The sequence below is a fragment of the Micropterus dolomieu genome, linkage group LG03 (assembly GCF_021292245.1).
Source record: "Micropterus dolomieu isolate WLL.071019.BEF.003 ecotype Adirondacks linkage group LG03, ASM2129224v1, whole genome shotgun sequence".
Classification (NCBI taxonomy): domain Eukaryota; kingdom Metazoa; phylum Chordata; class Actinopteri; order Centrarchiformes; family Centrarchidae; genus Micropterus; species Micropterus dolomieu.
Genome location: NC_060152.1, coordinates 7,737,494 through 7,809,582, shown reverse-complemented (window position 1 = coordinate 7,809,582; position 72,089 = coordinate 7,737,494). Strand labels below are relative to the sequence as shown.

At 39.9% G+C, this 72,089-nt stretch overlaps 2 protein-coding genes across 4 annotated transcripts; both read right to left on the bottom strand.

Moving 5' to 3' along the window:
- Positions 1-12,248: 12,248 nt before the first annotated feature.
- Positions 12,249-14,502, bottom strand: bola1 (bolA family member 1). 3 transcript variants are annotated; one of them, XM_046045467.1, is made up of 2 exons: positions 14,356-14,502; positions 12,249-13,207 (listed from the first exon to the last, which is right to left on the bottom strand). In XM_046045467.1, exon 2 carries the CDS (start codon positions 13,184-13,186, stop codon positions 12,734-12,736), a length of 453 nt encoding a protein of 150 aa, XP_045901423.1. In that variant the 5' UTR covers positions 13,187-13,207; positions 14,356-14,502; the 3' UTR covers positions 12,249-12,733. The 3 variants fall into 3 exon arrangements, with proteins under 3 accessions (XP_045901423.1, XP_045901422.1, XP_045901424.1); XM_046045466.1 differs by having other exon boundaries at positions 14,303-14,457; XM_046045468.1 differs by lacking the exon at positions 14,356-14,502 and adding an exon at positions 13,540-13,619.
- A 5,624-nt stretch (positions 14,503-20,126) lies between these two features.
- sv2a (synaptic vesicle glycoprotein 2A) lies at positions 20,127-71,170 on the bottom strand. Its single transcript, XM_046045465.1, has 13 exons — positions 71,040-71,170; positions 47,702-48,494; positions 35,135-35,315; positions 33,736-33,887; positions 31,670-31,803; positions 30,664-30,753; positions 29,668-29,775; positions 28,497-28,585; positions 27,200-27,364; positions 26,571-26,704; positions 22,265-22,471; positions 20,880-21,039; positions 20,127-20,316 (listed from the first exon to the last, which is right to left on the bottom strand). Exons 2-13 carry the CDS (start codon positions 48,312-48,314, stop codon positions 20,133-20,135), a joined length of 2,217 nt encoding a protein of 738 aa, XP_045901421.1. The 5' UTR covers positions 48,315-48,494; positions 71,040-71,170; the 3' UTR covers positions 20,127-20,132.
- Positions 71,171-72,089: the final 919 nt, after the last annotated feature.

The following is a 72,089-nucleotide window of genomic DNA, read 5'->3' as shown; positions in this document are numbered from 1 at the left end:
CACAAGGTCAGTATATATTTAACGGTTCTTTCTAATGAATTAATAAACAAAGCAAGTTATGCACTAGCTAAAAGTATTATTTTGTTTACAACCCAACAAATTTTAAATAATTAATAAATGCTTAATTGATTAAACTGACATCAATAAAGCAAATAGTCTTAACTGTAAAACCTTTGTAAAGGATGACTTGTTATAAAGTGGTACCAAACTACCAAACGATTGTTACACAACACATATCACACACACAATATAAATTGTTGGTTGGCGAAAGATTAAACGCACACACAAATGAAAACTTGTGCACAGATATTTCTGACACTGCATTCTGACACATTCTCTAGCACACAAAATGGAAATACCTGAATGGACATGCATACTCACACACACGCATGCATGGACTGCATAAAGCTGGATAAATAAAGCTGCCTTTATCTGAAGAGCACTTACCAGCACTGACTACCTGGAGCATCTGTGCTCCATTAGATGTACCTGCTGCTCACAAATGCATTTCTGCCTCAACATGTGGTCAGTTTGATAATTTTTTTCTGATGTCTTCGTTTGAAACCACCTGCCGACAAGATACGCCAGTCCGGCATTGAGAGCACTTTAAACTGCGAGGACACAAACAGCCTCAGCATGGACATCGGAAACTTTCCTCAGGGTGTCAGCAAGTTCACTGAACCATTCTCAATTGTATTTGACAAATTTGTCACTGAGCCTGAGGTTAGGATGTCTATCAAGACTGATGTTTGCATGTTCAGACAAATGCTATTTTTTAGACACAACTTTCAAAGAGTCAATACAATATCATTCAATATTATTAATGCATAAACACATACAAACCTACTGAAGTACATCAGGGCTCAGTTAAATACTTAAATTATATTAGGTGTGTGTTTGATCTGTCAGATATTAAATTGGCCTTTTAGGAACTGATGCTTGTTGGTCATGGAGTTTCATATACTGTAGCTACACGGCACTAATTCCACATATTATACCCAAGTCTTCACTCCACTGTACTAAAAGTACACACACGCCTCACTGGTTGTCCAGAACTCCTCCCTGGGGGGTCACAGTGGCAAGGAGGGAAGCATTTCGCGCTTGACCTTCCCCTCACAGCTTTGTGAGCCCCTTCACTCCCGCCTTGATTCTCTTGACCTACTTGGTCATTGCAGAGTAAGCCACGTATTATACTAGCCCAGTAGCATGCTCTCTGTCTACACAGAGATACACATCTGTCGGTTGGTTTCTCCCTTTGCAGGGCTCTTCAGCATTGGCCTCTGACTAATGTAAAAGTGTAGAGATAACAGTTTAATCCCTTTGTGCCAAATGTTGTTTTTGATCGCTCACTGAATTCTGGGAAATAGGTTGCCCAGACTGTCCAATCCTTTTGTTTTTGTTTTTTTTATGCAAATCTCTTGGGATCTCTCATGTGTTTTCACATGTGTGGAGGGCTACAACGTTCACATCAGTTTATGTGGGGATGACTTTCTTTGAAAGCACACGCAGTCCTGGGAAAAAAAGACAATCACAGAGATGTAGTTCTATAGTATCTCACAAAAGTGAGTACACCCTCACATTTTTGTAAATATTTGATTATATCTTTTCAAGGAACAGCATTGAAGAAATGACACTTGTGAGTGTACAGCTTGTATAACACTGTAAATTTGCTGTCCCCTCAAAATAACACATCAGACAGCCATTAATGTCTAAACCCTGAGTGAAAATGTCCAAATTGGGCCCAATTAGCCATTTTCCCTCCCCGGTGTCATGTAACTCGTTAGTGTTACAAGGTCTCAGGTGTGAATGGGGAGCAGGTGTGTTAAATTTGGTGTTATCACTCTCACATTCCCTCATGTTGGCCACTGGAAGTTCAACATGGCACCTCATGGCAAAGAACTCTGTGAGGATGTGAAAAAAGAATGGTTGCTCTACATAAAGATGGCCCAGGCTATAAGAAGAATGCCAAAACCCTGAAACTGAGCTGCAGCACGGTGGCCAAGACCATAGAGCGGTTCAACAGGACAGGTTCCACTCAGAAGAGGCCTCGCCATGGTCAACCAAAGAAGTTGCTCAGTGTCATATACAGAGGTTGTCTCTGGGAAATAGACGTATGAGTACTGCCAGCATTGCTGCAGAGGTTGAAGGGGTGGGGGGTCAGCCTGCAGTGCTCAGACCATACGCCGCACACTGCATCAAATCGGTCTGCATGGCTGTCGTCCCAGAAGAAGCCTCTTCTAAAGATGATGCACAAGAAAGCCTGCAAACAGTTTGCTGAACACAAGCTGGCTAAGGACATGGATTACTGGAACCATGTCCTGTGGTCTGATGAGACCAAGATAAACTTATTTGGTTCAGATAGTGTCAAGCATGTGTTGTGGCAACCAGGTGAGGAGTACAAAGACAAGTGTGTCTTGTCTACAGTCAAGCATGGTGGTGGGAGTGTCATCATCTGGGGCTGCATGAGTGCTGCCGGCGCTGCGGAGCTACAGTTCATTGAGAGAACCATGAATGACAACATGTACTGTTCGGTTCAGTTCATTTATTATTATCCCAAATGGGATACTTGACTTGCAGTCAGGGCACAAGATAAAACATACAAGGATCAGAATAAACACCACAAATACACAAAAGATGCACAAACAAAAATAAAAGAAAAAAATATATAATCAGTACATATAATACACTATAAATAGGCCTACATTAAAAACATAAAACAATCTCTAAATAAGATGCTACCTGAGACGATTTAGCAGGGAACAAAGGAATTTTTGCTCCTATTGCACGTTAATCGTGGAACTCTAAATCTACGACCTGAGGGAAGAGTTACAACTCTTAGAATAAAGAGGATGGTTTTTGGAGTCTAATATAGACTGGGACTTACGGAGAACGTGCTGGTCAAAGATAGCAGTCAAGGCAGACTGTGAGACACTTATAACCTTACCAGCTAGCTTCACATTATTGTTTAGGTGATTTTTGTCCGTAATGTTCAGGTTTCCGTACCAGCAATCATAGAAAACGTAAGAACAGATTCAATAAAAGACTTTGCCACACATAATTGTCTTGTCAAGATCAAAAACATTTAACTTCCTGAGACATTGCTGACCCTTATTTCAAATGGCATCAGAATTAGTATCAAATTTCAGATCACTCTAAATGATTGTTCCTATATTTATACTGTTATACAAATTCAATACCAGTTACTTTAATGAAGGTCTGAGACGGTGGTTTGGATGATTTCCTTCTGAAATCAATGATCATATAATTCTACTGTGACACACTGAGGCAGAGCATGATCCCCTACCTTTGGAGATGGGCCGCAGGGCAGTATTCCAACATGATAACGACCCCAAACACACCTTCAAGATGACCACTGCCTTGCTAAAGAAGCTGAGGGTAAAGGTGATGGACTGGCCAAGCATGTCTCCAGACCTGAACCCTATTGAGCATCTGTGGGGCATCCTCAGAAGGAAGGTGGAAGAGTGCAAGGTCTCTAACATCCACCAGATCCATGATGTCGTTATGGAGGAGTGGAAGAGGACCCCAGTGGTAACCTTGGCAGTGGTTTAGACATTAATGGCTGTGTGATGTGTTATTTTGAGGGAACAGCAAATTTACACTGTTATACAAGCTGTACACTCACTACTTTCTATTGAAGCAAGGTGTCATTTATTCAGTGGTGTCACATGAAAAGATCAAATATTTACAAAACGTGAGGGGTGTACTCACTTTTGTGAGATACTGTACAGTACATAACAATTCAACACTGCACTTATTATTAATACTATAATATTATACAACACTTCCCTATTATTAATATTAATATTAGAACTGTTTGTCTGTGGTGGTAACTGGAAGGATAATCACTTGGTAATTTTTTGTTACTGTTGTTTGTTGTTATTCATCATGTGCTGTGCCTCTGATGGTGATATGCCATTATGTGTATACTGTGCACAGTCTTTCTTTGTGCCAAGCTCTGGGGATTCCCCTCCCTTTCCTCATTCTTTCTCACCCTCCCTCACCCCTCTACACCCTGAGAGGAGGTGGATGGAGCGTCAGCAGCATCCAGAGCTGCTGTTTCTCCCCCCGGCGAGCACCACTTAAGGCCTCCTGTCTCACACTGCACCCCCGCTAGTAGTTTGGGAACCATTTTCTACTCAGATGAGCGCAAACAAAGACATGCATGTGCGGGATTGAGGGAAGAGGGAGGCCGGAGGGAGGCAAGAGGGAGGCAGGAGGAGGAGGAGGCCATTGGTGTGTTTGGTAAACAGAGAGAAAGCCACAGGGTGCGGCTACTCAGGAGGAGAGGAAGAGGGGAAGAGGAAGTGGAGGAGAGGGAACGCGAGAAAAGGGACAGAAGGGAATCGTACACTGAGGTATGACTGAGTCGGAAGCCGGTAAAGAGTTGAGTAAAGGAAATTGCAGGGGCTTCCATGTCACAATCCGCAGTTGAGTTGATCACAAAGGAAGGGGGTGGCACACCTGGCACTAAACAAACACATATGTATACACAAGACACACAGCTGGAGCTGTGCAAAGTGCTCTATTTGGCATGCATGCATCCTCCTGCACATGCAACTGAAACCATCAGATGGTAGAAAATGCAATCAGAACAAAAAACAGAACTCATTCATTCCCAAACTCAGCAGTCATAAAAGCATCGCTCCTGCCACTATACACTCCAGATAAAGTGTGCACATCCCTTAAAGACACTCTGTAAGCTCTTCAGTGTGACCCTGAGCCTTGCTCTATTCTTATATCAAAGCCCACACACTCCCAGTTGACCTAGCTCTTCCCCCTGACCCTGTTGTTTTATTTCAGCCCTAATAACTCTCCTAATTAAAGCCCCTTCCTATTATTTTTCCCTCCACTCCCCTGTAAAAGGCCTGGGTTTCAAAGTGCTAATAAAATAAACTGGAGGGGGCCCATTTCTTTATTTGTATGTGTGTGAAGAGTGTGAGGGAGAAGGAGGCAGGGAAAGGAGGGGGAGTTGGAAGGACAGAGGTTTTAGGTTCAGAGGGGGGTAAAAGAAACATAGGTCAGTGGAAACAAAGGAGCGCGAGACCCCGGGGTCAAGCTGCCTGGTGTCCACAGTCACTGGGCTGGCGTTGTTGCAGGGCGAATGGCCCCGCTTGTATAATCGCCGGGGTATGTTTTGTCCACAAGTGTAGGATAGAATATATCATGGCGCTGCTGACAGATGAACAATAGATCACGTTTTGTGGAAGTCCGAATGGAGCCTTTGCAGCTCCTTTCAGTTGGCTGGTACATCTGGAAGAGCCAAGATTAATCCTGTGTTTACAGGCCTCGTGTATGGCTGACCCTTCTGATCCCGAACTGCAGCTTCAACAATATCGCTCATGGGTTAATATGGGACTCAAATACACCCTAAAGAGGTGGCATCAGTGAATCATCCTCTTAGAATCAAATGGGATACAATCAATACAAAAGTGTTGCATGTTGTTGGGACATTACCAACAACTGACTGTTTTCAGTTGGACAGAAAGTCAACCAAGACTGCAGAGTCTGCAGCCACTTCAGCAGCTCTATGCTAACATGCTCACAATAACAATGCTAACATGCTGATGTTTAGTGAATATAATGTTGACCATGTTTACCATCTTAGTTTTACATGTTAGCAGGAACACTTGCTAATTAGCATTAAACATAAAGTACGGCTGAGGCTTGTGGGAATGTCGGTAGTTTCGCTGGTATTTGGTCATAAACCAAAGTATTTTTCAAATTATGACCTGATGGTGGCAGTAGAGGAACAGTTAATGGATGACCAAAGTTATTACAATACATCCTGAGGGGAACATGACTATCTGTAACAAATTCCATGAAAACTCATTCAATAGTTTGAGATGGTGGAGCTAGAAGACAAGTCAGTAGATCACAAACATTTATATACGTCATCTAAAACTAGGGTACAGCAGGTGCAAAGTGACACCACTGCCCACATGAGAAAACCTGGTGCTAATCTTTTTTTTTTTTTTTTATGATATTTGAAGCTCAGCTATAAATGTGCTCAATCTCTGTTAACTCACTCTTCAGTTTTATGATGATAAACATGTCAGGGTGTAGTTTTATAAGTGCGGCTAGGTCTTTCTGCAACGACTATAAAAACAGCTACGTGAATGTCATATGCTTCATGTGTCTGCTGTGTGTTCCTACAGTAAATGCTGGCTGTCATTCAAATTCCACAGAATATTCTAAACACTGGCGTTGGAATAACTTACAACCTCTTGATTAAAAACGTCAGCAGAGTAATACCCAAGGGGAAAACCAATGACATAATATGGTGATATGATAATAGTTTCAGGCTGTGCATTAAATATAAACATGATAATATAGGGTGTTGAGTAATCCTCCTCAAGACACAGTGCTAAAGAAGGAGCAAAAAGAAAGTCATGTGTCAGGGTTCAGCCATAAGCAACAGGAAGCCCTGGGAAAGCTGAGGGAAGATTTGGGGGAATCATTACACTAAGAGAGGGAACATGGAGCACGGCTGTTTAAAATACTGACTGAAAGTTGATAAGAGGTCAAAAGACGTTTATGAGGAGAAAGGGGCTTAAGGCAAAGGGTAACTGTGCAAACTGGGTCATAGCTTGCACTGAAAATTATTTGATTGACAGCGAGTATAGAAGGGGGTGCAAAAGGAATGAGGCACAGGTTCAAAGCTAGCGGGTAGGAGTGGGAAGATCAGAAAGGTTGAGCTAAAAGGTTGAGAGGGAGTTGAGAGAACGTATACAGGGAGCCCAGAAAGAAAGCCTTGAAAGAGCCTTATCTGTGACCCATCTGTCTTGACATGCACGCTCCCCTGGTTAGTGCCCCGGAGGGGAGGGAAGGGGAGCTGAATGTATGTCAGTAACTGAATGTGGAGGGCTGAGGGCTTAGGGCTAAGGCCTTGGCCTGTGCACTCTGGCCCGAAAACCAGCCTAACCAGCCCCGTGCCTAAACACCCCCAGGAAAAACTCCCATGACTTACTGCTGTGATCATGTGACTGGCTGGGCTGCGCAGGAGGAACAAAAAAACGCATTAACAAAAAGGCTGTCCCACAGTGAAGATACAGATGTTACTTTCTTTGACAATTTACTTTTCATCTTTGCTGTCAGCTGATTTGTCCAATCCTTTTTCAGAGGCAGTTTGGTCATTTGGGAAAGACACAGTATCACCAGATCTGCTATGGGGCTGTCTGATGAGCACATGCGCATTCACTGACCTTTTTGAGTTGTTAACAGTGATACACATACAATAAATCACATCAACAACATTTCTTCTTACCAATGGAGTAAACTACATGAACGGTTGTTTTCCCATATTTGTCCTTAATTTTTCCTAATTAGATGCTAGGAAGGTAAGAAGGAATTACAACCAGCTACCTAGTTACTGATACATTCAGGAACCTCTTGAAAGTTATTTTGATATCACCTATTTCAGCAGTTCACAGGATGCTCCACTTCCATTCCACTAGTAAATGAAAATAATCTGTGACAGTTTAGTTAAAATTACTATTTCCCTTGATATTTATTTCTCCAGAGTGGAATTAACCTTTTGACCCTAAGTAGTTTACAAAGTGATCAGTCTAAGGGAAAATAAATATACTTCAAAATAAATTGTAACCATGTTTATATACATTTGAAAATTATGTTGATCAAGTAGTTGTGTTATCTGTCATGTTTCAAATGCAGTTGTTACTGCAAATTATATCAATATATTATATATATTGGACAGAATCGTAACACACAATTTTAGCTTTGGTCACGGTGGAAAAGCCACTTTTAATGCCTCAACAATCTCAGAAAACAAGGTGGAGAGGTCTGCCTGCGATTCTGTATGTTGTTTTCTGTTCACATGAATCATGAGATGTTGAGCCTGTTTTTCTGCTACAAAAAAAGTTAGAAAAAACTTTAAATTGCATTACTAACAACACATCAGTTGTGATTTGGAATCGGTTTGTGAGGTCCCTGTCAGTTCCCACCCTTACTGTCCACAACAAATGTCTGTCTGTCCAAGTTGTTTTGCATCAAATCCAGCCTCCTATGATGTTTGACTTTACTTGCATGTACAGCACACCTGGGAGATTTGCCATAATGAATACCTGATGTGGCGAAGCAGTTAATTCCGCCTATAAAATGACTCCCTTCCTCCTTCCTGTGGGCCCTGGCTGTTGTTTATCAAACGAGGTAACGTCCTGTCATGTGACCCCTCCTCCCTCCCAGCAAACCCACCTGTGTGGACTTTTCTCTTAATCCCCCTCTAGCACCCCTTTTCTTTGCTGTGCACTTTGAATACTTAGACTACTGAGTGTAACTAATTCTCCCACACAAGGATATTGTCTTCTCCCTATCTCTGCTTTTGTCCTTTCCTTTCAAGCAGGCTATTCACGCATTTCATTAGTTGGCAATGTGGTGTGAGAGAGAGTTGGCAAGTGGGGAGAGGGGGGTTTCCAATTAAAAGGCCTTAATAGCCTATTACCATCACCTTAAGTTCAACTCTGTTTTTTTACAACATGAAACCAGCTAAGGATTAATCACCAGAACAGCGTGGGAGCTTTGAAAAGTCATTCTGTGATTAATAAACTGTAATTAGGACTGATGATTTTGAGCTGCCTTCTATAATGTTTTTGCTTCAGCACTGAGCAACATGTCATAGTATTCCACTATTACTGGGTCAATATTATGCTACTTTTGAAAGTTTCTATTGTGCACTGTCTCTTTTAGCATTAAAGAAAATAAACATAATGATTGTTGTTCCTAGTGAGGGTTTAAATTAAATGTGTTTAACAGGCTGCTCTCCCTACACACATGCTGCACAGATCCTGCAGCTGACCATTGGGGCCAGAGGACGAAGCCAGTCCCCTGGGATGACCAAACCACCCTTTCTCAGACACCCATTTGTCGTACCCAACCCACCTCCTCCTCTTCCCTCCCGATGGATGACCCTGCAACCAGCAGGGGTCATCTGCGCAGAAGGAGCCCCCCGCACCCGAGTCCAGTCCGGAGCCGCGGAGTAAATCAGCGGCTGTTCATCGCGGGAACCCTGCCTTGCCCAGGGTCTCAGCCCAGCCTGGCACCATCTGTCCCAGGGCTCTGACGTAGAAGCAGCACTGCCAAGGTGGATTCCCACTGACCTGCTGCACCCTCCAGGTCATATGGGCCAGACCTGGGACTGGAGACAGATCCATCATACTGGAGTCTGGACATGGTAGAAGAGGCTTGGTGTACATCTACTGTAAATTAACTCTGACTGAGCTGATACAGTGGACAAAAGTAAAGGTGGACAAATTGAAGGAATTCCGTTCTATAAAATTAAATTCATTACATCGACACCACAAATACACCATCAACAAGTTGGATCATCATTTCTCTGACACAGTTTAAGTCAATATTAAGCCAAGCTGATATTGATTACAAAGCTATTTTATCAAATTACCTTATTGTGTCCATGCCCATGTGGGAATGCCATTGATTGGGCTTGTGCTTAAAAACTATTTTAAGGTACTTTACTTGCTATTCCATTTCTTACTATTACTTCTACTCCACTACATGGAGAGAAATATTTTACATAAAAAATACAAGATTATAAAATACAATACATCGTTGAAATCAGTGTCTAGTTTTACATTTCAGATATCAATGAGTTGTTAGCAATTACAGTAATTTCCCCTTCTAAACTTCTCAGATAGTTTATTTTAAATTATTGTTTTTTTAAAAAGCAAAGATTTGAGAAAAGTTGTAGAGCAAAAAACTTTGTTTTTTAGTCTCATTGATCATCTCACAGCCGTTCAGGTTCACCTTCCAACACTGGTTAGTACACTAACCTACTGTGAAAGGGCTGATGTGGCAGCCTGACTGTAACCATTTCAACTTCACGTTCTACCAATTGTCACTCTGAGTGATTATCTCAAAAAAAGTTTATATCAAGGGGTTCAAAACAAAGTTAAGTGTAGTCTCCTCCCAATTAAAGCTTAATTGCACAGCTGTAGGCTACTCTCAAATTCCTGCTTTTATTGCCAAAGGTAGTTGAGTGGATTACTCAACTATGTCTATTTAAGTGAAAGCAAAATGACTGATTCTAGAAACAAAGCTAGTCAATTAGAGCACTTGCAATTTCACCTCTGGCCAAAACAAGTCACATTCTATTAAGGTCATCTGACCAAACCTGTGATCACCCAGGTAATGAACAACTCACAAATGTAAAACAGTCCAACCTTTGAGTGGAAGACAAGTCTCTGCACTCCACCTCATAACCCTTGACGACTCAGTGTCTTTTCCCTCTCCATCATAACAGCACCTGGTATTGTGACACTTAAATCTTATCGCCAGAGACAGTCTGCAGGTCCCCGGGCAGTCCACCCTAGCTTATTGCCTTCTCCCACAGCACCGACCTTGCTTTTTGCCCCTAGAGGCCTGGCTCTAATGGGCAAGCAGGGGTCATAAAGTAGTTGTGTTTTCCTTTTTCCAAACCAGTGACACCAGTTGTTCACCCTCCTCACCGGGGCCTTTTGTGAGGCCTGACAGGCTGTCAATTCCAGGCGGAGGGTGATTGTAGAAGACGACAGGCATTACCTTGAGGTGACACCACATTCCACTGAAGGACTGTCTTTATGAGCTAACAATAACTTTGAATAGCTTTGCAGCAAAGCATTAAAAGTCTGCTTTGGCTTTGTTGGTGTAGTCTCATTCTTGTGTTGCATCACATTTGGAGATATCTCTTAAAAACTATCTGAAGCTAAGCTCTGGCAGATGAATGATTATTGAGGTAAAGGATCGTCATTTATTAACACCAACAATTTTTATCACTCTCACATGCTTGAGGAGTGATTTTTGGTCGTCATCGGGGCTGAGGGTAGGACAAGAAGACCTTCGAAGTGACACATACAACCCCAAGACAAAAATAGACGCCCACCCACTTACACATACATGCACACACTCAGTCAAGAGTGTGTCATTCTCTGAACAAGCGCAAACTACAGAACATTCTGTGCTATTGTTCTCTGGTTTGTTCAGCCAATCATTGAAAAGCTGAAATAACTATAATTAATATAACTATGCAATTGATCATTTATAGACTCATATGAACTGTATTGAAGACTTTTGTGACTCTTGGTTACAGAGACTACTTTTGTGTTTTATGTTTTTTGTATCCTATGTGAACTAAAACATTAAATATTGGATTATATTTAGATTTTATTAAATATAACAGCTGGTTCTTTTTCCCACTGATTAGCCCTGAGATTACTCATGTGTTATTTTATCAATAAGTTTTCAGTAAGAATACATGTACAATTATAAGGAGGAATGAAAACTGACTGGAATATGTACATCTGACTTAAAGGAATATAATGAAGACATCTTGTAGACATTCATCAGCTCACTAGCCAAAATCAGTTTGTCACATAATTTGTGCACATACTGCCCTCATGTGTTGAGCCAGTGGTACTGATGTGATCCTCCCCAGCACAGGCAGTTCACATCAATTAGGCTTTAGTCACCGTCATACATCACTAAAATATATTTGATGTAAATAAGCATTAGTGAAAATTGTAACTATTCTATACAAGGATTATGATGTTAAGTTGTTAATTGGGTCTTACAGAAGCATGTCGATAAAAATTACAGTTAACACAACGGTTGACGGGCCTGTAGAAGGGATCCAAGGTTTACACATTTGGTAAGGGTAACTTGCAGACATGAAGAAAGGAATGTACCACATGACTGACTTGATCTCACTCATGTTTTTAAACAATTAAATGCATTGAAGGCACACTATGAGAGCTCTTTGCATTCATCGCACCATTTGCTGGTGATTCCTTTGCTTTGAGTACCATCACAAAAATGGCTGTTATTTGGAATCTTGAAGAAGGGGTTAAAGGTTTTTTTCCAGACTTTCTTAAAAGACATTCTCACATGGCCATATGTGAAGTTGTCAGTCACTGCAAACGATAATCCTGTCCATATTCGAATGATCAGCTATCAAAACTGACGATTTGCTGCATATCACATTCCCTGTCTCTCTTCACCTGTTTATATCAAATAAAGGTAAAAACCCCCAAAATTATTGTAATTATTAAAATATTTTTAAATATTATTTAAAAAACTTTTATTAGGGTATTTACCCCTGCTACACATTTTAAGTTGCCAACTATACGTGTAAAGACTTTTTAATACATTTCCTGTTTGTTTCTGATTTCTGGTTAAATAATACTACCTAAATTGTTAATAATGAATCACCTATGTATTTGTAATTTTTTAAGAATACTGTTTATTTTCATTCATTTGCAGAAACGCAGCTATAACCATCTCCTCTTGACCTTGGTCAATGCTGCAACATTAAATACAATACAATTAATATTTACACCACTAATCTAAAAATCGCTGAGACAGAGAGATATGAGCAGGAGCATTGATATGGAAAGTCACATTAGCCGATGGAATTACAGTGTTTCCTCTGTTTTGTATTGATTCAACACTGATGTTGAACCATTGCAACCACCTGTAGTGAAGCAGGATATTATAACATTTGATGGCACAACATTTACCTCTAAAACACACTTCTGATTTAATGTTTACAATTCATGTTTTATGATGATATAATAACCACAGAAACCCAAAAAAAATAAATAGGTTATGTAAAATTAGGAACCATGAATCTCTCCTATAGCATTCACCTGTATTCTTCACAGTTCAATCTAACAGCAAGCATACAATGGCTTCACTGTCCAAGACTTCACTCTCGCCCGGCCTCCAGTTTCTCCTCCACTGTGTGATCTCCCCTCGAGCCTCCCATGCAGGGCGGACTCTTAGCAAGGGTGGGGTTACTCCCCCACTGCTCAGGAGTCTTTGCCTGTATAGCCAGTGCATGAATGCAGCTACTCAACTCCTCCTTCAAAGCCTCATTAACCAGACGGTGGCGCTTTATTAATGGCAAACCCTCAAACTGGGAGCTGACAACCAGAACACGGAAATGGGATTCAGAGCCGGGGGGAACAGCGTGCATGTGGCTTTCATTGTGGACCTCTAAGTGGTCCGGCTTGAGGTTAGCGGTCAGTTTGGTTCTGATAGCCCTTTCAACAGGCCTGCTTGCGTCTGGGTCCATGTGTGGTCTGAAGTGGGCCAGAGGCCGGCTTAAGGGAAGACTGGTAGAGATGGGCCGAGCACAGCGGAGGACAGTGGGCAGCATCAGAGGTTGCGGCAGGACCACCTATGAAAGCCAGATGGGTATAAATACAGGTGACGTGTAATTCAGAGATCTGAGAGATATTCAGGTCCTGTTAATCATTTGGATTGAATAACATGCTTTGGGGTGTCTTAAACACACCCTCCACATGTTGGAGTTACTCAGCCCTTACATAACAGTAGTCATTACCAACTGGCTATATTTCTAATGTTTAGCTACACCATGTATTTCAGATGAGAGAAGAGATAGCTTAAAATATCTGCTGTTTTCGGTTGGCAGTTCACAGTTCAGTTCTTCATTTCACAGTTAGTGCATTGATGTTGGTACCAATATGCCAGATCGATAACAGTGCCTACCTATACTGTCTTTTTAAGTGGACCAGGTAAAGCGACAGTGAACACAGTAGTGCAGATGTAATTCGTTAGCTACCACGTTGGTTTTGTTTTGAATGGCTAACATGCGGCGCAACTGCTGAAAAATCCAGAAGACAAGTTCTGTTTTTTTTTTTTTTGGCGACTTTATACAACGTAGCATACTGCTGATGGGGAAAGTTACCAGGGAGGGACGGAAAGAAGCGGGGCACACTGACGTGTTTGCAGCAGAGGTACGTTAGGTCTGTGTGTGAAGAGAACTGAAGGAGGCTTTTTCTATAAGAGAGTGACACTTAAATAAGTTCCTACAAATAGTACAAACATCTTAAGAAGATAATTCTTAGTAGTCAGGGTTACTTTATTACATTAGCCTGCTGACGAGTGTTAAAAAAAACTGACAGCCTCAGTTGTTCACTCAAACAATACTAGAAATCCCGTTTTAGGTTACTGTTAGAATTGAATGTAAGTTGGTGACACGACTTCCAATTTTGCATTTACAGTAATGTCCTTACAGTGCCAGTTTTATCGTTACTTAACTGAACATTCAAGCTAAACTTCAGCTAATGCACTGCTTGTTTGCTAGCATTAACACTTAGCTTTCATGATAAACATTAACCCAATCTGTAAGAAAACTGAGACAATGTAACGGAGTCTCTACACCAAACTTCTCCATAAAACATCATAAATCTGTGTGTTCTATAATACGCTTAAATGATGAGTGGTGAAGTTAACGTGTAACGTTACTCACCTTGCAAATAAAGTTAGTTGCTTGGGTCCCTGTTACCGTTACGCAACACTCACCGGAAGTGCTTGTGCACACAAGCTCCTCTTCTTCTTCTTATAAAATTTCGGCAGTGTGGACGCTGCTACGCGTATTAGTGCCGTCCACAGGTCAGAGTTGTATCTAAATTCTCACATACAATCCTGTATCATGTAGAAATTGCTGAACTGCCTTGGAGACTGTGACGGGTTTTTTTGGGGGGGGGGGGCAGCAGGGCCAGTGCCCCTGTAACACAGACCTTGGACCCCCTATTCACATGCGCTGCACCGATCACCGCCAATCAAGGCTCAACAAAACTGTCCGACCTGCAGCCTCTCCCACTCTCCTGTGTCTGCCAGCGCCTCCACACACGCGCACACACGGATCGAAGTCAGCCAGCTGATCAGCGGACATTGACAACAACTACACTGGTTAGTGTATGTAGGTGGTGCAGTAAAGCCAATTCTTTACCAACACTCCTGTTTAATAAGCATAAACACGCAAAACAGATGTTCTCAGTCTCTCATCCACTGCAGTTGTGTTTAGGTTTTACACAGGCACAGCGTTAGTTCAGATAATAGCTTATTGTTACAAACAAGCTGAAGTGAAAGCTCTCTGTCTTTAGTAACTGTTCAGCTTAGTTTGCCGCTTACATTAAAATATGGCACATTATAAACTGAGCTGGTGGCTGAGACAGACCATCCCTCCTCTCTACCAGCAGCAGCTGAAGGAGGAGGAGGACAAAAGGGACTGAGCTGTTATTTCTAAACTTATGCTGATGTCAGGAATATGATTTATTTTACTGACATGTTAGATTTGTTTCCAGGGAGCTATTAGTGACTTTGCTGTTGTAAATCCTGTTGCTACTCTGGAAACAACATTTAGTTAATAAAAATGGTAAATTATTATTATTTTATAATATATGCAATTATTTAGTAATAAATAGGACTGATAAGAGCATCGATAAAGAACTGAACCAGTAAGGATTACCAATACAAGTGTGCCAATAAAATCCTAATGATCATTTGTCTCCTTTGTCCCGGATTGAGTGACAAAACAACTGACCCTAGCCTGGTCCCCTTAATAAAATTGGTCTAGAACCACCACTGCTTGGAGATCCATTTGTTTCTCACTCTGTCCAAACAAAAATGCAACAGCAAAAGTCAAGTCTAGTCAACTCCAAGTCCAGTCAATCTACCAAAGAATACCTTTCTTTCTGCCCTATACTTTCTACATTCTAGGAAAACATGCCTTACTGTTTCAAGGATCCCACATCCACACAAGCCAGAAACATGTTTTCCTACAATGCACAAAGAATCATTTAACCCACAGAGGCCAAACTATACATATAAATACAGGACAGAGAAGTACAGAAAAATATTTTCCTGACTTTGGGTTGTATAGAAAAGAATTGTCTACCTCTGACTTCCCTTTGCCACCCTCTCTGCCATTCTTTTGTTAAGCCCTCTTTGATTATTTCCCTCAGTTCCACTCTCCCCATAGATAAGTCTACTTCTCTGCTTAAACTTTCCTTTGCAATGTGGTCCACCTGCTCAAGCACAAAGTGTAGTGCAGTTCACGCACCCAATAGGGCATGGGTAGCCATCTCAATACCTCCCCATTCCATGCCCAGCTTCCTAGCCCACTGATTTACAGTGACAAAAAAAGTATTATATTTATTACCTCCAGCAATTTCTCGTAACAGACACCTTGCTGGGAAGGTATGATTACATCCCCTAAGTTTTACCCAGTATTGTAACCCTAACTTAAGGGCATTTCTCCCATTTCAACGAGCAGGGCAGGGACTGGGATAGTTCTGAAGGCCCCACAACAAAGCGTCAAAGCCCTTGCATGCACCACACCTAACTTAGCCAGAACAGGTTTAGAAGCAGATCCATACACAAAACCTAGCACACACTCTGGGTTGTGTAGTTTTTTAAAACACTCTGTAGTCCTGTGGCTGCATCCATGATTTTAACCATTTGTAGTAGCCTAGACTTTGTCTGTGATGAATGTAAAACAATATTTATATAAACATAAAGAAATGACAATTATTGACTTTACATAATTTTCCACTTGTTTATTCTTCATGGTTCTTTATATCTATTGTGATTCCAAAGGGTCAGTTAGTGCAACCCCATTCAAAAATCAACAATGATATAATATAAGAAAAAATCTCACACACCTTTAAACAGAACTGATGTTGTCACATTTAGGCTAACTATGATTCATAACCACTATTTAACATTGATGTATTTTCTTATATTTCATTCTCTTTTACAAAACACACAAAATCAAAGACAACATACAGCATTTACACTTCTTTTTTTCTTTCTTTTTTTTTTTTTAACTTTTTTATATTCATGGTTTCACAAACAGTTTCTATACTTACATACAATCAACTACAATTTCTACAGCACACTACAATGACAAAAGTGATAGATTCTTTGTTACATTTAATTAATGGCAATGCAATCTTATTGACAAAAGCTTCAAGACTTAGTGTTGTTTTTAGAGAGTATACATGAATGTTAGCTGTTAAGTCCTGTGTCATTATTAAGCCAACACTCAGCATTTTAGTGGACAAGGCCAGCATATAGTAATGTGCTCCAATTCCCAATAGCTTCAAAGAAGAGAATTAGAGACAAATACCCAAACACTTATTGCTTTGTTAACGTTTGCACGCACGATTGACTGTTGCTCAGGCAACAAGTTAATTATACAAAAAAACCCTGTAACATAAGCTAAGATATGTATCTAAAAGAGAGACAATTTTGACTTGGACAGTCTGAACTGAGTCACTGAGACAGGTTAGAGCTTTAACAGCATTCAATGTTGAACAAATACAACAGTTATCTTGACATCGTGGTTCTTAAATTTCATGGGTGATACAGGACAACATAGAGAGAATAGGACTGCTGACTTTTTATATTTGTACAGTAATTGTGCATTTATATACTATCAATGTGCTTTTAAGAGGGAATCTGGGCAAATTTAGTTTTCTGACTTTCTGGCTATTTGGCTTCTGAAGCCATTATTTCTTGCAGTTTTAAAACAAGAGCAGCTGGACGCTTAAAGACGCTTTGGAGATGAGTTGTGAAAAATCTTCATTACCATAATGAGTCCAGTTGTTCTTGTTTCACGTGATCAATAGCTGAAAACCTACAAAAACTTACTGCAATGTAGTATGTTATAAGTACATTTATTTATAACAGAGAATTCATGGTGTAATGTGTAAATTCAGGCCATACAAAATATTTGGCAATAATTTATGAGCGATGGCACACTCATAACTAATGGGTCAGATGTCAAATTTGGAGCGAGATCAGTGTGAGACAGAGGGAGTGAGATGTAAGGGGCAGGTCATCAAAGCTTGAAGCACTTATGTTCACAACTGCACTTATGTTCACAATCTTGTCATTTAGTAGGTTTTGGTCTTTGTGCTCTTGCTAAACGCTCACCTTGTCCTTCGTTCAGTCTCTAGCAAGGCTGTATCAGAATGCATCTTGAAGACCTCAAGGCATTCACAATTGTGCATGTACGATCGTGTACAATTAGTGCAATGGGTTTTCTATTTATTCAACTGTCTTGAGTCTACGTATGGCTGCTATCCTACAAAATGGCAGTTTGGACGGAAACTATTTTTTTTTTGTTAATCTGACATGTTGTTTTTCTTTTATCATGCAATTGTGAACATATTATCCTTGCGTGTCAAGATCAGGGGAATGTGGCAATCATTTATGCCGAATCTCTGTGCTGTTACCAGTGTGGGATATATGACAATCAGCCCTTGACTGTGAGTTCTCTATGGTGAATGTCGTGTTATATCTAGCTACATTTGTCTAATAAAGCACAAGTAAACACAATGCCCCAGTGGACTCAAAATCCATGCCCTTATTAGCAGAATAATCATTTTCAACTGCATTTAATCCTCGTTGTTCAACATGTTATGTGCTCCAAGGACATCCACATTAGGAAAATTTAAAATAGAAGAACTCTGCTGCAATTTTAATATCTACTCTACTGACTTTCTATTAAATTCAGTCTTTCTTGACCCAAGAGAAAAAACAGGTTAAGTAGGTCCAGTATGTTCACACACCATCACATCATGTTCCATTATCAATATAAGACAGCTACCCCACAACCTTTCACAAATCAGAATTGGTTTGCCAAATGGTAGCTAAATGGTAACAAAATCGTAAAAGACATAAAAAATAAAACAAAATCTCAATATTGCACAGAGGTTCAATATTGCACTAAGAAGCACGTTCATTAATATAAACATTCGGTTCACACAAATAATTAGATTATAGTTTATCTGTCATCCCTTACACACTTAAAACAAATTGTGCCTGCAATAAAACAGTAAAAAAGAAAACTGTAGGCTTTTTGTGTAACTTTTTTAATCCTGTTGATTACCTGCTTTTCTTCCTTATGTAATAGTATGATTTAAGGTAATAAAGGAATAAAATATTTTTAGACCATTCTGTGGAGTGTGCTCTAAGAAGACTGGGGTAAGGTACATCAATGTTCATGTTATACCAAGAGCAGAAGTATTTTGTGGGTAGGAAATGTCAACACATAACGGTAACTAGAGATTATTCGATGAGCAAATGCAACTTGTCCAGAATGCTGTTCACATGTTGTACTCTGAATTTTCATAAATTTACATACATACATTGTGCCATGCATAACACCCTCCAAAACATATTTCATAAAGGAAAAAGTCTAAGTCTGGGAGGAGAGCTTTCGAAAAGGCATTTCTTACAAAGAGATATATCATATGATTAAACTATGATGATTGAGTGTGAGATCCTGAACATTTTAATCAAATATTGTTTGGAACATTCTCACTGGTTGTACTTCAAATGTACATTTTAACAAACAGCTTCATCTTTGTGATGAAATGGCGATCATGACAGCACAAAATGTGCACTTGGCGATGAAAAACAAATCCATTGACTGATTTGAATGATCTCATGAATGTTTGGAGGTGATCAGAAACAATGTTTTAAAGGGAGAGGGGCTCGATTGAACTCATCACATTCTAACAACAACAAAAGCAAACCTGGAATGTTCTATAATCTATAAAATGGCAGTTAGTCTGTACACCAACACAAGACCTCAGGAGATAAAGAATGACGACGATGTCTTTGATTAAAGAGAAAGCCAAGAGTGTCTTGGTATTACCCAGCAAAGTCAAAAATGCTTCAAACGAAAGCGAAAAATGACACATTTTTGATTCTATGTCCGACAATAGCAAAGTACTCGAGACTTGACGGGTGAGGTGAATTTGATCAGAAGAATGGAAGTGACTACAAAGAACTCTGCAACAATGGCTAGTGGTCATTTCTATAAGTCTATTTGCATGGCTCATTTTCAAGAGCCCCCATCCCCTGACCTCCAACCCCAGGTGTATGTAGTCATCCTTGGGGGGACCGAATCTAAATTTACTATTATATTCCAGGAACGAAATGTCATGCTCTCACTAAAAATGTTATTACTTTAGCCTCATGTTTCCGCAGAAAATCTGAGCAACCAACAACAATTTGTCTCAGCTCAAGGTTTATTCGGTCATTCTAATGGTTTTTCACAGCTTCACTATAGCATGGATGGGTAACTATCAAATAATCACTAATCCCAAATATTTACATCAGATCTTTGTCGCTCTTCTGTGTGGTCTTAGTATGTGCACAAACTTTACTCTATCATTATGAGGGAGGGTGAGAGGGTAGGGTTTGGAGGGCTCTTGAGCTGTTCATTCACAGTGTGGCAAAAACTCTTCTGCCCCCCCCCCCCTAAAGTTGTTGGCGCCACACTATTGCAGCACCTGACCCCGCGTCTCTGGTAGTTTGAGGGCCAGAAAACTGCCCATCGCCAGTGCCCCCGAAGCAAAGAGGATGGGCACAGCCTTGGTGATACCAACGAACGAGGTGAAGATGCTTATTCCTAAAACAGCCGCTAATTTACAGAGGGCATTGAGGAAGCCAAATGCTGTGGTTCTGAGAAAAGAGAGGAGACACATAGAGTACAGAGTCAGGTACATGTCTGTTGTTTGATCATGCATTAAGAAGGAATAAAAACATCCCAAATACATCTCTTTTCTTTCTGATATGAACTGTTAATGTGAGTTTTAGAACTTAATCTATGTTGTTTAAGCATCGATTTTAAAGGGTGTAGGTACTCCATATAACACAAGGTGGAGCTATAATTTGTAAAAGGAAAACTCAAAAGCTGTTCTCACAGTGAATATAGGAGCAACACAGAAGATACATGTTCTTGCTTTGAGACAAATAATGATGTTCCACAAAAATAGTATATTTTACTTTATATTAGGTTGTATTTCAATGAATAAATCAAAGTAGGATTTACATCAGCCATAGTAAAGCCATTAGGTGGCAACAAGACAGCTACCAATGATTTCTCTCTCCAATGTCATGCATCCCTGTGAGCCAACCAATCATTCTAGGGCAACTCTTATTACATTATTTAACACGTCATTCAGCACCACTGACCGTGTCTTCATGGTGTCAAGGAGATTTCAGGGCATGCCTAAATTGCCTACCTCTTGTCAGAGGGGTAGAGCTCGACGGTCAGCACATCCAGGGCATTCCAGGAAGCGATGCTGATTCCCCCGAACAGGCAGAGCAGAGCAATCATGGCTGACTCGCTGTTGCCAAAAGACAGGAAGAAACAGCTGATGCAAGAGATCACACTGGAGCCCGCTGGAGGTAGACAAAGAGAGAAAAGGAGAGGTGAAGGAAAAGCTTGACGTATATAGAAAGGAGTATAACAACTGAAGTATCAGCCTGTTGTTTTGAACTGTAATGTAATTAGACCAGACAGTGCATGAAAAATGTAATAAACATGGTCCGATCACTGCTCTGTCCAAATCATCTAGCTGTTGTGCAGACAAAACATCATAATGTAGACAAAACTAAATCATTTTTTGGCCTATTAATACTCCGGCCAATTGATCAATGACAAACCTTGACAGTACATATCAAAATGTTATTGATAAACCTGAGGTGACGTTGATGCTGTTAAATATAAATCAGGCCTGTTTTCCTGCAAATTTCCTCTCAGTCCTAGATTATGGTTATATCAACTACAGTATATGCTTGCATCAGCCCCTCTGAAACTCAGCAGTTAAGATTTGTTAGTGCCAACCTTGTTTCTGTGTCATCACTGGCTTTTGTTGATTCATAAAGTACCTCTAAATAGATTAGCATTTCATTAACTATTAAGTCTCACCAGGAGATCTGGAACTTGCTGTGCAGACTGGCCATACATTCAATGAAATTCATACTTTCAGCTCTAGAAGTAAGCTTAGACCACATGGACGGCTGGATTCTATCACATACCTTGAGAGACCACCACAGAGCTACAGACAGAAGCACTCTGATTCATAGAAAGTATAGTGTTGTAGTGGGCTTTAAGGAGGACGCCACCTCATTAGCTGGGGAACAATGACCATTAGCCCTTCTTAATGTGAGGTCACAGTAGCAGCCACTGAACTATCCTATATTTTTTTAAAACCTTACTTTTTAGGACAGTGGTAACTAGCCTGTATGATATTTCCAGCAACATCTCTGCAATTCCACATAGTTTTATTTGTTTATTTGAATTTGATAGGGAAAATGCAATTTAACATATTTCCAGTACATGAAACTGATGAGTTTATAGCTGTTTTCAACTCTTGTCCCTAGCTAGGCATTTCTGTGCAAAGTGTAATTAAAATATACAGCTTTCAGTATCATAAAACCATAAACCACTTGGGTGGTACAAGTCCTATCTTCTGCTGACAGCAAATCACAAAAGTGCCTTAAACCCAGAGCCAGTGGTTTGTAAAGCAGAGCAGAATTTGACTATGTTTTAACACCAAGTAACCCTTCTTCTTGTCTTTCAGTGCACATGGTGCTGAGTAATGTGGCTCTGCGCTCATATTACCTAGCATCCTCAGCCGTCCGATCTTGTCCATGAGCAGTGCAGAGACGATGTTGCCTGGCAACACAGCCAAGGTGCCCAGGAAACTGACAAAGTAGACCATATAGGCATTGTTCTCATCACTGACATCACTGAGCAGGCAGCCCTCTTTGTTGTGCAGGAAAGTGCTGTTGATGAGCTTGCAGTTGACCAACCTATACTTGAAGAGATCTAGGGAGAGGGAGGGATGGGATGAAGAAGATGGCGAGAGGAGAAAGAAAGGGAGCAGGATTGAAGTGGTTCATAGTGCAGTACGCTTATTGACATGACAGAGAGAAAAGATGTAGCTATTCATGTTGCACAAGGCACTTGCACATTTGTAACTATAATCCCTTCCAGCTCCTAAAACAGTGGTGGCAGATTTGAAAGCAGTGGCTATTCAAGCCATGGAAACATATCTGCAATTCCTGCTGAGAGACTGTCAAACAAAGATTGAATCATTTCAGCTGCAATTCTTGCACGGGCTCTAGAAACCACACGTCCCATTCTTCTTCGGGGCCTGGAGAAAGCTTCACAGAAACTGGAAATAAAAAGTGCAACATCGTCTTTGGTCCTGTAAAAACCAGCAGCAATTTGTGCTCTGGCTGTGGAAAAACCAGAAGAAGTTCTTGCTCTGGCTGTGTAAAAAACTGTTGCAATTCCTTCTGACCCTCTGCCACCAGGCTGTGGTCTCTGGGTCAAGTGTTTTGATATTTTCCCAGGCTCTCTCAATTATTGGGGAGGATGGCACATATATAGAGACAGGAGGAAGCCTCTTGTGGCTAGAATGACTCCTGTGAATCACAGGGCCACTGCATACGGAGGTGCTATCCTGTTTTTAGTTCACTTTCCTGGGTTTCATTACTCAGACAGTCCATGCCTGTTGAATGTCTGCCATTATCCTGATACAACAACCTGTTGATGTTGCTGTAGCTCTTGTCCTTCAAGTATGAATGGGCTGGTGGTGGTTCACCTAGAGGTGATTCATGGAGCACAGGTTCTGCTGGATCAACTGTGGGTGAACTGGGTTGATTAAGTCCCAGGCCTAATCTGATGAGACAGACAGCAGCTGCTGTTACCCAAGGAACCACAACTAGATTGACATGTCGGTGGATAGACGGAGCTGAATAGAGATAAGAGTATTTCGTTTGATATCAAAGTATAGCGGCAATGTTTTACAAGACTATGCACAAAAGTCTATCCTTTCGGTAGCAGCGACTGGAGTCGGTGCAGAAATCAGTTGATGTATTAGCTGATGTATTAGAGCCATGCAGAACAGCTGCTTTATAGCTTCTGAAATGGAAATGACTGTGTGACGTGATATATGATATATTTGCAAAAATGCTAATGGAGATCATTTTCACACTCATCTTGCTCAGTTTCAAACATCATTAACACTCGTCGTTCAAAAGAACTGTTTCCAGTTACGCTGGTGGCTGTGCCCTATAGTATCTTAGGGTCTCTGTTTGGTAAAGACAAACAAAAATGTATGCAGCATTGTGTTTAAAATCCACCACTCATTTTTTATAGGCCTATGTAGCCTACAAACTATAGTAGCCTTTAGTGGGCTATAGTTATATCAGCACAATGGACAGAATCTACACAAGCTTGAATACATTTTCCCCAGTTTCACATCTGCACTGCAGTTTTAATAGCCTAGGCCTCTATATGTAGCTACATAGATATGCTACATAAGTTATACATACATATTTCTGTATGCCTTAGATAACAGAGGTAATGTAAGGCAAATAGATACATGCACATAAGCCTATGTGTAAAACTTGCTCCCTCGTCTGAATCTCTCCTCACATTTCGCACTGTGTTTGCTGTTGTAGCTCATGAAAGCACCAAAGGGGCAACGCTCATTTCAAAGGCCAGGAAAGCACTAACATATCATAGTAGTCTCATTTCATCGCACACTGTGAGGTAGGCAACTTTAAGTAAACTTATGTAGGCTACGTAAATACCGGTTTCAACTTGAACTACAGCCTCACACCGTGTGATCCTATAAACGTCGCTGTTTAGGCTACAATAAGTCAAAATAGCCTATCTACTGTATCTGTTGTACATCTAAGCCTACTAGTGAGTCCAGCTGCTCACTGCTTTTTACTCTTAAATATTTCAATACACTTTGCCTAAAGCTCTTTCCTAATTGCATGTACGTATAATGTGGACATATGGCAGATGTTGTATCCCTCCTCTTTTGCTCTTCCTGAAGTTCTCTCCCATTTGTTTCCTGTAAAATGTTTCGTGTGTGGATTTTTTCCTTATTCAAATTAAATGTCTACGGTCAGAGTGTGTAGTATGTTATAGAGATAGTTAAACCCACTTTGACAAATTATATAGTAAATACAATTGGCTCGAATTGATTGGCTTGACACTAATAAGTTACAAAATTGGCACTTTAAGGATCATGTGATCATTTTGGGCTAATAGAATGCATCTGCAGTGTCTCAACCAATTTTGTGCAACCCTGCAGGTATTTTATAAAACAAAACAAAACAAAACTTTCCAGTGTTGAATCCAAGCTCAATATAATCTGCCACGCGTTACTCTATTGCGGTAATGGTGAATACCATCTTCACAATTACTGATACATTGTAGTAATAACACTATAAGTTGATAAACTGAAAAGAATAGCCCTCTAAGCATCTGGCTCAGTACATACAGACTAACATGATGTCACTCTAGTACAGTCTAGCTGCATCTGTCATGTGGTTTGTTCCCACCATGACGCATTGTGATAATAAGGTACACAATGACAACTCAGACAGCCTTAAGTTCAGAACAGGGAGCCCAAAGACAGATTAAGCATTAATTAAAGCAAACATGTTTTCCATTCTAATAAACTCCTGGCCGGCACTGATAGCAGCTGTGAGTGATTGCTGGAGGTGTTAGGACAGGAAACAACTAACAAAGCAAGCAGAAGGTCTGGCTGATATATTGTATTTATTGTGCGCAAGTGTTTGTATGTGTGGACACAGCTGCTGCATCCATAGTGGACGGTGTCTGGTTTCTACAATGTACAAAGATACGGCTCTCCTCAGCTTTCTACATGTCATTTTGGAGGAAACACATCAACAGTACAGTCTGAGACGAGACATGTCTGCAATTTTGAAGCTTTAATAATGGAGTCAGTCCGGGTTGCTAGGAAACATGTGCAGCTCTGCAATGCTCCATTTGGTGTAGTGCCAGCCAGAGGAGTCAGTAGAGAGGGGAAAAGACAGTAATTGAGCAATATTAACAGTTAAAGCTGATTTTGCTGTTCTTTTGCACATCAGGAGAAGTTAAATGGGAATGTAGTGTGTCCACTAAAATTGATTACAAAAAGATGATCAGGGCTAACGATAATAAATTGTGCATGTGATACACTAGTAACTATGTGCTTACCAGACAGGTTTAATATATGAGCAATGCCTTAATTGAACAGACTACACCATCTTTACACCATCATGATTCTGAATAAGACTGAACTCACACAAGTCCTTAATAAGACTGCATTACAGGCAGCACACACAACTTAGTAGAACAGTGCCAACAGCTCTACTGAAAAGAAAGTGTTTTATAAGGAGATCTTTAAAAGCACTATAAATAGCATATAGAGAATAAAGACAGAGAGAGAGAGTGGGGAAAGACAAGATCACATTCATAGTGTATGCTTATTTTTTTAGCAGTGGTTTAGTAGAGGCCCAATGCACAGCCTGCACCACATTTTGATTTTCAAAATAGAGTTTATAAAAAAATCTAAGGGTTACTTATATTTCAAAGTCAAATAAATCAATATCAGAATGATGTTAGTTGTAGAAACATGTGTTTTTTAAATGACATATACATTAAATTAGTGTTTTCTAAACATATTGTGATGACCCTCTGTGGATAGGATTCCCTAACTTCATGACCTTTTCCTGCAGGAGCCTTATGGGTGGAGACAGGCAGCCAGTCTTCTGTCTTCGTTTTTTTTTTGCTACTTGGTTTCTTTATTTGCACCATACCACATCCCCACGTATCTTCCATGTTTTATGTTCAAGTTTCTTGAGGATGTTATATTGATGTTATACAGCCATTCTCACATTCATGTCTCATTTGTGTGATAAAAATAAAGTAACTTGTCATCCTTGCTTGAGCTGTGTTGCAACAATGGTGATTATAATCTATTACCTAATTGTGTTCACTGACATAAGGTCATAGTCCACGCCTTTTTATTAATAACTATACAATATCAGTGTGTGTGTGTGTGTGTGTATGTGTGTGTGTGTGTGTGTGTGTGTGTGTGTGTGTGTGTGCACCCTACCTGTGTTGTAGAAGAGGGTGGCAATGAAGGTGCAGTTCTTGAAAAAAGTGTTGCTGGAGGTGATGTCCTCAAAATAACACTCCTCAAACAGTGAGTCCTCAAACACCATAGACCTCATTTTCAGGTTCATAAACCTGCAAGTAGTTACCAACAGGGATGACGGAATTAAGAAATGGAGGCAAAGAGACAATGAGTAGATGAAACATGGGAGTGAGGAGTGGAGGGACACGAAAGGAGGATGCAAATACACAAGAGTCTTTCATTAGAAGGGTTTGAAACTTTTAGTCAGAAATGCTATTACCATATTACTAGAATATTAACAACTCCAATCACATGCAGAGTTTGGGTTAAAAAGGTAAGGTCAAAGGAAAGATCAAAGACAGGCTTGTTAAAAATGAAAATAATCTGGCTTTCATCCAATCAAAGCAATGCTCACAAAAAATATTTGCCGTCATAGTTTCACTAGGTTTGTTGTCATATAATAGAGAATAAAGAATAAATGTATCCACCAAGTATTGAAGGTATGTAAAATATGTAAAATGTCACAATATCCTTTAAAGACACCTGACCATCATGTATCCTAATTCATTCGACGGGCCGACATTAACAAGTAGATGCAGGTAACTCACTTGTCGTTGAAGTACTCTCCTTGGCGATGGACCTGGTTTTCCAGAGTGAAGTTAAAGGTGACATGGTCTACTTTCTCCTTAACAAAAACCTTGGTGCGTGAAGCGTACTCCTGCTTCTGCAGGTACTTGATCATGTCAGGGAACCACACTGTCAGACCGTAGTAGCTGGAGGAGGAAGAGGAGGAGGGGAGAGACAGATAAAGTGAGAGTGATGAAAAAATAGTAACAGTCCAACAGAGAAAAGGTCATGCCTCTGTCAAAGAGGCACATGAGCAGTGTTACTGTGTGCATGGATATTCCAGGGACACAGACATACTGGTTAGCTTAGCTTAGCACAAAAAGAATTATAATATAATTAATTTTATTTTTTTGTGTGGGGTAAAACGTGTTAAAACATGTTATTAATCATCCAGTGGTTAGCTAAACTAGTTGGCTGCTGCGGTAGCCTCACATTTAGCACATGAGAGTGGTATTGATCTTCTCATCTAACTCTCTGCTAGAAAGCCAATAAGCTATTCCTAAAATGTGGAACTATTCCTTTAAGTACAGTTTGAGGTACTTCATTAATAACATTTTATGAAACTTTATACCTCCACTCCACTAAAAGGAAAATAATCAATATACATCTATATACATAATAATTACATCTATTTGACAGGTATAATTACTTTGCAGATTATACATTTTATGCATTTAAAATACATAATTTATAGATTACACACCCAAGTTTATCCATTTTTAATATATTTTGATGATAATCCTTCTGTACTTTAACACATGTAAGATTTTACTTGTAATTGTGTATTTTTTTTATTGTATTGTATTTTTACAACGTATTAGTCCAACTTTTACTTAAGTAAAGGATCTGAAACCGAACTGTTTCTAAATTTCTATTTTAATCTTTTGTGCTTCTCTGTTGTTAATGTATTTTATTCTGACAAAGAGAGATACTCTTGAATCAGCAGTACTGTACCTCACTGGCCTCTACTTTAATTCTTTTAATTCTATTTCATGTTTTATTCAAAAACAAATGTTCAGAGTAAGTAGGCTATTACTCATCTGGAAGTATGAACCTGGCATGAGCTGCCTGGCCCTGTCATTTGGGCAGGAGATAATGTATGCATTTGGATCACCCACATCTACCTTGTAGCAAGCTGTTCACACAATATTGCTGTGATCAACACTTGACAGTTCTTTTTGGATGCAGCAAATAAATGGACTTCACTGACATTACTGTAAGTCTCAGTAAGACCCAGAAAAACCTGCAGTAGTGCACCATTCTTTAGCCTAATCTTACCTGAAGGACATAGAGAACCACACAGCCATCATCATGTAGGTGGTGCGGCGGTACTCGGGGGAGAAAATGCTCAGGAAATTACTCCATACCTGAAGGAACACATACATGGACACAGATACAGGGAAACACAAAAAAATTAATAAATACAAAGTACAGTCAGATAGAAAGTAAACAAACAACATACATCTCTGAAAACAAGTTTCTTTCCATCAGCTGTTAGATATCACCACCCCGTCCCAGAATCCCTTTCCAGGCATAGAGCAAACAAACAGCCTCAGCAGCACAAGCTGTGAGACAAACACATCCAGTCACTAAATACACACTGTCCACAAGAAAAAGAGAATTATTACATAAATAAAGCCTGAATTGAGCAGTCTTACAAAGTTTTCATCAGAGCTCTGACATTTGTTTTCTCCTTAAATAGAAATACATGTTTGTCAAATGCGCTTATAAATTACATTTTATTTAACACTAGATAAAACGCAGATTCCTTTGATTATAATATCTATTTTTGATTCTTTGATGGTTTAAAATTTCATCACAATATTTGGTAAGCAGTTAAACCCCAGTGCAAACTGACTACACAAACTGTTTTAAAGGCTCAACATTTTGGGGACTATGCTGATTTGTTCTCTTGCCAAGAGTTAGATTAGAAGATCAACAACACTCTCGTAAAGCTAAAGATGGTTAGCTTAGCTTGCCGTAAAGAGTGGAAGCAGGGGGAAACAGCTAGACTGGCTCTCTCCAAAGTTCAAAAATATGTCCACAAAGGTTAGATAATGAACACGCAGTATCTTGTTTGTTTAATCTGGTCACAAACAGAACAGCACAAGCTTTTGTTTTACAGGGAGTTTACAGGGAGTCTACACCATGTCTCACTCTCATAGGGATATTAAGAAACTGCAATAGGCCATGGGTAGCCAAGGTTTAGTTCCTCCCTGTAAAACTAAAATTTTAAATTTTTACAATTATGTTTGTGTACAGTTTGGCTATAAAGTTTTAAAGACCTGAAATCTGTATGGGCGAGGTTTAATTCTGAAAATCTCTCATTCTCAGATTATTAGTCCTGATCTGCCCTCAGAGGGTTGCCTCATTCCTCTGTTTCACCTGAACAATTAGTATTACTAAATAAGAAAGTGAAATAAAACAAACAAACTGCAGTGTTTGTCACCTGATGGAATAGTGAAGAGAGCTTTGTCCTCCATTTCTCATGCCAGGCGGCACCATCACCCAGGTTCACCAGTTCATCCATCTGCTTCACTGTTTTGATGGTGGTCACCTGTGAGCAACATGATTCAATATTTAGATTTGATTGATGTGTTTAATGGGCGGCACGGTGGTCCGGTGGATAACCCCGGTTGCCTAGTCCTTTCTGTGTGGATTTTGCATGTTCTCCCCACAACCTGTCCAGGGTGTACCCTGCCTTTCGCCCAAATTACAGCTGGGACTGGCTTCAGCCCCCCTGTACGCAGGATAAGCGGATGATGTGTTTAATTATTGTTAATTTTTTTTCCATCAAAGTAGCTTTTAATAAAACTAAATGTGGCTTTATACGTGTGAGGGAATAAAACATGCTTTGATCTGCATGTGATATCAAACGTATAATTCAGTTTTTATACCCTTTTATATCACTGCTTGATTTGTAGACCTTTGCTTTGAAATATAACTGACACTGTAGAATTAATATTCCTTCCATATTATTATTCAAATGAATTCATAGATCTCAGTAAATATGTGCAGTATATTTACAACAGAAAATAAGCTCTCCCATAAAGAAACCCAACCACTGAGACAATAAAAAGGCTCCACCCCAACTAAAAATGATATAATTAGAGGTAACTGATTTGCTTAATGTCTCAACATTAACACATATTAAATATGGCCAGTTATGATAGAAGAATGAAGAGTAGAAGAGTTTATTTAGTATTATTGTCACCATATTTCATTTAATATGAACTGTGTAGCTTGAGGAATTAAGAGATTACAGTAGTTGAAAGAAAATCTGTTTTAACTTCTTAATATGCAAATGTATGCAGCACAGAGCTCAAAACCTGCTGCACTGCATTAGCCTACAGGCAGTCACACACGCACTGTGTGAAGACATTTTTTCCTCCATACAGACAATAGTGTTTGGAAATAAAGCATAAGATTCATGAGTGTGACTTACCGTGAAGACCCTCTCTGGGTAGCCCTTGGCCCTCATGTTGGTGTCATGGACCTGCTTCAGAATCATCCATGCCTCGTCATGTTTTCCATTCTGAAGGATAAAAACAAAACAAGTGTACATCTTAGTCAAAACTCTTGCTGTAGTAGTAACTGGAAATTAAAACTGTAGCAGGTGGTGTAAGCCTTAGGCACACTGAATATTTTAAAATCTCTTTAAAAATTGCTGTAGTTTGTGAAGACTCTTTTTTTCTGGTAAGAGATTTGGTGTTAGAGTCAAGTGAATTTTATTTATATAGCCCAATATCACAAATCTGCCTAGGGAGGAGTTTTTATGCCAAATTACGCTGTGGGACTTGAAACCAATGATCTTTCGATCAAAACCTAGACTCAATTAAAACTAAATTGAACATATAATGCAGTATTTTATGTAGAAAATGTAGTTCACAGATTTTTAGTTCTGTATCTCAGCAACCAGCTACACTTCATTTACTTAAACAATTCACTAATGCCTTCTGATGTCAATGAGTATCAAAGGAAGTGTGGGTACGACAACAGGAGTCTTGAACATCAAAGTTAAACCAAATGAAAAACATACAAGAGGGTAAATTACTACGACAGTAAGAGTTTCTCTTTGTATGATATCATTTGCTGTGGTCATGATAGCTAAAAGTGGCTTAGTAGCACATAAACAAAGCTACTATAATATGTGGATGGTAATTATTTTGGACCATGTGCCAGCCTTCAAATTATACTGAATAGGAATAAAAAACTTCAGCAGTAATTGATGTTTTTTACAGTACCTTGTTATTTATGTACATATTTATTAATTTATTCAAAATATTCTGGAAAGGTGTGAAAGCAGCACTTTGTCTGCAGCACAGCATCTTTCACATTGCAAGTACACAAATGCTTTCTGTTTTCAAGGCTGTTTATGCATTCACTAAGTCAACATGTATTCAAATAGTATTTCCACAAGGTCTGAGTGTGGCGAGAGCTGACAGGCTCACCTCAAGGTAGAAACGGGGGCTCTCGGGCATGGTGGTGAGGGCACAAATGGCCGCCACAGAGGGGAAGGCACACACTAACACAAAGACACGCCAGCTATGGAATTGGTAGGCCGAGCCCATCTGGAAACTCCAGCCTACAAGAGAGAGAGGGGGGAGGTGTCAGAGAAAACAAGAGCTAGCATATAGGCAGCTGCAAGACAGTCATATACTGTAATCAACTGGTTGTATGCATTTTTTTAAACTGTAGTGATTAAATACAGCATTGCAGTGATTTGTCATATGTTTGTTATATTTGTTTTTAGCCAAGTCACCACTATTTGTAAATGTGACAAACCCATTTTATTTTCACTCTTTCACCAGTGTAACTGTATAATATGCATGTCAAACTTGCTTGACACAAAAAGGTTATTTTATTTAAACAGAAAGAACGTCCACTGAATTTAAAACATTCAGACATTTTCAGCCTCATTTGGTCTTTGTCAAGGTTTGTGATAATGAAAATCAAGCTTTTCTTATTTGTCACAATTGGACTATTTTGACTAAAATTGACTAAAAAACAAAACGTCTGCAGTTATGATTTGTTAAGTCAAGTCAAGTAACATTATAATGAAAGCTATGTTACAATGTGTAATAAATCATACATTTACTATTGTTTCATATGAGTTATGTAACATATATACACCATTCAAAAGTCTATAGATCTGCTTTCAACTACATTACATTTTTTAAACTATTATGTGTTTATATACTTCTTATAAATGTAATAATAATGTCAGCAGCACATTAAAGGGGCATTATGGAGTTTCCAGCAGCCACTAGTGGTGCGGTTTTAAGATTGCTACCAGACATGTGCTCATCCGCGTGCTCGCTTGAACTCATGAGTGAGCATAATCCGGAACAACGTTCCCGTCACAGAGGCAGATCAACATCGGCTCCGTAACGTTACTTCATTCAGCGCAGCGAGCTGCATATCGGCACAATCCTCCCAGAAAAAAAGAGTGACAGCGGCTATAGACAGGCAGGGAGACAGCTTCGCGCAATATACTGGAAACTCAGGTAAAACCCTACTGCAACGTTGCAGTAATAGTATTGAACTAATCCATGCTCGTTACATGATCATGGTACATTTACTGCATTTAGCCGACCTGCTACATCGTTAGCTCGCCTGCTGCTTTCGGTAACTATCTTTACTATCTGTGTATCTTTCTCCGGAGGCTCAGCAATGTCAACACAGCTAAATGTATTGGATGATAACAAAACGGGTAGTGAGCTGGACTGAATATTATAATGACATTGTGTCACACTTTATAATAATAAGACCGCAGTAAGTAACTTTACTGTAGTGTTAGTGCATGGCTCTTCCTCTGGGTTGTATATTATGTGGGTCACGTTAGTTACAGTGACGGAGAGGTGGACAAGCTGTTTACCTGAGTATTGGTAAAACCACAATATACCTAAACTGAACATTACAAAGCAAACAGCGGCAGGTTCGAGCTAATGTAGCGTTAGCTGGTTGCTCTTGGCTGCATCACTACAGGCTAACGTTAGTAAACAAATCGCTCCACATTTGATTTTTACCGTTACATCCTTTTCTTTCTAAATCAACTGTGGTACACAGGATAGTAACATGGGTCACGTTAGTTGATGAAGTAATGTGGAAAGTGATACAACGTTGTACCAGATAACATTAACAACTAACGTGACTTTCTCTGTGTTTCTCCAGCTTTACTAATGCTCACTTTGTTCTTACTCGACATCATCTGAACCTGTTTGGTCTGGTGGGCTTCAGCACATAAACCTTTATTGTTGTTTTGTATCCTTGCGTGGAGCCTGTGTTTTGCTGTTTAGCTAATTTTATAAAGTACTTTAGTGTTTAGTTTTTATGCTACTTTTTACTTCCACAACACTACATTTCAGATGAAAACGTAGTTTTTACTGCACTGGATTTATTTCATAGAAATGGTAACTTGTTACTTTACAGGGCTGTTTAGCAAACTGACAACAAGCTGGCGTTCACATTGCCTTAGACAATGATTTCCTGACAGTGATTGATTTGTTTTTCTCACCATAGTGTGGGATGATGGCCCAGGCCATGGCGGAGGCATAGATACCACCGATCATCCAGAACATGCAGAGCCAGCTCAGATGCTCTCCTCGCTTCTCCTGGGCCAGGAACTCAGAGTAATAGGAAAACACAATGGGGATGGAGCCGCCAATACTGTGGAGTAAAGAGGGAGGCAGGAATAAAAAGGGAAAGACATTTAAAAAAGAGAGAATGAGAAGGGATCCGCATGTAGGAGCAGCAAATAGTGGATGAAATAAAAGAGATGAGAACAAAAAGGGGAAAGACAAAAGCAAGAAAGATGGCAATGGTAATTTACAAAAAGAAAAGAAAAAATAGGTAATGTGAGGACAGAAAACAGTGGAAAGAAAAACAATATAACAAAGATGGGGGGAGAAGAAAAAGCAGAAAGAAAAACACAATAAATGAAATTTTTTCAGAAAAAGCAACAGGAGAGTGTTACAGACAACCGAGTAGCCATGTAGTTGATTAAGGATGATTAAAACCACCAATAATGGCCTGACTTGAATGAACTGAACTGACTGCAATCAATAGCGTCATCTTTATGGCATCTGTACATGTTCCATCACAACAATCTACAATCTACTGGGAACTAATGCCGGGAACACATTCAGAGTTCTGCAGTCAAACAGTGGCAGTGTTGTTGATAAAATGACTCAGTTTGGAAAGGTTTAAAGTTCGCCACACTGCAAATGACAGCAATATCCATAATGACTAGGTCACTATACACATTTCACCAGAATAACATTTACTTAGTTTCACAGTCTGAAGATTCATGACAACATGATGTCATATAGATATATTGCTAGTGTTGCCAAAACTCAATAGGCTATGAATGACCTACTGTATCTAAAACATCTAAAACCATGTAAAGGTCGTGTTTTAAAGTCAGAACCTGGCAATCAGAGCAAGGGTCGCCATTTCACTGACATTTTGCCACAGCCACCAGCATTCAATAACCTTAATTATGAGACAACAAACCCATTAATTATTAATCTCAAATAATGAGTGTGACAGCAGTTACATTTATATGTCTTTATACCCAGCCTCAATCCGAAACAGTTATTTCAGGCTCTTTGTATGGATGTTGGGGACATAAATGAAGGAAATTACTTCTTTAAGTGCAAGTAGACAAAACTGTTAAAACACAATCTGACACTTGATTGCAAAATAGCTCCTGAAATGCAGCAAACATCACAGACATCCACGTATCAGAGGGTTGATTTTTTCCTTTTAATATTCGTAAGCACAGTATATTTGTCTGTGTCCTGACATGTGGCATTGCTCTGCTTGTCAAGTCAACAGATGACCCACAGTGGTCGTGACTGTCTCATTTCCAGCCCTGGCTGCTGTGCCTGCGCGTGACTCATCTGTCTCCTTACCCCACACCAGAGGCCAGGCGGCAGAAGAGGAACGAGACGTAGCCCTGGACGAAGGACGAGAAGAAGGCAAACACACTGTTGATGGAGAGGGAGATAAGGAGGGTCTGCCGACGGCCAATCCGATCAGCCAGGCCACCCCACACGAAGGCCCCAACCATCATCCCAAGGTACACGATCAGACCTGAAAGGAGGAGGGAGAGGGAAACAAAGCCATGGAAGAAAGAGGGGAGAGTTGGTGTTTCGGTAAGAGGAGGGAGGAAGAGAGTTATGGCAGGGGAATGGGATGGGAAGAGATAATGAGGGAGGATAGAGAGACAGAGGACATGATAATGAAGTATTACCAATACGGTCCTCATATCCACTCTAGATTTCCAATGCCCAGAAAATTTGCTCATTTGGCAGCTTTATTATACTACTGAAGTATTTTGCATAAAGCACAAAACAGAGGCAGAGTAATAATCTGAATTGCATACATAGCAGAGAGGTTGTGGGGTGAAGATCATAATAATAATAACCTTTTTAATACAGCACTTTTACAAGTTATTCAAATATAGAAAAAAAAAAACAGAAACAGAAATGGATTGTACAAAAAACGGCCACTTACTGTAAAATGCTCATTAAATGAAAATAAATAGTTTTTAGCAAAGAAAGTCACTGAGCTAGCAAGACCGCAGACTGACAGAGAGAGGACCGGCAGAGGGAAAATCTGAACAGGGAGATGGTTTCAGAATTGGTGGGTCCATTAACATAACAATAAGATTTGAATCAATGATAACTCTTAACATCCTTTTGGTCCCAGCAACATCTCACTTGACACAGTATAGACTGAATATCATGGAAAGAGCCGGTGCCTTCTTTCCCGCACTGCCAGGGAGCAGACAGGCTGATAAAGGAAACAAACAACACCGTTGTCAACCCAGTCTTGTGTTTTGAGGTGCTAACACGACTCACATCCCATGCACTTATCCAAGCCAGCTTCTCTCTGTCTGTCTGTCTCTCTGGCTTTCTCTCTCCCTCTGCAACACACACCCGCAGTGACACAAGTTATTGGTGAGATTGCTTAAATGAATAAGGAGTAAAAGTCTGGTGTACTGCGCCTGGTCTTGACATCTGTGTTTAAATCTATGCTATAGTATTTTTATCAAATGATCAAATTCAACCCAGTGAGTCCAGCATGAATACATGTATCTCCACTGACACTCTATTCGGATTGGACAGTTAACACAGTTCACTGTTTCACTTCTAATCATGATGTATCAGTGTGCCAATAAGATGATACTACCTCAATACCGCAGGGAAACACATGACTAATCAATTGACAAAATAAACTCAAGGTCCACTTGTTTCAAAGCTGTCAGCCATATCTCAATTAAGTTTTATATAGATTAACATGGATGAAAAGTGTTCGGAATAAACATACACAGTGCCATTACAATGATGATGCAGCCCTGTCACCCGACAAGATCATCAACATTGGACAATTCTGCAAAACCCTGGATCATGCTCAGTTTGTTTTATATCCTATGGCAATGTTTTTCATGCTTTCTACAATATCTGTAAGACTGTCCTGACAACAGCATCAGTCATGTCCCAAAATGACATGTGTTTATATTCAAGTGAGAAAGACCTCTAGCAGCTGTATTAATTATGACTGGAGCAAAGGAGGAAATCAGGTGACATTATTATAGAGTGACAAAGTCCACATAGGTAGGAGGTCAGGGTGGATGGATGATACAACAAAACATTGGCCTTTAACACTGGAGATCGCTGTTTGTTTCCTGTTTCCAACTTAAAGTCAGCATTGTTATGTATAGTATGTAGTATGACCACGATTGTTCCATAACCTCAACCACATATTACTGTAACCATGATGACAAAGGTCACCTAAACTTAACAAATTAGTCATTTTAACCAAGACCATGATCTAAACCACGTCGTTGTTTTGGCTAAACCAAAACCAAACCGTATATATCGTAAATAATAAAAAGTATACTGTCACACTCTGCCGGACAGCCATTCTTTGTGTTGCACTTTTTAGTTAGTATTTTCCTTATAGTATGTTGGGTTTTGGGGGTCTGTCTTGTCTATCGTCTAGTGTTTGGTAACCCTTGTCATGTCTGTTACCCCAGTTATCCCTCTGCATCTCTGTCTCTGTTTTCCCCTGCTCTCTCTCCCTGCCTGTGCCTCATTAGTCTCATGTCTTTCACCTGTGTTGCTCCCGCCCTGCTCGTTAGTCCCTGTGTGTATATATACCTGGTGTTTCTGTCTTGTCTTTGTCGGGTCATTGTATGTTGTCACCCTGTGTAGCAGTGTGTCTCCAGCCTTACTCGCCGTGTCTCCCTGTTACCCTGCTCATTTTGGATTCTGGTTTTCACCCTTTTGGATTTCTGTTGGACAGCCTATATATAGTCTATCAGCCACTCTGTTTGTAAGTGTGCTCGTCTTTTGTTGTATTAAAACCCTTCTGAACTGTTCCTGCTGGCTTTCGTGTCCTGCATTTGGGTCCTCCAACCTACTACCTGCTTCACCATACAAATCCGTGACATATACGTCTGAGACAGGATGTGAACTTTAGTTGAAAGTCAGACTCCCTACACACCCATCTACCACTGCAACCATTTCACACCCTTCATTTCTGCCTAGTCACATAAAGGGCACATATGTGCAGAATCTTTCATTATGGAAAGAAGTCCTAGGATAATAGGCTGATGAAGTCCATGCGTTACAAGCTTACAAGCCAATTCTCATTAAACAATGATGTTAGTCTCATAATATTTCAACAGATATGTGGGATAGATTTTAAATGTGCAGACGGTTTTGAACACGTTCAGAAAACCTGCTGAAACACAGGAGCTGTCCTGGGGCTGTATTACAGAAAGTTCCTATCTTAAGTCTTAAATTAAGATTAAGAGTCTAAGATAGAATTTTTCTCAATTTGGTATTACAGAAGCAAATCCTAACTAACTTTAGGAATCCTATCTTATCTTACTTCATCCTATCTTATCTCAGGTTAGGAAATCCTAAATACTTGATCCAACATCGGTTATCAACTTTTATGTCTGTTACCTAGTAACCAATCCCACTTTCCTCATTTCGCCGAGCTAAACGCCTTTTTTCGCTGTTTTTTGGTAGAGATTTTTTAATGAAACATATACTGAAAATGGAGCAGAAACAACAACAATTATTGAACTTCAAGTCAGATGACTTAGAGGTGTTTGTAACCTCCGCCGACAAACCCAAATTCACGTAATCCTTAACTCAGGAGATTAAAGAGAGAGAGTGGGACACAGTCTCCGCCGCATATCTGGCATCCAGCGGAGCGCTGATGCTGTTAAAAAGAAAATAAGTGCATTTACAGTGATATGATGACACTGTTGTGTCCAAAGAGCAGATGAAAACGCTGGTGGCTCCTCTGTGCTCCCTCACTGACCCCGGCAGAAGGCTACTCTTCTTGGGAAAGTTAGGCTAATAATGACATAAAAAAAGGCTAATAATAATAAAGGCTGCTGGCTAACGTCATCATGTTTTTCATGTATTTCTTGAATTTAACGATCTCCTCCTATCAAAGACTTGCATTAGGATCTGTTGACATTTTGTTGATTTTGTAAAAGCAAAGAGCAACCATGTGGATTAAATGAGTTAGCAAACACTACCTGGTGGAAAAGTAAAAGTTAGGACAGCTAAACAGTTCTCCTAAAGTTAGGAGAGTTTATTTAAGATTTTACGAAGTTAGGATGCTTCTGTAATACACTTTTCTTATCTAAAGTTAGGAAAGGAATATTGACTTAGGAACTGTTAATCTGTAATGGCCTTTTTCCTAAAACACTTCCTAACCCTTATTATCATGGTTACCAAGCAGTTAGGATAGGATCTGCTTGTTAGGAAATTTCTGTAATACGGCCCCAGGAGTTTATAACTGAATTAAAATCAATTAATTCATTATTGAGGTGAAGAAGGCACATGCTTAAGAGGTTACTTCCCCAAACAAAAGACTCAAAAGATGAGGGAAGACTAAATCATGCCTGCATGTGTGTTAACTCACTAAGATTTATATTAAAGGTTCAGGGTCTAAGTTTTAGTGGTATCTAGTGGTGAGGGTTGTGAATTGCAAGCAGCAGCTCACAGTGCATTCACATGCTCCTCGGATGGTCCCATTTCTTGAGTTGTGAAGTCTTCTTCCAACTTCAGTGTGTGTTAATGTGCTATTAAGTTGGAATGTGGAAACAATATGGATGCTACTACAAAGATTTGTTGGATTAGCATTATCAGAGCATATAAACAACATGCAGACATCTAGTTCACTCTACATGGACAGTAAACTAACCGTTAATATTGCAAAATATGCATAGCAATATGTGATTTTGCACAAATCAAAGTTCTGTATACCTCTTTATGTCCCATGTACATATTATTTCTTCTTTTGCAATAAACATTTAAGGAGGTAAATATTCTGATCATTCCGACACCACATGAATGCACCATCACATCATATATGAGAAATCTGATCTACAGGAGAAAACATATCTGAAAGCAATACAGAATGCCTGAGAGCTTTAATCTATTTTTATTTTAGATTTAGTGGCAGGTGACAATTTTTTAATTGTCACCTGCCTGCCACCTGAATTTTGAGTTTCTCTTTACATAAATGAAAACATTTCCACCATAAATCGGTGCAGGAAAATTCCCCAGAATACAGGAAATGCCCAATGCTCAAACTTTTCAGAGAATTCAGCATTGAAGATTTCTTAAAAACAGTGTTAAAATTTGTCTTGTGAGCTAATTGTCTCGTCACACCCCTACTGGTGTGAATGATCCCAATAGAAAAGCCATCATGGGATCAATTACACAAGAAAACAGATGGGGGGGGGGGGGGAACTACATAGGCTTTAAACTGATCTGTTGGATCAGCTAAGATAATCCATTACACAGTCTAACAAGCTAACTGCTGGGATGATGAAGTTGGACCCACAGTTAGTATTCGCTAGAGTCATAATATTGAGGGAGAAAAGGGCAAATTTAGCACCGAGGATGGATATTCTTGACTTGAAGAGGTGTGTCCTTTTCTTTTAGATAAAAATTCCTTTCAAAGGCATTGTGTGTGTTTGGCTATGTGTGTGCGTGACTCATTCCCTCTGCCGGTCCTCTCTCTGTCAGTCTGCGTTTTTCTGTGTAAACACCGCAGTGCCGAATTGGGTAAGGTGACTTTCACCTTTTGTTTGATTGATTGCAGTGGATTCATTGTGTGCATACGTTAGTCTGATTCCATGATCCCATTTGTGTGTGTGTGTGTGTGTGTGTGCGTGTGTGTGTGTGTGTGTGTGCGTCATAGAAAGTAAGAGTTTAGTGTGTGAACTCCTGTGAGCATGTCTATGTCAATATTCCCATTTTGTCATGTACTGTAAGTGTGTTCTCTTATTCTGTCTGTGCATGGGTGGTGTGTGTGTCTCTCTCTTTATGCGTGTGTGTGTGTGTGTGTGTGTGTGTGTGTGTGTGTGTGTGTGTGTGTGTTTCACCCTGGCAGGGCAGAGAGACAGCTGTAAGCCGTTTCTCCTGACAATACTGCCCAAAGCAGCAACAATGAGCCAGTGATGATTACCAAGCTCAATAGCCGTGTTAGCCGCAATGCAGCAGCATCGAGGTTGATGGACAGACAGACAGAAAAAGACAACCAGAGTGACCAGGATTGGCCACAGTATCTCTTCTCAGGTCTCTCTAAGCTGCAGTTTGGGAATCTGACTGCTGTGCTGACCTGTCACTATAACTAGATCACTATCTCTCCCTCCCTTGTTGGATTCTGCTATCTGTGTGGCTGTTAGAATGCATTAGCAGCTTCATTTGAATAAATGAATAAATTTATCTCATATATCTGAGGGGCAAAATAATTGATTTTGAGTCTTCACTTAAGTGCAAAGCTTGATCAGTTTGTGACTTTGGCATTTGGCCACTAAACAACATCAATTAGGACAATTACAGAGAAATTATCTCAAAAGAAAAAGAACAAGAAGAGTAAATGTTTGCCCTGAAAAGTACATTTTTCTCAGATGTCCTATACAGGCACACAATAGGCTCTTTTGAGACCATATTTCTACCTAATGAGGTACAACACAGTTTCTGATAACATATATATATCTGATATATATCTGTACCAATTTAGCCTGAACTAAAGTTACTTAAGGCCTCTATAATCAATATTTTTAATCCATTAACAATGGATTACATTACGACTTGTATGTGAAATGTGTAACTTGGGGTTTTACAGCCTGTAACTTTACTGTTTGGTTCACTGTCCACACTCACACGCATCTGTTTTAAACAGAAAAAAGTAGCGGCTCAATATCAAGCCATTTCCCTCAGGAGTAAGTGGAGACGAAGGTAAAGGGAGAGTGAATATTACATTTACCAGGTGGCCAGAAAACACTAATGTTTTTCCATTTTCATGTAAATAAGCAGCTGTTTGCTAAAAAGTTTGCTATATCAACTTAAAAGGTGATATCTTGTCCATGTTGTGTTTACATCTAGTTTATACTGCCCTCTAAGTGGCCCAAAAAAATGTTATTGCATGGCTAAGTCACCTCGATCAGGGCTACCGAATACTGCAGTGGAAAAAGTAACTGCAGAGACCGAGGTCTAATTTACAACTGGTGGGAAGCTAATCAAGGATCCCTGTACTAGTTGTTCTTTTCATGTGACCCCTCTTGAGAACAAATGTGGGAGTTACCACCAAGGACTGCACACTGTAATCGGTGGGGAAATGGGGGAAAATGCCCTAAAAAGGCAGCACGTTGATTTTGTGATGTTTGGTAGGTTACCTCCACTTGTAGACTGCCTAAGCAACAAGCCTTTGTACATGTAAAAATATTGTGATTCTAATTTCTGAGTGAACAGTATGTTTCAGTGTCATGAAAACAGCAACAAGGAGATTCAAAGGTCATAACAAGGTTTGAGACACATATTCTGCCAACAATGATTCTGCTGTCTGCAGCTTTTGCACTGTAAAACATCCAGCAGTCATAAGCTGCCATATTGCTTCATGTTACATTCATTTGACATTTTCCTAATGGTTGAGATTATGTTGTTTTTAGTCCAGGGCTTTTCTGACTGTTGGTATGAGATGTTTCTTAAGCATGTGGGGCTTTTATCACCTGTCAGTTTCTACATTTGTTTCATGTATTTACTATGCATACATATAGCTGTCCCCACGACCCTGTACGCAGGATGGACATATAGCTGTGTCCTAATGAATTGCTACACCTAACAGTAATCTGTAGGGGGAGTCCAATGTCACAAACAACTATTTTGTCTTCCATTTCATAATTCGTACGATATAAAATATTATGAGATACTATAAAATATGCAAAATAAGAGGGATTCAGAAAGGATGACAAAGCAGGAGTCTTCAGACAGCTGAGCACCTCAGCACTCTGGAGAGGAAGTGGGGGAGGGGAGGATGAAAAAGACAGACAAAGAGGAGGGGAGGATGGTGGCCAATCTGCCCAAAGGCTTCTGGGTGGTGTGTGTGTGTGTGTGTGTGCGTGTGCGTGCGTGCGTGCGTGCGTGTGTGTGTGTGTGTGTGTGTGTGCGCGTGTGTAAATGAACATGGAAAGAAAAAGTGTGTGCCACTGCAGGGTTGTGTGTTTGTGTACATGAGTGACAGAGGGGGCAGGGCAGGGGGCCACTATTAATAGCCAGTTTTCCCTTTCTGCCAGAATGCACAGGGCTTTTTAAATGAGCCTGGGGGGCTGAGGCTCTTCAGCACTGGAGGAGAATGCAGTCCCTCATCAGTTGACTTGGCCAGTCAACCATCAAACTCCTCAGTGCAAACCGATGAAAGCTGAAAAAGATAAATTATTTCATTGTTTTACAGCAGTAGTCTCACCAAGTGACAGTGAGTGCTGGGATGTGAATGCTAAACACACCAGCAGCTGGTTAATACACCTTTAAAGGATGGAAATAACTTATACACTCATGGGCCACTTTATTAGGTACACATATTCAATTGCTTTCTAACACAAATAGCTAATCAGCTATTCAGATGGCAGCAACTCAATGCATTTAGACGTGGTCAAGAAAACTTGCTGAATTTCAAACCGAGCATCAGAATGGGGAAGAAAGGGGATTTAAGTGACTTTAAATATGGCATGGTTGTTGGTGCCAGGCGGGCTGGTCTGAGTATTTGAGAAACTGCTGACCATGTCGACATATAGCAATTTTGAATCACTTTGGAAAAAAGCGTCAACTAATTGATTAATTATTATTATTAATTATGCTGCAACACAGACTCAATAGGTACTTTTAGGGTTAGATGGAAGTTCCCACTCAGGACACTTGTGACTACAATCTGTGAACAAAAATAATGCTACATTTATTGACTGCCTAGCAATAAATGTCATTAACATTTATTGCTAGGCAGTCAGAACATAAAGTTGCTTCATGGTGGTCTGGACAAATGTCAGGAGTAAAATTTGTGAAAACTGAATTAGTAATTTTACGACACAAATCATTAAATATGAAAGTGATAAAACATTTTAAAAGATATGTTAACAGAAATATTCCCTGCACTAATGGCGTAACAATTTGGTCTCATGCTATTCTTGTTGGTCCATTATTTACGATATCTATGTCTCAACGCCTTTCTATTCATCTTCATTCTACTCGTCCACTGTGTGCAATCCATTTATGACCGCATTGTGTCCATCTTCTGATGGCTATTTCCAGGAGGATAATGCAGCATGTCACAAAGCTCAAATCATCTCAAACTGCTTTCTTGAACATGACAATAAGTTCACCGTACTCCAACGGCCTCCGCAGTCCCCGGATCTCAATCCAATAGAGCCTCTTTGGGATGTGGTGGAACGAGAGATTCGCATCATGGATGTGCAGCCAACAAATCTGCAGCAACTGCGTGATGCTATCATGTCAATATGGATCAAAGTCTCTGAGGAATGTTTACAACACCTTGTTGAAAGTATGCCACGAAGAATTAAGGCAGTTCGTAATGCAAAAGTAGGTCCAACCCACTACCACCAAGGTGTACCTAATGAATAGGCCAGTGAGTGTAAGCTGCTTGATTGAATTGTTACCTGCATACATACAGCTGTGTCACAGCTCTATGTTTTGACAATTCCATCAAAACATTACTGCCAACCAAGAGAAAAAATTATACCCTCTGCCGCCTGATAGCTTGCATATTTATTTCCAAAAGTTAGCGGAACACTAATATGCAAGCTTAACTACTTTCTGACACCCGTTTCCATCCAAAGTAATGTACTAAAATTCCGTTGCAAAAAAAAGCTAGTCTAGCAGGTTACAGCATCCAACCTGGTTTGCCAAGAGCCAACAAATCAAACAGACACAGGTAGTTATTCTCTTCCCTCTTCTCTTCATCCCTTGTCTTCCTTAGCCCTTAATCTCAGTTCTTGATTCTATGTTCAAGGAGACATTCTGATATACCAAGGTTACTTTTAGCATCAGGAGCAACTGCGCAAAAGATTTCTCAAAAAAATAGTGCATGTAGCTGCAATGCACAAAACATACATCTCAGAAGCAATCTCCTAGAGAATATCTAACAGAAGTATGGTTAGAAATATCAAAATAATCAGAGCGCTCTATATATGTACTAGAAGTTTCTCTTCACGACAAGGTTGTCAGTGCAGGAAAAGTACACCGAAAGCTCAACAGCGTGAAATCTACTTGACATTAAAAGTACTTGTGTTTATCTTAGCCAAAAATCAGCTCCCAGTTTCTTCTTCCCATTATGGCAAACTAACTACGCTGTATATGCAATCTCTGCAGCTTCACAACAAGGTCAAATCAATGACAACCACTCTGTGCGCTCTTCTGCTGCATGCAGTGTCTCCTCTAGCTCAACTAGAGCTGCACCACAGGCATCACTGCTGTCATTTGAAGCATCACTCTGGGTTTTCTACTCTTAATTTCCTGATTTAATTTTAAATGTCTATTGCTGGAAACATGCAATGAATATGGCATCTGTGATATGCACTTACCACATTTAACAAAGTCAATGATAAAGTTAAAACGGCAGAGAGTATGTCTTTCTATATGGAGGGTTTTTTGTCTAACCAGCAGTGATACGTTTCTTCCATTGAATTCTTCTCTCTGGGTACATATGAATGATTTCTGCTGTGAGGGATTTAATATTCTGCAGGCGATTACAGCTCACACATGTGCAGATGCTCACTCTCACGCACTGCACACACTTACAGTACAAACGCATGGACACAATTCAAGTGACAAAGTGGCTGGCACTGTGACGGCAGAGGAAACTCCATTTGGAACATGAGGAGAAGAAGTAGTAGTAGTCAGGGTAGGGGTGGGGGTTGGGGGAGCGGACACTAGGAATCATGGGATGCAGAGAGGCATGAGCAAAGGAGGCTCTCTAGCATGAGTCAAGCAAGTTACGTAACAGGGAGAGGGGAGGGAATCAGGGGCCGGTTGTATTGCCTTAATGGCTCCTCCCTAGCATGACACAAACCTAGCCGGAGAGAGGGGAAGGCAGAGACAACAGGGGGGAACAGAGAGACAGGCAGGCAGAGACAGCAAAGGGGAACAGAGACGCAGGCAGGCTGAGTGATAACTGGGGGAACAGACGGAACACTTGACAGGCAGACATGAGGCAAAATGAATAACCGACACAGACAGAACACATGTAACAAAATACCAGACAAGAATCTAACTTCAGACAATAACAGAAACCCATGTAAACAGACAAACACAGGGATCATAACAGACAAAACCTAGATGAGAACATAGAACTAGAACACAGAGTACAGAGCAGACTAAACCAAAATGATGCAGAGAAAGAACTAGAAGCAAATACTACGACATGAACTAAGGCACAGGGCTAGGACCAAAGATATGGAACAAAAACCCAGACTCCCCAACAAGACACACAGACAGGATCATGACATGCACATACAAACTGATATCGACATCTGACCAGACACAGTCACACAGGCTGGTCGCTGTACTGTCAGCACTGCAATCTATACCTAGTCCTGTGCATGGACCATAGGAAAATTATACAACCCAGTAACTAATTAAAAGCATGGATGCCTGCCAAATGTAGCTGTGTGTGTGTGTGTGTGTGTATACAGTACATACTTCATGTATTTTCTTGTGTGTTATGTATGTAGTCTCATTTTCATGGATAACGTAGTCCCATTTTACCATAAAAAATTGCACATTGTAACTACTAAGTATAGTGTAATGGCAGACACCTAGGTTGTGCAGTGAGTAAACCTCGCACTATGACACCTTAAGAGACGTGCTAGCGACAGACACCAGAATCCTTCGGATTTAGCCTCCTCGTTAGCATGTCATCCTCCAGAGTCCACACTGTGGAGTACAACCTCGGTCCGGTTACAATAGCCTAATTGTAAGTGTGTTTGTTTCTGGAACACCCTCAAACATGGTGTAGGAAAACTTGAGCAGAAAATGTCCAAATGAAAAAGGCACTTCACTGCCCACTGATATGGTACTGCAGCTCACTGACCAGCAGCAGACGGTTGTAATAGAGCTGAAAATGGACCTACTGTACTTGATCAGCAAACCCTTTATGAAAATCTAAATTTAAACTTCTGTACTGCATGTACAAACCATAACCTTTTAAAAAAAGAATAAAACTGAATTAATTTGTCATTGTGGCAGCAATACAGTTGAACAGTCAAAACCCTGGACAATTAGATAATTAGATCTCATCTACTATCTCATCAGAATCAAATAATGCAACTGAACATTTGAGTCCATATATTGAGAGATATTGTAAAGTTTATGACACTAATATTTGGATTAATTTAGCCCAACAAAACATTTCAGACTGTCATCTCATTTCATCTATACTCATAAAATGCATACTTTAAAGAATATTTGAATTTGTTATCCTCAGGAGACCTCTGGCTCGTGTTCATGGTGTCCTTGCTGGGCAGCCAATGACAGATGGTGAGGCAGGTTTGGACTCTGATTGAACATGGTGCCCTAAGGCTGGGAAATGATCACGAGGTCTTTGCCCACTTCACAGCATACAGAAACGACAGACAAGCAACATATACTAGGAGGAGGCAAACAGGAAGAAGACAAATAGAGTGCCCGCAACCACCTTCACACACACACACACACACACACACACATATACTGTCCAGCTAGAAAACAACTGAACTGAAGCAGAGAACATTGTGTTTGGATAGGCTGAGTTCGATTTAAAATTCTAGTGCTGTTCAGAAGCTGCACGGGCAGTTGAATCTTAAACAGCTGTAGTTCCTCTGCCAGTGAGGCTGTAGAAAAGCAATTACTGGGGGATAAGCTGCAAAGGTAACTGCTAAGATAAGACAGAGATAAAATGTGAAGCAGTGGCATAAACTCCAAAAGGAGACACTGAGATGAAAATAAACAGAAAAAGGACACAGAAGACAAAGAAAACAGCTGCTCAGTGGCCAGAAAGACAAGATTGTGTTAGTACTGCAGAGTTCTCACGAGTGAAATCCCTTCTCCCATTTGTTTTATAAACTTTTTAATATTTGGAAGCAAGAGATTGATATCTGTAAATCTTACCCAGCATGCCCTTGTTGGGCTCAGATAGACACATGTCCTTCTCTGCACTGGGCAGAACGAAGCCGACCACAAAGATCTCCACGCCATCAGCCATCAACGCCAGCCCCAGGACAAAGTAGAGTGTCCACTGGAATTTCCCATGGCCACACTCCTGCAGGATGGTCTCATACTGCTGAGCCAACTCCTCCTGGTCTTTCCTCCTCTCACTTTCGTAGGCTGACAGATCCCTGAACTGTTGTGCCTGGGCGGCCGCCACACCATCCATGTCGCCAGCCTTGCCCGAGTCAGCCCTCGGGATACCCTGGTACTCTCCTTCATAGATCTCATCATCCTCGTCGTGTCCTTCAGTGGAGTCGCTGTGACCTTCATCATCATTGGCCCGGCTGTCATTTCGGTAATATCCGCCGTCGTTGCTAGGCACAGCGCCATAGTCGTCATCATCATCATCATCGCCCTCAAAGCGTTTATAGGAGCGTTTGGTGTACTCGTCGGCCATTTTGTCCACGCTGCGCCCCACCTTCTTGCCAACCTGTTTCTTGGCCACTTTGGCAATGTCCTTTGCGCCGCGGATAAAGTCGGAGCGGCTGTCCCTGTAACGCCCGTCGTCGTCCATCTTGGATGTGGAGGTGGTGGTCAATTGCTGCTAGGAATGGGATGTATCAGGAGCGGCCCAAGCACATGAGTGTGCAATGGGGATTTCTGTTAGCTGATGAATTCAGCACCACGGACAGCTCCCTGCTCCACTGCACTGCTGCTGTTGAACTTTGGCCAGCGTGCGCTCGGATACCAAATCCTGTGGAAAAGCAAAGAAATGGTTTGTGTGAGCATTATTCATCCCACTGGCAGTGTCGTGCATGTAAAGAAAAAATATCTATTGTAAGCACATTTTGAAACAATCTAGACAGAGTCAATGTGTACTTAAACACAAAGGACCATTGGCATTCAGTTTGTGTTGCCATTTGCAGGAAACATTATCTGGATCAGCACTACTGGCTGAAAAAAGGACATGACAGCTTGAAGGTGCTCTCTCTCTCTCTCTCTCTCTCTCTCTCTCTCTCTCTCTCTCTCTCCCAGCACCAATCACATTGTGGCATTTACAGTGGAGCACCGCAGAGCTAACATATAATAGACCGGGGTGGCGATGGATCAGTGGATAAGAGACATGCCTTTAGTGTGAGAGACCTGGACCTGAACTGTTGCGAATCCACCAATGTGTCCGTGAGCAAGACGCTTAACCCAGAGGCGTGTGACCTCCGACATATAGCAATTTTGAATCACTTTGGAAAAAAGCGTCAGCTAATTGATTAATTATTATTATTAATTATGCTGCAACACAGACTCAATAGGTACTTTTAGGGTTAGATGGAAGTTCCCACTCAGGACACTTGTGACTACAATCTGTGAACAAAAATAATGCTACATTTATCGACTGCCTAGCAATAAATGTCATTAACATTTATTGCTAGGCAGTCAGAACATAAAGTTGCTTCATGGTGGTCTGGACAAATGTCAGGAGTAAAATTTGTGAAAACTGAATTAGTAATTTTACGACACAAATCATTAAATATGAAAGTGATAAAACATTTTAAAAGATATGTTAACAGAAATATTCCCTGCACTAATGGCGTAACAATTTGGTCTCATGCTATACTTGTTGGTCCATTATTTACGATATCTATGTCTCAACGCCTTTCTATTCATCTTCATTCTACTCGTCCACTGTGTGCAATCCTCACCTCATCCTCCCTTCTCAAAACCCCTTCCATCGCTACTTTTAATTTCCTGCCTTGATTAACTGAGTACTCATAAAGTTGAGAAGAGATAAACACAGCACATGAGCAAAAAAGGGCCATCATGAATCAATCACCAGGCCGCCATGCTCTTTTTAGTGACACTTCAGTCACTGTGACGCTGCCCTTGTTTGTCTCACTGAGGAGGACATGCTGCGCCAAAGAAAAGGCTGCAAGCACTACAAATGGGCAAAACAAACTCAGCAGGGAGAACATCATTAGCATGTGTTTCAGTGAGCATTTGACTATATTGCTATTGTTCAAATTGCGGCTTTAATCCACACACAGCATTGATGCGTGAAATAAATCAGTTCAACACTTGTTTTTTTTAGTCTAACTTAAACAACAGGTTCAGCATTTTTGGAAATACTGTGAGATTCTTTCTAGTTGAGACTTATATCAGAAGATCAATAGCACTCTCATATCTGTATGGTAAATGTGAAGCTACAGCCAGCAGCATGATAGCTTAGCTAAGCATTAATAGGTGGAAACAATTAGCCTGGCTCTGTCCAAAGGTTTAAAAATCTGCCTACCAGAACCTCTAATGCTCACTAACAAATATATTGTATCTTCTTGGGATAATTCATACACAGAAATGTAAAAATGACAAGTTGTGGTTTGACAGGGGTACCTTTCTCTTCTATTTCTTGGCTACATTGGGCAATTGTCTCCTGGCTCTAGTGTCATACTTAACAGACATATATGAGAGTATTATGAATTTTTTAGGAGCAATAATCCATTGTGAGGACACATTATACAAACTGTATTTAAGTAACAGCCATCAGCTAGGGATGCAGCGATTACCGGATTTCACAATAAACCGCGCTTTAAAATGTCACGGTTAACTCCTGGTAAAGGCTCCGCTACACCAAGTGTTTCTGTCGCACAAAACGAAACTGTTGCAACTTGCACAAAACAAAAACAAAGTTCAAGGAGCGGTGCACCAGCTTAAAGTGCCATGCTTAACAGTGACATGGTGGCTACTACTGTACACTGGCTAAACAATGGCATGGGGACCAAACTGTGAAGCTTTATTTCCACAAAGAAACGACAGAAGTCGGCAGTGTGGGAAAATTTTGGGAACACCAAGACTGATCTGGGCATTACTGAGGATGATGGATCACCTGTTCAAAAACTTGCCATTAATTGAACACTGACGCAGTAACAGGGGCAGTACGTGATCTTTAAAACCGCTGACTTACTTGCGTTTTCATCCCAAAAATCGGCTGATTTGTTGCTAAAAAAACAGTAAATATTGCCAAAATATGTACATTCGCCTGGTATATTTTGAAATAATTGTGTGATAACTGTTGTATTTATATTTATTTTCATCAACTTTACAGTTATAATTGTATTCCACGTATCTTATGATGGTTTATTGCATTAAAAATATAGCTTTTTTTACCAGGATGAAAATATCATATTTTTCTTTATTACATCTACATTTAGTCTGTAATGTTAAAATAAATATGTTAATTTACAATGGATTTATATTCCTCAGCTTCTGACTTTTCAAATGAGACCAGAATTATGCAACTAGGCCAAATGGTTAAGGAGTTATTCCTGATTGGATATGTTATTTTAGTCATTTTTCCTGGAAATATGGGCAAATAGCTGGAGGTTTCCAACAGGTTAAAAGGCTGCTGCTAATGGAGCGAATAACTACAGTAGATTAAACTTGATGCAGCACCTGCGGGATCACCACCCAGCTTTGCACGCTCAAGTAAAGGTAATACATAATAACTGAGTTAGATAAGATGGCAAGTTGGTAGGGAATTAAATATAAACGTGTCACTTACAATTGATGCCGTAGCAGTGAAAGTGCAACGTAAACAAAGCCGCTGTACCCCTTCCGACCCACCGCAAAACCAGCACCGCTGCACTATGAGGCCCATTATTTTCAACGGCTTGTGCCACACCACGGCAGTTTGTTGCTGCGACGGGCAATGTGACGAGCATTATATAAGCATAATTGTTAATGTAATTCAATAATTAATCATTAATTAAATATTAATTAATTAATTAATCGTGATAATCATAAAACCGTGATTATTCCTCTCACTATAATGGTACCAACAAAATCTGTAATCGTTGTACCCCTACCATGACTATTGACTAATGGTCAGTGTTGCTGATCTGGGAAATGCACACAGCACCGTATATGAGCACATTTTGTGAAACCAAAATGTGGCCTAAATAAAAGCCTGTAATCTAAATCAGACAAATTATGATTTAAATTAGAGTTTGGTACTCAAAAAGGATTTTGGTTCAACACCGCAAGCCATAACCTCAACTTGACATGTCCAATGTCTCTAAGATGAAAGACCGTTTACTGCTTGTGTGCAACAATTGCACCTCTCCAGCACATGTGCTCATCAGACCAAGCAGAGAGGATGTGTCCCCAGTGAGCAAGTCTCGAAGGGATCGAATGCAGCGGCAACAATTCCATAGTTTCGCACAGACTCTTTAAAGAGAGCAGAAGAAGCAGCTCAGCATGTGGGAGAGAGAGAAGTTGTTCAGCCTGAGGGAGCCAGCAGCAGTTAACAACACAACCGTAAACACTGCAGAATAGCGTCATGTCAAAGGGCACTGTCCAACCCTGTCTCCTAAACTGTTGTTATTCATTTCAAATAAAACTTATTTGCTTGGTACCTCGTTTTTCATGTCCTGTCATATACCTGTTTGCACTGAAAGTGCAAAATGAAAATTTATGTTAGTTTTCATTCCTGTATGACGGCATTCTTCAGTGGTTGATACTTCACAGTTGTTGTTTGTCTGAGAAACCTAAAACCTCTTGCAATAAACAATATAAAATCAAACTGCAGACAGTGCCAATAAGTGAAAGACATCACAGAAAACTTTTAATTTCATGGGTTGTATGGTGAAAGGCAATTCAGAGTTTAAAATATTCCAACTCTTCCTCGGTTCACTGCCCGCAGTAATAACAAGAGCTGAGGAAGGTGTTGCAGGGGGAACTGCCAATTGTTCCGAGAGCCCTTTATTCCAAAACCACAATATCCTGAAAAATGTCCCACTGGAACAAAAGCCCATCTGTCTGATGGCCAGTTATCCTGAAAACAAATGCCCATTCTTCTGAAAATACACACTCTCCTTGCAGTTGTTAGTTCAGTGACTGGTGGCACTGTCCATGATTCTGAATCAGCACAAATATTATCCATCCATCCATTGTCAACCGCTTATCCTGCATACAGGGTCGCGAGGGGGGGCTGGAGCCAATCCCAGCAGACATCGGGCGCAAGGCAGGGTACACCCTGGACAGGTCGCCAGTCCATCACAGGGCCACACATAGACGAGCAACCACATTCACGCTCACACTCACACCTAAGGACAATTTAGGGTCGCCAATTAACCTAGCCTGCATGTCTTTGGATAGTGGGAGGAAGCCGGAGCACCCGGAGAGAACCCACGCAGACATAGGGAGAACATGCAAACTCCACACAGAAAGGCCGGGGCAACCAGGGTTTGAACCCACGACCCTCTTGCTGTGAGGCGACAGTGCTAACCACCGCACCACCATGCCGCCCCACAAATATTATAAATATTATTATTTTATTAATTTTAATAGAGGGCACTGGTCTGGTCTGCCCTGGTCTGGTCTTATAAAAATCCATCTTGCTCTCTGACAGGCAGGGAGCAGAGCGCACATATAGGCACATTCTTTAGAAAGATTCTATGACTATGAACATTTCCATCAGTACTCAAGAACTCTGGCTCCATGTGGCTTGCAAGCCTTGTGAATCTTGTTCCTCTGTATAAACGCCAGTTTCATAAAAGAGGCTCTATACAAGATTTTAGATAGTTTTTGGTGTCACTTTGGTGCATATACCCAATGAGTTTGTAATTGGTCAGCCAACCAGTTCATTTCATTGGCTGTTGATTCTGTAAGATTGTAAATAATTCCATTGTGCCTCACACATTGCATGAGCCAAGACTTAAAACTCCCTAATATAATATTAAAAATATGTTTGATTTTGTCTGAACAGCCAAGGCTATTCAGGTACACCCCTAAAGGTCTGGTTCCTGAATTGAACCAATTTTGATCAATTTTCCAACTGGTCCAGTTTGTGTTCACAAGTTGTAAACACAAGTCATCTTGTGGAAACATCATTCAATTATTCATCATACAGTCCGCAGGTTAAAAAAAGGCTATTAGTGTCCTGTTGATCTTGTACATTTACAAGCATTCCAGTATCCATGTATGTGGCATTGAGTCGTAGGCTTTCTTGTAGTCAATCCAGGCGGTGCACAGATTGGTCTGCCTGGTCTTGCAGTCTCGAGTGACAGCTCTATCAACCAGTAGCTCGTGCTTGGCTCCCCTGGTATTACTGCCCATTCCCTTCTGGGCCCTGTCCATGTATTGAGCCATGTGCCTACTCATCTTAGCCGCTGTGATGCCTGACAGGAGCTTCCATGTTGTGCAGAGGAAGGTTATTGGCCGGTAGTTGGATGGGATTGTTCCCTTCTGGGGGTCTTTCATGATCAGGACTGTCCGTCCTTGGGTTAACTATTCTGGGTGGGTACCATCCATCAGCAGTTAGTTCATTTGTGCCAGGCGTTCATGGAGTGCAGTTAGTTTCTTTAGCCAGTAGGTGTGGATCATGTCAGGGCCTGGTGCTGTCCAGCTCTTCATACCTGCCACTCTTTCTTGGATGTCTGCCGTTGTAATGGTTACTGGATCTTGTTCTGGGAGATTGCTGTGATCTGTTCTTAGATCCACTAACCACTGAGCATTGATGTTGTGGGATGCCTCTTTCTCACATATGTTCTTCCAGTACTGTTCAGTCTCAGCCCTCGGTGGATCTGATCTTGTGTTATTACCCTGCCACTGAGAGTACACTTTGGATGGTTCGGTGGAGAACATCCTGTTTATTCTCCTGGCTTCTGCTTCTCCCTTGTATCTCTTTAGGCGGGTAGCCAGAGCGGTAAGTCTTTGTTTGGCAATCTCCAGAGCCTCAGGTATCGACAGCTTGTTGTATTTCTTAGGTAGCCCCAGTCCTGATGTTGTACCTCATCATTCTCTAGTTGTGATAGGAGCTGCCGTTTGCGGATGTTAGAACACAATAGTAGCATTGCATCAGATCCATATTTTCCGCTCTAGTCCATGAATGTCTTGTTCAAGTAGCCCATTTGTCATCAGGTTGCCCTGGTTCCCTAACACCTGATGTAGACCTTGTTAACCCGGGCGACGTCCAAGACGGTATGGCTCTTGTATTTGCGGTTTCACTTATGCCTGAGGTAGGCTGGTAGCATTAAGGACCTTGCCTAAGGGTCCACCTGGATACCCCCACCCTGACTGGGAATTGAACCCATGATCACCTGTACGACTGAGCTATCCAGGAGCTATATATAAATATATATATATATATATCAATATATATATCAATTGTAACTCGCTTTGGATAAAAGCCTCAGCTAAACGAATAATTAATTAATTAACAGTGATTTTTACAGCTTAAATGAGGACTATCCACTTCCAATTTTATCAGCTGTAGCTAATGTTAGCTAAAAAACGTTAACTCTGTGTGGGATCCATCTCCAATCAACTTATTTTTAAAACGAAAACCCTGGAAAAGAGTCTTGCATTTGAAGGCTACATGATAGTGTGCTAAAAGACTGAGCTAAAGACAGATAATGTACTCACCAGTTAATGAAACATGTAGAAGACGTGGAAATAAAGGAACAACAGTGTTCTTGTATTGCTCTTGCATTATAGTAATGACAAGTAAACATGTAAAAACCAACTGTTATTTTGTTCTAACAAACCTGTTTTGTTTACATTATAGCAGATAAACACAGAGTTGAATCCATGCCATAAGCTTTTAATCATAAGGGCTTCAATAATACCCTTTACTTTATTGTTCTCTAGGATAAAAGGCACTAACAAACACCTTGTTTACCTCTGAAATATTATGCGTGAGACAAGACCACTTTATCATACTGTGTTCACGTTTATAAAATCTTGGCAAACAATGGTATCATTATGCCCCCAGTGCTCTGTATTTAGTGTTTCAATAGGAACTAGGAATTCTAGGAAGTGATCAGATTGCATCAGTATAATAATCAATAAATCAATAAGCCATGCAAGTAATGTCAGGCACGATGGACAGGCAGTGTTAAATTATACATGGTACGCCAATAAATGTCAAACTAACCTTGTGACAGTATTTTTACCGTGGATACTGTTCATTAAAATGCAGTATTATTACCACTGATACTGTTCATTAAAATGTATTAACCTATTTGTGTAACAATATCTGTTTAAGTGTACAGTAATTTTTGTAGCAAGAAAAGAACAGCAGATGTTACTAGAAAAGAGGAGGGAGGGTAGCAGGCAGTGGGGAGGCAGGAGGGAGGGAATCTCTCAAAGCTTGGAGCCTCAGGGGCGTTTAAAAGACAGACTTCTGCCAAGCCACCATCACATGACCCAAAGGTCTGCTGGGACAACTGAGTTTCTAAGAACACGCTCATGGAAAGCCAGCTGAAACTAAAACCCAAGAGGAAGTGAGGAAGTTCTGTTAGTGCTTCTCTGCTTGTCAGGATTTGGACAGAATAATATAATAAATACAGAGATTACAGAACATAAGTCTACTTTAGCATCTCTTTGATCAATTGATACTGTGCAATGACTGCATCTTTGGCATGATGAAATTAGATGTCAAAAATTGAAAGCTTTAAAAGCAAGGATTCACATTCAAGAGTTTCAAATTTAATTTCCTTTTTGACAAATTGGACTATTTCAAGAATTGATGTGAATATTTACAATTACATATTTAAAAATAAGAATGCCCTTTTATATTCTCTAAGCTTACATGTTTACATGCTCACAATAACAATGTTAACATGCTGATGCTAAGCAGGTGTAATGTTTACCATTTTATGCGTCTTAGATTAGCGTAGTAGTAACATTGGCTTATTACACAAAATACTGCTGATGCTGATGGGAATTCATTCCTTTTGCAGGTATTTGGCAAAAAACAATGTTAAATATGTAAAATATTGGGCAACTTCATTAAATAAAATTTTGACCTGATGATGAAAAGTTGAGGGAAGTTACAACAATTCACCCAGAGGGGGAACATAAATGTCTGAACAAAATTTCATCAATCCATCAAATAACTGTCAAGACATTACACTCAAAACCACAAATGCCAGCCTCATAGTGAAGAATAGTCAGAGGATAACCAAAGTCAGTAGGATTAGTCCTCTGCGGAGCATGGTTGTTTGTAAAATTTATTCAATTATAATTTCCTGAATAGTTGCTGAGATATTTTAGTCTGGACTGAAGAGGTGAACCGACTGACAGACCGACTTTTCCATCGCTCGAGCCACGCCATAAAATGATTATACTGCTATTTTAACATAGCACAATTAATGTTCTATTCTTCAATGTCTGAAATAAATTGAATAGTATACCATATATAAACACCACACCACTATGTTGGATTGAGCTATTGTCTTTTATGTTTAAATATTATTTCAGACAAGCAGCAGACTTTACAGGTTGCTGAACTGCACCAGTGACCAACATTTGGGGTCACAAACACTTCAGGCTGTGTAAGTGAGGGAACAGGAGGCCAGGGATGAATCAATTTCCCGTGTACACAATGACTAGAGCCTCAGTGGTATTGCCTTTGAGTCAGGTCTTGCTCAATTTCTCATTTAATAGCTCTGTTCACACTGACTGCTATACAAATATTTGTTGCTGAATAACACTTATTTATACAGTTATTGGATTTTCAGCTTCACAAACATCCCTTGGGCCACAGGCTTTGGATGGGATTGGACACAAATGTGGGTTTCAGGCTGAGATCAAATTATATGGGCCAGAGTAAAGATCTATCGTACCTCTTACGGTTTATCTGCCATAACTTAGTAATCCATCTACCTATTTATCCATATCTGCCTATCCTTCTTATACTTCTATCATGGTCATTTGGAAAAAACTAATTGCAGCTTTTTTGTTTAACCAGTTTCCCACTCTGAAGAGCAGCATTACATCATGAGCAAATGTTGTGAAAGACATTTGGTGCTTTGTCACCAGCCTGGATCTCATCCTATGAATTGCTCATTTTAGTTTTTACTTGCATGTTTGTGATAACTGAATGACCAGTTCGTGAAGCTATAGCCAGAGGATTCAACCACAAATGTCTTAGCTATGGACATTCAGTATGTGGATAAAATACAAACTTGTGAAGTCAGTTGGATAAAGGTCAACATAGTAATATTAAGGAATTGTTTTGTATTAGTTGCTCAGCTTTGACTAATATTCAGCTGCCAAGTCAATCTGTGGCTGGATGAATCAGTCCCAAAACATTTTGGAAAACTAAGCATGTTACAGCAGATTTACACAGACCTAGACCCACGCAATGACTTTGGACAGTTAATCTCACACATATTTCTTTTAAGTACTAAAGGAATTGTTTTGTCTGTAAAATGACAACTCCAGCTGTCATCAAAGGAAATTCAGTTTACTATCATCTATGATCATTAAATCCTCACATTTGAGAAGCTAGAAACAGGAACTGTTTAATATTTCCTGGATTTCATGGCTCAAAAACAAGAGAGCAGCAAGTGATAAACTCAAATGCTTCTTCAAATCCACCATCCCTTCAGAATTTTATAGGAGGCATCACCAGTAGACACCATGTCCATGTTCTGTTGCCCACAGACTATGGTTCAGTAAACCTACAGTGCAGGCAGACTGTATTAAAGAGTGCTGGAAAAAAAGGAAATGACCTTGTTTGCATAGATACAAGGAAAAGGATGGAGAACCATGCACGGGAGTGGTGTGCTTCAATATGTTGCTAGTAAGTTCGATACACACTGAAAATAATGAAATAATTAGTTTAATTTGAGTGACAGCAGCAAGTGAAAACAAGCAATCAGTTCAGTTTTTACATCAGGTTTGACATTTACCCAGGCGACACTGCTCCCACAGAAGACAAATAATGTTAGGGGCACAGATGACGGTTTTACAGCCATGTAAATATGTTGTACAGGGAGAACAGGGGAAGGGAACAAGTATGGATACAAGATGCATTGTTGCAACTATTGATTTCTTTAAGGATTAGTGTTTGGATAGGTCATTTCAACTATGAAGAACATATGTGGTTTATACTGTGGTGTCTTGCTTGCAGACGCCACAGGTCCTTTTATTCTAGATCAGCTTACAGTATCACCTCTGCCTCCTGCTTTACCAGTTTGGTGCAAAGGCTGACTAATTTGTGTTTCCTGTTTCTAACTTCTGACATAAACAAGTACAGATGGAACCTTCTACATCCATCCTTGCACAATGACTCAAATCAATTGTCTATTTCTCCCTGTGAGGAATGAGCCGATTGGTTGATCTCCCTTCATCACCATGATCACGACCTTTGTACCAGGAGACTCTTGAGGTCTGAATGCAATGAGGCAGTCCATCACCGCCCAATTAGCCTTTCACAAGATGGAGATACTGAAATGAGAGTGGGTGTTGGTTGACACTGCCTATGAATAACAAATACTTTCTTAGTGTGCATATGTAGAGTAACTGTGCAGCTGTGGCGGCTTTCTCAATGCAGTGAAAATATCACCATGATCACTGACTGTGTATTTTATATTGGTGATGTCTTTGTATGCAACTGTCCTACAACAAAAGCTAAATGCTTTTTGGAGCAAAGAGAAAATAGACAAGCTCACAATATAAAGAGTTATTGTGAAACAAAGCAGTTTTCTAAACTGTTCTGAGATCATAAATGAAGTGTAAATTGATCATAAAATAATAGTCGGGGGGAGCCCTGGCTGTAGTTTGCTGCTGATGAAAGATTTAATTATGTAATCTCATTTTCTTCCAGTGAGCAGAGAACACACCGGAGGGATGAGAAGTGTAGCCTCAAACGCACACCACACACACTAGCACATGTACAACTTACAACGTGACAGGCTGAAAGCATGTTAACAAAGGTGGCAGGCAAAAACAAGGGAGCTAAAGCTTCGAAATACAATGTCTTGAAGATACCTTAGGTCCACGTTACACCAAATAATCACACAGTTTTACGGATCATCTGCCGATGAAAACAATGAAAATTCTTAAAATTGTTTTAGCAAATATTAAAACGGTCTTTGTTCAGCATCTGGGACATGAAGGCCTGGATTCTGAAGGGAATGAGTAATGGCCTCAATGTCCAATGCACTTACAGCTGCGGCATTCAAATTTTATATATTTACAAATGACTATGTCTAATGTGAAAGGTGTTCTCCTCGTGCCCCCCCACCAAGCAGCAGTTTCAGAGACAAACCTGATATACCCAATGTACACTACCTGCCTTGTACAGATATTGTGTTGTTTAAATGGAGCTTTTAGTAGCTAAAGAGCCAGATATTTCCCTCAGGGGTTGGTGGAGACCAAAACAGAGCTAAAAGGTCAGTGAAAATTAGACTAAACAACTCCATGAATATTATTATATACTCTGTGTCTGCTGAATGTGTTTGCTAAGACATTCGCCATGAAAACATTATGAGGTGATAATATATCAGCTTTGTGTTGACAGATTGTTTACGTTGACCTAAAGACAGCAAAAAATCTATTAATGTAGGTAGATTTTATTAGCACCCTTGCATTGTACCTGGATTATTAAGGTGATCATATGTCAACATTGTGTGGCCAGAAATATCATTAAATGCAGTAGGGCTGTCCCTGACTAAGGATATACTGTACATAGTTGAATCAGAATTGTCAAGTCTGCCTATAGTTGATTGATAGTCATATCATATGATTTTGTGACATGATTTATGGCTTACACTGTACATCTCTAGCTAAACTGAGGCTTATTGTTGACCCTTTTCTCTCTGCTCGCCTGCCATTAAACTGACTTGCGCAGCACCACGACGTGCATGCCGCATCTCCCCTATTTACTGGGAGAAATGCCCAAATTTCAAATAATTGCTGCAAAATATATCTCCTGATGCCGCGAACTAAGGACAACCAGTGGAAACTCAGACTGATATATAGTACTATACGATAATTGTACTAATTTTCAAATTATTATTATTTTTATTGTTTGATATTTTAGTAATTGTTTTGTTTTTAAATTTCACATTTGATACAGATTTTTTTTTGTTTTTTATAAATTAATTAAATGTTTTTTTTTAATCTATTAATATCCACACACGTTTACGGTTTTATATATTTACTTTATTTTAATTTATAATAATAATTATAATAACACACATGTTACTGTTTCATTTATTTAGTTTTATTTTATTTTTTAATATATATTTTTTAACACACACACACACACACACACTTACTGTTTTATTTATTTATTTTAATTTAATATATTATTTTCATTTTCTCACACACACACACACACAATTACTTCTACGGAATATTTATATTTGATATATTTTTTATTATATAAATATATTTTATATATATATATATATATATATATATATTTATTTTTTTATTTTTATTTTATTTATTTTTATTTTATTTATTTTTTATTACTTATTTAATGAAATGTATTAAATTAATTTTTCTTATGTAATTTATATGTAGCTTTGGCAATATTGTTGTTATACATTCATGCCAATAAAGCTGATTTGAATTTGACAGTCGAATAAGGCAACGATTCTTTGACTATTTGGGGTCAGCCCTAAAATGCAGGTTTGATGTAACTCCTCCTCATCCTGTTATAGAGTGGTAGTCTCTCATAGGTACTGTGGTTCATGCTTCAATACTTAGAGCTAAAAGAGAACCAATAAGGGAGCTATTAGCTGCTGTGTCATATACCACCATCTTGAAAAGATATTGACATATCTCCGAAACTTCTGCTGACATCCCAAACAAGGGCTTGTGGGATTAATTTTGCCGTGTTCACATGTCATTATCTATAAAGATGTGATCATGCGATTATTTCATCCCTGATAGCTACAGCAAAAAAAGAAAAAATGCTGTGTTTTTGAAAAATGAACCAGCACAACTCAGAATCTTTGGTGATATTTTATGAATCTAAAGAAACTTTATTGATCTACAGCACAGTCTCCCTCTTCAGTAGAGTGGTGTATATTTCATTTGTAAATCTCCAGCTGCCACTGAGGGAGTTATAACAATATTAGTCCAACTCTGACAAGGCAGTTCTTTCAACACCAGTGCTAAACTGCCGGTCATATCTCTCGCTGATAGCCTTGAGCATTTAATAATTACTCTTTACTGCACTGTTCAAACGCAAACGTTAAGAGCATCTGCTAAAGTGAGCTGTTCAAAATAGGTTTCCCCTTTCACATCAGGCCTTGGCACTTGATAATAGGGACATTTTATTTAGTGGAAATACAAAACCCATTTAGCAGCTGACAGTTTTTGGCAGGGAAAAAGATAAGCAGTTACTGGGCTCCGAGAAGATGGATGAGAGGAGAGAAGCCAGTGAACAGTTCATATCCAGAACCGTGAACGCTGCCCTTACACCACTTGACTCACAGAACATTCACTGAATAAACTAGCTTTGATGAAATCCCATCACACTCACAGCTCCATTTAATTTCTTGACAGTATGAGGTAGACATAGTTACAATATTTTCCTCTACTTTCTTTTGCTTTCCTGATGAATAAATAAGACCTATGAAAATTTTTATCCTTGAATTTGACAGTCAGCTAACATGTTTACTTAAACAGATGTCCCCATTGTGTTTTTGTCATTACACCTTTTGTAAAGTAGTCATTAAGTCCACATGATTAGATTTTGATCTGGTTCACCTACTGCACACTATGGACCTTGTTATGACTGGTGGATTTATGTGTGCAGTGTGAAGCAATAAGGTAGGTGTCGAACTTCTAGAGGCCCAGGTGTTGTTTCAGCATATAAAAAGACCCCAAAAAACATGTTTTTATTTGAACTGGACAATAACTGAGATGCTACAGCTGAAAAATATTTGGTTTGAAAAGCATAAAGGACAAATATTTTGCTCCTTTCCAGTGAGTTTAAAGAATGCAAGCATTATAATCCATAAATCATCTAGTATCAAGCTTAAAAAAAATCATTCCGTTCCATTAAAGCTAATCAATATTTTTTGTAATAAAAATGGGTCAAATTACTACATGTATGAGAAAGATGTAACAATTATCTACAATTACCATCTCAGTTCTACGAAACATTTAGCAATGTTTTCTGGGCCACAACTTTACTGCTTTGATTCAGCCGCTCATCAACCTTGTTTCCAGCTGCTGCAGACAGCTGTTTTCAGGACAAAATCTCTGATAAACCCACTGTACACTTCTTGTCCCGCTCCAATTAGCACACAGACACAGTTAGCCACTAGCTGGTGAACATAGCATTTAACAGCTAAAGAGCCAGATATTTTCTCAGGAGTTGGTGGAGACCAAAACAGAGCTAAAAAGAGATTGAATATTGTATTTCGGTAGCTAGAAACACAACTCCCAGTAGATGCTAATGCACTTGCTGTTTGCTAGATGTGTAATAGGCAACTGATTGCAAACACATTCCCCATTTCAACTTTATGATTATAATGTCAATGTGTAACGCTGCTGCTGAGAGGCCAAAATTCACTTAATCCGGGTTTACAGCAACATACAGCTACTTTAAACAAACACAACCAACACTCAGTATATTAGATTATATTTCTTAGTAAACTATATTTTTATTTATCTGCTGGGTTGCTTTGTAACATGAAGAAAGCTTTACGGAACAAAAACAGTCTCTGGCAAGAACACACTGAAACGAGTCAAATAGTGATGTTGAAAAGCCTGAAAGTAGAGATCCAAAAAATACGGAAAATGTCAAATATGTCAGGCTGAATTTGGAGTAAATGTGTATAAAATGACACAAGACATCCAGAATTTGTCCATTTGATGTCACAGTGGAGTCATAAAAGCATAATGTTTTGGGTTTATAGTAGCTTCAATGAAGAGTTGGAACAAGCCTGTTTTAAAATAGTGATTAAGAGGAATTTTGACAATGATCTCATTTATTTACTATAATTCTGGAAATAACAAAGATGAAAAGAAGAATTAGAATTAAAAGAAGAAGAATTACTTCATGCCTCTAAAAGGTTTCTGTTAGTGTAGCTCTCAGTGAGTGCTCGATGTAGATTATTTTCCATTTGAATTTCTCCCATTTTTTAAAAGTTGCATCTAATTAGCAGCCCATCGTTTGCTGCCAGGATGAATCACTCCTGTCTCCAAATATAACCTCAGCTTTCATCAGCACGCATTAACACCTTCACACATACACACAACTTCATGCATTAACTATACACCTCCGTTAGGTGCAGTAACCAATATTTTTCTCCATTATTTATTCTCTTCTCGCTTAACCGTTTGGTTGAAATAAAATAATAGTTAAATTAAAATATTCCAGTCCAATGTGACATGTTCAAACGTTTTGTCTTACTTACTAAAATCCAAAGATATTCAGTTTAGTATCACTTAAGAAAAATAAATATATACAATTTAGTTGGAACCAATTATTGTTTTGCTAGAAAAAAATAATAATTTAACTGTAATCAGATATTATAATAGGACATTTTTGATTAATCTGTTATTGATAGACTAATTGATTCAGCTCTCATCTTCATCACACAGAAACATACAGTGAAGTAAGGCTCTGTGGTTAAATCTACAAGAATGTTTTTCTAATTTTAATATGTATCATGAAATGGTAAATACATGCAAAATCCCAATGTATCAAATGGAAATCATGAAATGTGGTGTACTGTACTGTACAGTTAATCCCTTGATAAATTTAACAACAGACTTTTGTAAAAAAAAAAAAAAAATAACATGACATACTGTGTCTGTACTGTGGATTTCATGTTACTGCTTCAGTCTTTTGTCCACTTACATTTACACATTTACACACTGAACTAAATCTTGATGCTCATTTGACGGCACAGACGCCGCAGTTAGCAAGTGTGACAGAGATGGACATGGGTGATGATTGTCTGTGCGAGCCAAAGAGTGGAAAAGAAATGCACGTGTGCATGTGTGAGAGATTAACACAGCATGTGTGCATGTGTGCATGTGTGCATGTGTGCATGTGTGCGTGCACATGTGTGTGCGAGAGAGAGAGAGGGAGGTGGGAATGATTGGGTCAGTGGTGAATACTCAGAGCTGCAGATGGCTGGTAATGTCATGCAGCGCTGAATTAATTTCTCTTGACATCTTTGATTTCTCGTTGTGACACACGGTGAATTTTCATCTCTCATAGATTGTCCCCAAGGCTCAGCACAATCTTGATCAAGATGACATGCTGATAGAGAAACATGGGTGTTCAGTGAAATATGATGAGTTCATTCCCGAAACAAAATCATCAGCTTAAGTTTAATATTCAGCATCTTTCAGAAATAAAGACTGGTCTTCAAATTACATTCTCAATCTGTTTATTCTGGACTAAGAGGTTGTCTGAGGTTTTTTTCCAGACTTATTGTTAGTCATTTTAGAACAAAACTCTTCACATAGTTTCTTAGCAACACCAACCGTCGCAACCATTGTGATGATAGATGAAATTGTGGCCAACGTTCTTTCTGAAGTCAATCAAAGTCAAGTCATAACCACTTAACAGGAGTGCTGTTTCCAAGTTCCTGTGCTGCTTTTTGTTTTATGGGTTATTTGAGGGCATGTTTTTTTTATGAAATGCAATCGCTACTAGAAAACGAGGGAAAATATGTCTATTTACATAAGTGTCTTACAGCACACTGAGATAAATATAAGATACTGCTGAAGCACACAACAATAAAATGTGACTTTGTATTCAGGCTCAGTCCACTGGATGGCCACTGATATCTCTCAGAGTCTTTTCTGCTCTCATGAGTGCATCAGGAGAGTTGCATTCTGGGTTGGGTCACCACAGCCCACGCACTTGCTCTGTTTGAAGATTTCACCCACAAACCTCAGTCAACAAAACACCTACGCTCATAATAAAGCACACTGTCTGCTGTCATGATGGGCTCAGACTACAGGAGGAGATTACATTCAGCCGTATGTTCATTTCAAATAAGCTTGCCAAAGTGGAAAAGAGACAAGGCTGCTGATTGTCTATGTAATATAACATTAACTGTAGGAGGATGCTGCTGAGCTGTATGAAACAAACTGTTTAAACTGTTCCAGCATAGTTGCTTTCAACACATGCAGTTTATGGAAGCGTTCACACTCACTGTTTTAAATACCTTTTACAACATTCCATCCATCCGCGACCCTGTACGCGGGGGGGCTGGAGCCAATCCCAGCTGACATTGGGTGCAAGGCGGGGTACACCAGTCCATCGCAGGGCTACACATAGACGAACAACCACTCACCCTAAGGACAATTTAGGGTAACCAACGGCGGGAGGAAGCCGGAGTACCCGAAGAGAACCCACGCAGACACGGGGAGAACATGCAAACTCCACACAGAAAGGCCGGGGCAAGCGGGGTTTGAACCCACTTGCTGTGAGGGGACAGTGCTAACCACCGCATCACCATGCCATCCATTTTTTCTCACTAGAATTACTTGTATTGACTCTTTTTAGCAAGCACCCTATGGGTTGAATCAATATTATCCTCTGGTACTATTCAAAAATTCTTATTCCTTTGACACATATACACACACACACTGACTTTTTCTCATGATTCTGGCCCAGACAAAGCCTCTTGTGGTAATATCATCTATCCTCATCCATCAGCTACTCTGGTCTGCGCTTTCCGGGGAGTCCTGCTCAGGCTGTGTGAAGTATCCCTCAATTATTCATGTCTTGTTTCCTGGCCACAAGCACAGAGGTGGCAGAGTCGACTCGTCCCTCAGCAGTGATGTATTGGTGCGATAAAAAAAAACTCTTGGTCCAATTCCTGCTCATCAGCACCGACCACAGTTGGACATCTGCACAGAGTCACGGAAGTGACAGTTTTATTCAGCTGCATCATGTTCTTGCATGGCTTCAGGCCCATCAAGGCTAACGACATAACAGCAGCCTGAGAGTAGGGTGTGATGATTGGATGTTAGGCTTACTGGGTCATAGCTCCTCCCCAGCTGCAAAGCCCCCTTTGGGAAAATCTGCAGCCTACATGAGTCACATCATTGTTACCCTGCTTGGGCTCTTTCAGTGTGCACCGTCACCCTGGTGGCACCAAGGCAGCTAGCAACGCCATGTCAAACACAGTGACGTCAACTCTCTGCATCCATTTTGGCTTTGCTCACTGCAAAATGGACAAAAGAGGAGTGAGACTGAGGGCAGCTGAGAGGTGAAGTTCAAAACCTGCTGCACAGTATAAAAAGTGTTGTGCACAATACAGCTTTGTGCACAAAATTAGTTTTTCACAGAATGTATCTGCAACTCACATTAGTGTCATTTTCTAATGTTTAGTACATTAGCATTCACCACTTGTGTCTGTCTCTACAAATTAATAGTGTTGTGACCTGCAGTCATCTCAAAATGTCTTTCTTTAACTGAAGGTGTATGAAAATGGCTGACCTGCTGAGAACCAACAAAGGACAAATGTAAAACTAAATTCAAAATGAAAATGTAACATATTAATCATTACTAACACAATATCCTCAGGCTATGAAGTCAACTACAGAAGAAACTATGGACCTTCTTGAATAAATTTACATTTTGAGACTAATAAAACTAAATAAATCTTTCATTGGCCAGGCGTGGCTACACATTTTGATAAATAAACGCAGGTCTCAATCAGATGCCGGGTCTGGTTTTTATAGAAGCTCTTTGGATGTGTAAAGCCTCTTGTTGTTAGGTATACTTGTTGTCACTACACACTTGCTGAACAAGAGTTTTGTGCAAAAGGAATTAAAGGCCTCTCCCATATAGATGCCTGTTCTAGATATAGGCAGGTTAGGTTCAGTGATTGAAGCAAATAAAAGCCCAAACTATTAATAATAATAAAGATTTATAGTAAATGCTGACGTTCACCATTTTAGTTAAGTGTATTAGCATGCTAACATTTGCTAAGTAGCACACATACAAGTAAGGCTGAGGCTGGTTTGAATGGCATCGGTTTGGCAGGTAGATAAAATGTCAGGGAATAACCAACGTTATCACAAGTCATCCTAAGATGAACATGACTATTTGTACCAAAATTTATAGCAATCTATAGTTGTAAAGACATTTCACTCAAAACCACAAATGTGAACTTGTCACTTGAGCAATGTCAAAGTTGTCAAATTAGCAAAGTCAGAGGATCGACATTAGGGTTCACATCTGAGAACCATGAATGTCACCGTGAATACAAAATTCAACTCAACTCAGTGAAAACTTGCTGCTGCTAGTGCTAAATGAAAATGCAGGTGATCACTAGTCAGTAGGCTTCATCCTCTAGAGACCATGAATGTCTGTACAAAAGTCTACGCTAATCCAATATATGTTGTAATAGTGACATAACTTTCCAAAGTCGTGGAATTACTGACTTTGCCATAACACAACCGTGGTGGAAAAAGAAAAAGGCCCTGAGATGATAAAATCAGGTGAACATGCTTCGTGTTAATAGTGACTTATGCACTTCATGACAGCACCACTACTTCCAAGGAGAAAGTGAATTCTTCCTAGATGCCAAAGAATATGTATGCCAAACTCTCTATGCAGACATCATTACCACTGCACTCTGCAAATGTTCTGCTGCAGCTCTTCTCTCTCAATGAACAATGGGTGTAATGTTTCCTTCATGGTTGGGTGAATTAAATTTCTGCCACTACAAGCATTGCTCTTGAATCCATGTGCATCAAAGGCCATTGCGTTTGTGCTGGAGCTGCGGCGTGTGTCCTCTCATTACTGTATCCAGTTCAATCTACCAAACACTATTCTTTAGTAGTGGAGTAGAAAAGAGGACATACTTTACTTAACAGGTCTCTTGAAAGGAAATTGGAATTAGGTAACCTAGTAATTACAGGTGAAGTAAAGACAACAATCTGAGACATATCTGAGTCCATACTGTGTATTAAAGAAGTAATTAAACATTTTGCAAAATATGCTTATTTGCTTTCTTGGCGAGTGTTGTGTATCAAGCATGGTGCTGGAGCCATTAGTGAAGCTCACTTATTAACATATGATATGCCATTTGTTTAATCTGTACACAAACGGAAATATAAAAAGTTCTGGCTTTGCTGGGAGTTATTTGCTGCCAGTCTTCAAATCTCTATGCTAGGCTAAGCAAACTGCCTCCTGCTTCAGCTTAACACATAGGTATGAATGTGGTATTAATCTTCTCATCAGCAAGAAAGCAAAGTATATTTTTCAACACATCAAACTATTAAAGTAATTTATTTGGGTTTTTCTGAAAGAACTTGCAAAGGTACAATTTCCTTGACAAAAAAATGCAAAAATGTGACATTTAAACTGAAGTATATATTAATTTATTTTTCTAGATTTAGCTAGAAAAACATTGCCGCACAAATGAACCAGCATTTCCTTACAGCACAAATCTAAATGTTCAAAGAACCGGATGGAGAAGTTGAGGAGGATATCTGTACTCTACTGCACCTCAACCTGTTTTTTTATCTGGCACCATTGCCCAGCTGCAGCGAGAGGCGAGTTGTAACTTGTGACAGGGCTAATCTCTGTAGACAGACCGGAGCACGGCCCAATCAGCAGGGGTAGCAGGCAGAAAATGAGAACACCAAACAGAGAAGCTCCCTTAGCTCCTTCTGGTTTCAACTGGAGCTCCTATGTGTTAAGCTGTGTAAAATCCTTTAAGTGGGAATGCCAGCCTCACCTGCAACACAGACATCAACTCATTCTGCTTTTGCTGAGTGATGTTGAGTGATGGTTCAGGGCATTTTAAATATTTTCAAACATCTAAAGGGATTAGGGCTGCAAATAATGATTAAACTGCAGATTTCTAAAAGCGATGTTTTGATTTGGTTTTACCACATGCAGACTGCATCTTTTTACAGTTACTGCACTATAATATAAGTTGGAACAAACATCACTGTCACAGCCGCTTTTTGTTGTACAGTGAGTGACACTGATTCATGGAAAACCTCTAGACAATGATATGCACTATTAAGAAAGTCCGGGGTCGAATGCCGCCGCTGGCTTGAGCCTCTCTATGTAGGTATGATTCACCCAAAACTGCATGTCTAAAGGCTCCAGCCCAGCACAACACTGCACAGGAGTAGAAAATCACCAATGCATAATTACCACTACAAAAACAGGGAAGTAATTCTTCCCAGAGAATGGATAGCTACAATATTCAGTCACAATCACTGGTTTAAAGCAAAACAAAAAACAAAATTGCCAACAGGATACCTTTGATTGCTGTGAACTACTTTAAAGAGGAGCTGTTATACTGTATGTCAACATAAAGATGTTACCAATGCGCCTGATACAGGCTAATTAAGAAGCTGAAAGTGTCAGACTTTGAATCACAAACCATAAATCTTTTTTTTTTAAAGAAAGTCAGAATGCTGCAGGTTTGCAACAGTAACTGCTTCCCTTACTGCAACCCTGCATGTGGACTGGATGCAAAAATGGCTCAGAAACTGCCTTAGCTGCGATCATGGCTGCCAAAGGGACAAGACAAAAACACATGCCAAGTCACCTCCAAACACAGAATACACTATACATCCATGCCAAATATCATTTTCCAAGCATATTCCTCTTTCAAACAAGCATTAAAGGACACAACAGCAAACAACGTCTCCCTGGGTCGTTTTAGCAGCACTGACATAAACCACCGCAAAGCAACACCACAGAGGAAAGCAGGGGGAAAACTGCTCATCACTCTTTCTCCATCACGTTCTCCCCGCTGGGTTTCCACAAGGTCATTTTGGCGCACGACGCAGAACAGAGCACTCAGCTACACTGACACCTTTGAGCTTACCCTGATATCGTACAGACAAAATGTAACAACACAAAAGCAAGAACAACTTTTTTACAATCTGAGAAAAAGTGCGGTTAAGGCAGAACCACAAATTTATGACCGTGTACTAAAGAGAAAAGGCGGAACAGGCGATGGAGAGGGGCAAGGGTATCGGTGCCAATAATCATCGCCAATTAGACAAATCTGGATCCATGCCGGGATGCTGGTCATATGTGCAGTTTAATGACATTAAACATTCGCAACCCCCTTATATACAGTCTATGGTAACTCCCTACAGCCCCCCAGTCCTCCCTGCTTCCGTTTTAGGGTGAATTCTGCGTTTGGATGATGATGTTCGCCCTTAACGCACAAGACCTCCCCGCAACAATAACAACGAAGAGCGCATTTCGCCGTAATCCAATCCATAAAATCTTAAAATCTTGTGTGAATGCAACATTTCAAACGAATAGCCTACATTTTCTTATTATTAAGTCGACTTATTCCTTGATTATCCTTCGGGTACGGGATTAGGGGTCATCGCGTTGCGGAGCACAGGCGTATAAACTCGGTTTTCAGTGATAAATAAATATCTAGTTGTATCATAACCACATGTAAATCTTCCTGTTTTCTTGTATCTGGACGCACGGTCGAAAACGGCAGCAGCTAAGGAAATTAGGACAATTAAAGCATGAAAAGGAAGGTTAAGATGGACTTTCACATTTTAAGACAATTATTCATTTTCTTACCTTTTGCTTGGAAGGTGAGCGTGTTTAGGGTGACCGAGATTCGCTTTTTTTTCTGTGCAGGGAGTCACCCCGAGTACCTGAAGCAAAAAGGTCCTGTGTGTCCCTGTGATGTACACTGACGTAGTAGCAGAGACCTGCACCCTCCTCCGCCCACTTTACTTACTACACAACATCCCTCTTGGATGGAGACACCGCCCCTCCTCCTCCTCCTCCTCCTCCTCCTCTTCCTCCACTCACATCCTTTCTCCAGCAGACACCATTCATCTCAAAAAGAAGAGGGGGGTTTGCAGGTTGGCATGAAACCTGAAACGGTGAAGGTGATTAATTTTTCTCTTGAGTGATTCAATCATTGGTGAGTCTAAATATTACAAGGTCACACTTTATATGAAAATCACACAACCAGGTGGAAAATTAGGTCTCTGCACTCGTGTTCAATGTATCACAGTAAGACTTCTGATTTGCTCCATATGCACCAAATGGTTGGTGCAATGGACGGTGCAAGATGATCCTCTCCCTGCACGTGCTTGGTCTCGTGCCTGTAATTGGCCATGTTAAATAGAACAAAAAATCACAAGGATGCCCCTGGTGGGAAACAAACGATATCCTATCCTATTCATTTTCCAAGAATCTGAGACAAATTTGACTGCATTGTCGTATTAATATACTGAAAACATGAGGTAAAAATAAAATATATGCCTAGGTCAGCAATAAAGCCTATAAATTAACAGTAAGAATAATTAGTTTGTTCACTAAACCTCTTTTTTTGGCATCAGAGTTTGAGTTAACAATATAAAAGTAAAGTATTCCAGGATTGTATTCTAAACTTGAAATAACATCTATGACTCAGACCCAAACGGTTTAATATAAAATCAAGGCAGAGTTCTACCACAACATCAGGTATTTAGAGAAGGGAAGCAGCCAAGCTTTTGAGGGATCAAAACTCCAGACATTTTGACTTGTCATATTAGGCCAAGGAAAGGTTTATGGATTACACGACAGAGGAAGTAGAGAGAGCAGAGAGCTTTAAATTCCTTGGTGTGCACATCTCGG

Bases quoted from the DNA above. Each gene is read 5' to 3' on its own strand.
- sv2a (XM_046045465.1), bottom strand. From the start codon at position 48,314: ATGGACGACGACGGGCGTTACAGGGACAGCCGCTCCGACTTTATCCGC. The intron at 28,586-29,667 runs GTGACAAACACT...GTGTTCCTTCAG, and splicing joins TCTCTTCACTATTCCATCAG to GTATGGAGTAATTTCCTGAG. The intron at 26,705-27,199 runs GTGAGTTACCTG...AACTACTTGCAG, and splicing joins GGAGAGTACTTCAACGACAA to GTTTATGAACCTGAAAATGA.
- bola1 (XM_046045467.1), bottom strand. From the start codon at position 13,186: ATGCTGCCCACTGTCCTCCGCTGTGCTCGGCCCATCTCTACCAGTCTT.